The sequence below is a fragment of the Aquarana catesbeiana genome, linkage group LG13 (genome assembly GCF_042186555.1).
Source record: "Aquarana catesbeiana isolate 2022-GZ linkage group LG13, ASM4218655v1, whole genome shotgun sequence".
Classification (NCBI taxonomy): Eukaryota; Metazoa; Chordata; class Amphibia; order Anura; family Ranidae; genus Aquarana; species Aquarana catesbeiana.
The window spans coordinates 111,907,932-111,980,020 of NC_133336.1; positions in this window are offsets into that span (position 1 = coordinate 111,907,932).

Below are 72,089 nucleotides of genomic sequence, written 5' to 3' on the forward strand. Positions count from 1 at the left end.
TTTTGCTATTATTTTTGCTAATAGTTTAATATCGAGGTTTAACAGAGAGATAGGCCGATAATTCACACAGGAAGTATCATCAGAAAGGGGTTTTGGGATCATACAAACAATTGCCATTAGTGTTTCTTGCCGAAAAGAATGTCCATCAAGAAGTTTGTTAAACGTTTCAGTGAGAATGGGAGAGAGTATTTCTGAGAATGTTTTATAGTATAAAGCCGAGTAGCCGTCTGGGCCTGGTCTTTTGTTAAGTTTTAGGTCTTTTATGGCGTTAGCAACTTCATCTATAGTTATAGGCTCATCCAAACTGCTTTTTTGATTCTGAGATAACTCAGGTAAGGTTATTTTTGAGAAGAAGGATTCAGCCTCTGTAGGATTAAATTCATTGTTTGTCTTATATAAAGTTGCGAGATGTGAGTGAAATTTATGGACTATTTTAACTGGATTACAAGTGTAAACATTTTTTGATAATTTCAAACATATTGGTTTGAAAGATTTGTAAGTTGAATTTAATGCCCGAGCCAAATATGTACCTGGTTTGTTTCTATTCATGTAGAAATTGTGTTTGGAGCGTTTGAGGGATTTATCAACTGACTCAGTGAGAAATAGATCGTATTCCAATCTAGATTTTTCCAGATGAGATTTTGTACTCTGAGATGGATTATCTTGAAATGATATGTAGGCTGCATTAAAATTGAGTTCTAGTTTTTTTGCTAGATTTTTGCGTTCCCGTTTAAATAGTGCCATTTGTCTTTGTATTGTACCACGCAAGACAGGCTTATGAGCTTCCCACAATGTTATTGGGGAGATGTCTGTTGTATTATTAATTGATATGTATTCCGTAAAGCTTGTTCAATGGCCATCTGATGTAGTGGGTGTTTGAGCATTATGTCCGGTAAGTACCACGTTGGGTCATGCGCTTTTGGTATGGCTGAGGCTATAGTAGTGTATACTGCATTATGGTCAGACCACGGAATCGGAATTATATCTGATGCAATAATTTCTGGTATCATTCCTATTGTTAGAAAAATATGATCTATTCTGGTGAAGGTTTGATGAGGGTGCGAGAAATAAGTGAATTTCTTTTTCATTGGGTTACTTTCTCTCCACGAATCTACCAGATTGTATTTGGAAAGAAGTTGAGAAAAAGGTAATCTAGAGGTTATTTTGGATGGTGTAAAAGGTGATTTATCTAGAAATGGGAGGAGGACCTTACTTTTTGTTATGCAGAGCTGACTGCGCAGATCAACCTGTGTGGACCGAAGAGATGAATAGATAGAAAAGAAACCAGTGAATTCTGGAGTAAAGAGTAAACAAAAAACATATGAGATTAGATGATACATTGTATAAATTATTTTTTGCAAGTAATCACAATTTGCCCGTGAAAGAGAATAAATATCTCTCTCAGGGGAATAAGTGCCTTCGTCACACTCCCACATAATATGATTGGGAGAATAAGGAGGGCTAATGGGGGTACACGGATCTTCCGCTTACAGGAGAGAAGTGCTATGTCAAAAGACATCAAAATGATGTTTCATTAATTGGAGTGCAGAATATAGTTTTTGTTGAAATTATTTATTCCAGGGTGGTTGTATATGGTTAGTCTTGCCCTAGGCTAAATAATTCAGTTAGAAAGGTACTGTTAATAACTTTGGTATTGATGAAGATAGTTTGAATTATTTTGGGATTTTAACCCTTTTAGAGTAAACAATTACATATTTTATTCATATGCAACTGTTTAGATGTGTTAACTCATAAAATTGAGGTTGTATTGCTTCAGACTAGAATAAACAAAAACATAATTCTAGGAACTAGTTAGGTAATAATATATTTGTTTTAAGAAAAGAAAGAAAAAGCTTCCATTACTTCTGGATTATTGAACATATTTGTCCTAAAAAGTAATAAATCTATTGTTATTACCTGATAATATATAACTGAACAAGAATTTCCTTATTTCACTTATATATTCTAAGGCTATATGAATCAGAAGTAATAAGAAATATAACTGGAATGTAACATGATCCCACACAGTGTGTGACTATCAGAATGCAGTTACATTCAGTTATAAATATAGGTTTTTTATAGAGAACCATCTCTTATTATAATAAATGAAGAGATATCAGGAATTAGGATGTCAGTCCATTGAATCTTCTTGGTCCATGGATGATGTGGCATAACGGCCTCTTTTGTGAGAATGATGATTTCCATTTTGTTCTGAAATTTTCTGGGTGCTGCCTGAAGGTGAAGATGATGCCATTCTTCTGTGTGTGGGAGTGTTGCTGCTTGTGGGTTCTGTCAGATTTAGTTTTAAAAGGGTTTGCTGATCTGTTTCTGTAAATTGTACCTTGGTAGTTAAATCTGACTGAAAAGGGGAAGCCCCATTGATACATAATGTTGTGGCGTTGCAGTTCCATTAGTTGGGATTTCATGGATCGTCTTTTAGTAATAGTAAGTTGGGATAGGTCAGCAAAAATTTGATAATTGTGTCCTTGAAAATTAAGTTTCTTTTTTTCTCTTGCAGCAATTAGTATTTGTTCTTTCGTTCTGTAATAATGAAATTTTGTGATTATATCACATGGGGGTCCATCTTTCTTTTTGGCTGTGAGGGCTCTGTGTACTCTGTCCAGTTCTAAACATTCAATAGGGATATCTGGCTTTAGTTCTTGTAATAGAGCAGTAATAGTAGATTGCAGGTCTGTCACAGTTTCAGGTATTCCCCTTATGCGCAAGTTTGAACGTCTGGCTCTATTTTCGTAATCTTCGAGCTTAGTTTGAAGTATTAAATTCTCTTTTTTTAATTGTTCCAATTCTGTTATATTTTCTTGGGTTGTAATTTCAATTTCATCCATTTTTATTTCTAGGGCTGCGGTGCGGTTTCCCAGCTCTCTTATTTCTTTGGTTAGGCTTTTTGTTATTTGGTCTGAGGTTTGTTTTAAAGCCTTATGAAGTATCTTTTCAAATTGTAATAATATTACTGGGGATGCTGAGGAGGCTTGTGGAGAAGTTTGTGAGAGGATTTGTTCTGTATCTGACTCAAATGGAGAGTCTTGCTGTGACATTTTCTGTCTGTGAGAGCGCCCTGATGCTGTATCTTGTGAGGTGACTGGAGCTGCTTCAGCTGCAGTGAGTGCCTGTGAGCTCTTTGTGAGGTGATTTTTATTTCTGCCACGGTTTCCTCCCAGTACCATATTTCCTGCCCAAACTTTCACAGTTTGTTCCCAGGGGCAAAAAGGTTCAAATGGATACCTTTTGAGCCTGCAGGCTCCGCTTTGTCCTTCTCTTCTCTCCTCAGCGGTGTGGAGCTCTAACAATGCATGTCTGCTCTGCTAGGCTCCGCCTCCTGCCCGATAACTAACCTTTTTTATTCTTTACTCAGGTTTGATGTCAAATATAACCCGGGGTCCTGTGATATGTTAATAAGAAAGGTGTATATGCAAATACAACATTAATCCTGTAAAATGATGGGGGAACTAATAACATACCTGATGGTTTGGCGGGTGGGGATATGGTTCTACCCGGCTGGTGCAGGGAGAGACCCTGCCCCTGTGTAATATCTTTCAGGGGCAGGCTTGCCTTCCTGGCCATGACTCACAATGTCTGGGTACCCCATCATCCTAAGGCTCCTACCCTCTGAGATCTGAGGTTGCCCATATCACCTGCTATAAATGTGATGACGAGGAAATTGCATAGTGCTCCGCCAGGTTTTTCCACACAAGGCTTTTTTGTGCTACCTGATTCACTGCACAATAATTGATTTTAGTTCTGCCTTGTTATGCCCTGTTATTTATGAACCGATTACTTTTGCGGGGATGGCCTGCAGAGGTCTGTGTTGCCTCTGGGGAGGCACGGGTGCTGGGGTTTGGGTGGTGTCTGTCTCCTGCCCTCGGCGGGCTACTCCTCCTCCCCCTTTTTTCTTTTTTGGGGGGTGGTCTGCTGGGGGCAGGATGCAGACGTTGGTGACCTCCACTTCTATGGAATACCGGATTATCTGTTTTATAGTTATTGTTGCCGTAAGATTGTTCTGATATATGTTTTAGTACCGGGACTGGGGTGGCGTGGGGTGGGCTGGGAACGCTCTTCCCACCGCTCCCCCACATAGGCCTTCACACACTTCACCGAATACAGGGGTGTGTGTTTTAACAAATTTGTATTTGTCAATCCTAGTTTTGTGAGGTGGGGGAGTGAGTGGTGGACTGTGCGCCGACCCTTGTTTCACCTCTTCTTTTCCTCACCCTCTACTCCTTTCCATCTGAGTCTGCTCTCTCCCCCCTTTACCCCCACTCCTCTTTTCTGTTTCCCCTATAGTAGTCAATTCATAGGACCCGACTGATTGATATATGGCAACTACAACATTGGGGGGGACAGAGATTACTCATTCTATTCTGCCCCCCACAAGGTGTACACAAGAATCGATTGTTTCCTGATCCCCCATTACCAACTACATGCTGTACGCAAAATCTCCATTGGATCCATAACATGGTCTGACCATGCCCCCATTTCTCTGACCTATGCGCTTTCAGATGTCTCTTCCCCCATGTCCTGTTTTTGGAGGCTGAATGAAAGCCTTCTACAGGTCCCTGAGGTGCTGGAGGAGGTGACAGAGAGTTGAACTTCTACTTTCAGACGAACAATACTCCAGAATTTGACCCAGGAATAATATGGGAAGCCCATAAGGCTATGATCCGGGGGCTACTCATTAAACATGGCTCCCAGATCAAGAAAGAAAGAAAGAAACAGTTGGCGGTGCTATGTACTATGTACTATGTACTTGTTAGGAAGGCTCTGTCAGAAGACAGAATAATAGCCGCAGAAGAATCCCTGTTCCCTGAATGCCTGAAAGAAGAGGATCGTTAGCGCGTGCTAACGTGCAAACGCATATGCGCATGCACGGAAATGTGAACATGCATGCTCATACGCGAATGTGCGTGGCACATTCTATGACAGATTAGGGCGAAAAATGGGCTATTTAAACTGGATCAGCACCCAGGATCAGTGCTGTCTCGTCTACAGCGTTCTGTGAGTATCCTGTTTCTTGTTACCTCTATTTGCTCTTGAAGTATTGACCCGGCTGGTTTCTGACTATTCCTGTTTTCCACCTGCATCAACCCTGGCTTGTCCTTTGACCATTCTCCTGCCTCTGCATCTGTACTTGATCTGATCGTTTTGTGTTTGACCCAGCTTGTCTGACTCTGCTTAAGTTCCAGCTCCTCCAGAGCTACCAAGTTGCTAGCACCTATCCAGCTACCTTTGGGACCTGGACTTTCGGCTAAGTACCAGCCTGTTCCTGCCCACGGAGACCCGCTGCTATTGGGTGAACTACTGGATTAGCAACCTAACAACAAGCACGTTTAACTGGCACTCATGCGACTCTGCACTCAATGCGCTACCTGTATACATTACAAAGGGGCCCCGAGTCAGAGGTGCAAGAGAGACCTCCCTCTGCATAATCAGACTCTACCCACCAGGTAGGTGACAGTACTAAACTCTGTTCTGTCGAAGCCCAATACAAACATGCCCCATCCTCGACCTTAGATACTGAACTTACATCTCTCCGCAACCAGATTAATGATCTACTGCGCTATAGGGCTAATGTAGCACTGCAAATATGTCGCAAAATAACTTATAAGTCCGGAGACAAATGTGGGAAGACTCTGGCTAGATCCATCACTGCAAATATGTCGCAAAATAACTTATAAGTCCAGAGACAAATGTGGGAAGACTCTGGCTAGATCCATCAGAGAACACAAACTACGCTCATATATACCTCACATATTCTCCTCCGGAGCTCAAAAAGTGCCCACACAGATCTTGCAAGTATTGCGGGACTTCTACGATTCCCTCTACAACCTACCTTTAACGCTGTCTTCCCAAAATCATATAGATGAATATATTATTTCCTCCCAGCTCCCTTCTCTCTCGCCGGAGATCTGGGAAGAACCGAACATGCCAATAACTTTAGAATAGCTGGAACACGCCATTAGCTTGGCTAAACCCAGTAAAGCCAAAGGCCCGGATGGATTCAACCTACCAGACTCTTCTCCTAATTTTATGCCCATTTATGATAAACCTGTTTAATGCCCTTGGAGAGGACTCAGTACTCCCTAGAGACACTCTGCGAGCACACATCTCCGTCATTCCTAAGGAAGGAAAAGATCCAACCTCATGTTGCAGCTACAGGCCCATCTCCCTCCTGAACATTGACCTTAAATTGTTTACTAAGATTCTTGTGACTCATCTAGCTAACCACTTACAGGACTTAGCCCACCTAGACCATGTGGGTTTTGTCCCTACCAATGAAGTGAGAGATAACACAATCAAGGTCCTCAATCAAATGTGGCTACACATAGCCACAACAAATCATTCTCCTTTTGTCTTTCTTAGTACCAACGTGGAAAAGGCATTAGACTGCGTAAACTGTCAATATATGTTCTCGGTTCTGCTCCATCTCGGCTTAGGAGACACTATAATTAAATGGATTTCCTAACTATACTCAAACCCTACAGTGAGGTTAAAACTAATGGAGTACACTCAGCTCTCTTCCCTACTATGAACAGAACGAGACAGGAGTGTCCGCTGTCCCCCCTGCTCTTCACTTTATCGCTTGAATCGTCTCTAAATAGAATCTGCTTGAACCCAGATATCCAAGGTTTAACCTTGGGAGACAACCAATACAAAATTTCGGCCTATGTGGACGATTTATTCTTCTCCCCGGCGAACCCTATAATATTACTTCCTAACCTCCTCCAAGAGTTCAACATATATGGCTCTCTCTCCAACTTGAAGATAAACTTTAATAAATCAGAAGCCATGGGACTGGAGATACACCCTGCCCTCCTATAGGCCTTACAATCTAGTTTTAACTTTAAATGGACGGCCTCAGCTTTGAAATATCTGGGTACCTAAATACCGGTGGACATATCTTGTATCTTTGAACTTAACTTTCCCCTGCTGCTGACTCTTGTTAGACACTTGGCACAAGGGCCTTCACTCTTGGTTCAGCAGATGTAATCTCCTAAAAATGTGTATCCTGCCAAAATTTCTCTATCTGTTTCAAGTCTTGCCAATTAACTACTTGCTTACTGGGCACCTAAACCCCCCTCCTGCCCAGACCAATTTTCAGCTTTTAGCGCTGTCACTCTTTGAACGACAATTGCGCGGTCATACAACACTGTACCCAAAGGAAATTTTTATAATTTTTTCCCCACAAATAGAGCTTTCTTTTGGTGGTATTTGATCACCTCTGGGTTTTTTTTTTAATTAAAAAAGGACGACTTTTTAAAAAAAAATACAAAACCGTTTTATATTTTGTTAATAAATTTTGCAAACAGGTAATTTTTCTCCTTCATTGATGTATGCTGATGAGGCTGCACTGATGAGCACTGATAGGCTGCACTGATGGGCACTGGCAGGGCTGCATTGATGGGCACTGATGGGCACTAATAGGCGGCACTTATGGGCACTAATAGGTGGCACTGGCGGGCACTGATGAGGTGGCACTGGTGGGCACTGATGAGGTGACACTGGTGGGCACTGAGGTGGCACTGATGGGTGGCACTGATGGGCGGCACTTATGGGCAGCACTGAAGGGCATTGATAGGTGGCACTGAATGGCACTAATAGGTGTCACTGATAGGTGTCACTGATGGGCACTGATGGGTGGCAGTGATGGCCACTGATCGGCACTGGTAGATGACACTGATAGGCAGCACTGTTAAGTGGCACTGATGAGACACTGACTGGCACCATTGGTGAGCATTGATAGGTGGCACTCCTGGGCATTGATAGGTGGCACTGATTGCTGGCATTTATGCACTGGTGGGCACTGATTTGTGGCACTGTGGGCACTGGCAGGCAGGACTGGTGGGCACAGATGAGGTGACTTCACCTCTTCCTCTTCGGGATCTGATGTCCCTTGCACAGAAGCCAGTGATTGGCTTTTTTCTCTCCTCACCCTGTTACCGTGAGGAGGAAAAAAAAGATTACCGATCTTCTGTTTACATCATGTGATCAGCTGTCATTGGCTGACAGCTGATCACGTGGTAAGTCTCATTGACTCAGTGATCACAGCACGCACTGCACACGCCCTGCAGGGGGCGCATGCAAAGGGGAGGACATCTATTGACAGCCTCTTGGCAAAGTAGATCCCTGCTGTAGACGTCATTCAGCTATAGCACAGATCTGAAGGGGTTAAGATTCCCCTTACCTACTTTAGGCAGGTCCATTATCTTTTTATTAACCGGTTCCCGACCGGCACACACCGATGTACAGCGGCAGAATGGCATGGCTGGGCAAATGGACATACCCGTACGTCCCTTTAAATTTGCCGCCCTGCCATTCTGTGCGCGCCCGCCGGCCGGGAGCTCTGTGAGTCGGGTCGCAGGTCCCGCAGACTCGATCACCGCAGGGATACCCACGATCGCCTCATGGAGAGGAAGAACGGGAAGATGCTAATGTAAACAAGCATCTCCCCATTCTGCCTAGTGACAGTGTCACTGATCCCTGCTCCCTGTGATCGGGAGCAGAGATCAGTGACATATCACACTTAACCACGCCCTCCCACAGTTAGAATCACTCCCCAGGACATACTTAACCCCTACACTGCCCCCTAGTGGTTAACCCCTTCACTACCAGTGTCATTTACACAGGAATAAGTGCATTTGTATAGCACTGATCTGGTTCCAAAAATGTGTCAAAAATGTCCGATGTGTACACCATAATGTCGCAGTCAGGATAAAAATTGCTGATCGCCGCCATTACTAGTGAAAAAAAAATTATTAATAAAAATGCCATAAAACTATCCCCTATTTTGTAAACGCTATAACTTTTGCGCAAACCAATCAATAAACGCTTATTGCAATTTTTTTTACCAAAAATATGTAGAAGAATACATATCAGCCTAAACTGAGGGAAAAAATGTCTTTTTTTATATATTTTGGGGGGATATTTATTATAGCAAAATGTAAAAAATAATGCTTTTTTCAAAATTGTTGCTCTTTTTTTGTTTATAGCGCAAAAAATAAAAACCGCAGGGGTGATCAAATACAACCAAAAGAAAGCTCTATTTGTGGGAAAAAAAGGACGTCATCTTTGTTTGGGAGCCACGTCACATGACCGCGCAATTGTCAGTTAAAGCAACGTAGTGCCAAATCGCAAAAAGTGCTCTGGTCTTTGGCCAGCAAAATAGTCCGGGGCTTAAGTGGTTAAGTTTATTTGGGATAACAAAAAACCTTGTCTCCCTTGCCATTTATTATCTTTACCCAAGCATTATGGTGGCCTAGCCCTTCCTGACATTCGGAAATACTACCAGGCGACTCACCTTGGTAGAATTATAGACTGATTTTGTCATTGATGCCTTAAATGGTGGACACAAACAGAACAAGCCCAAACTGAGGTTCCGCTACCGTGAGCATTGTGGTGCTATGCCCAACTACCACCCTCTAAAGTCACACCCACTAGTGGATACGACGCTCTGCGTATGCTCCCAGGTCAAAACACAGGGTTACCTTTCATCCTCAGATTCCCCATTGTTCGCGGTTTACCCCTGGTATGGAGACCCACACGTTTCGGACTCTCTGCCAAATAGGATGGGTTCAGGCTTCCCACTTTCTTACAGGTGGACGCTGGCCCTCCATAGAAGAGCTAATGAGCAATGCGGGCCCTTTTAACCTTTCCTTTTGGCCAGAACTCCAACTACGCCACTTTCTCGCTACTCTACCCAACCCTCAGAGATTTACCCATCCCCTGATTACCTTTGAACACTACTGCTGTGACGAGGGCATCCTGCCACAAGTTCTCTCTAAAGCATATGTCCTCCTGAACAGCCCAGACGAACAACAACTCTATGGTTCTTGAACAAATGGGAGAAAGAGTTGAACTGTACGTTTACCCTGGCTCAGGTACAACGTATTCTCAGATTCTCACTGAAATCCTCGATTTGCATGAAAATCCAAGAGACCAACTATAAATTGTTAACAAGGTGGTACCTTACCCCCCACCTCTTACACAAATACTATCCTGCCACCTCTGATCATTGTTGGAGATGCCAGGGGGACAGAGGAACATTGCTCCATGTATTTTGGTCATTCCCTAAATTAACCCATTTTTGGACAACAGTTAAATAAAGCACCCAAAAATTCACAGACTATAAGATTCCTGGTGATCCGGCCTTTTTCCTGCTACATGTCTCCACGATTTCAGTCAAACGATATAAAAAATCCATTGTTGCCCACCTTCTGAATGCTGCAAAGTCCTGCATACCACTCCATTGGAAAACAACCACCGCCGACCATTGCTGAATGGCTTCATAAAGTTGACGATGTTAAGAAAATGGAAGACGTAGTGCTCACTGCACAACATCAGCAGGAGGGGCATGCTAAGACTTGGGGACTTTGGAACCAGTTTGTCTCTCTCCCTACCCCCTCCCACGGCCATCCCACCCCCTTCCCAATCTTTCTCTTAACTTGACCCCCTTAATTTCCATGTCCTCTTTTTTTCCTTAGTCTTTTCTCTTCTTCCTTTCCTTAATTTTCTCTGATTGTAAACCGGAAAACTGGTCTTTTGGGAAAGACAGGGTCTTACGCCACAACATACTTTTCATATCTTACGTAACCCATAGACAGAAAGGAATAACTTACTGGTCATTGTTTTTTCAGTTTTACTTTTTGCCTTGGTTATTCACTTCTCTGCACAATTTGATACATTCTATGGATGTTTCCTCAAGACCCTCCCTAGTAAAGTACATACAGTTAAGCTGTTCATGGTTACCTATGTTCATGCTATGTCTTTTGTTTTCAATGACTGCATGTATAGATGTAATGACCTGTTTTTGCCCATTGTGGGTATTAATAAAAAATCATAATTAAAAAGAAAAAAAAAAAAAACAGGGATTTTACTATACTGTTTATGTATGCTTTATTTGATCATTTGTATGACTATTGACCATTACTTTGATTGAGATTTGTATGTAAATGTTTTACTGCTATACTTGATTGTTTTATATATCAGAACCAGCTGTCTTTAATTTTTCTATTAAAGGCGAAGCGATGTTACCTTATGGCAGCCCGCGACAATCAGATTCGTTTCAGAATCGATCAGTCTCCAGGCCCAGGCCAATGATTTCTGGCCTGGACCTGGTGATCAGTTCTAGTGAATGAAATCCTTCCCCTGCCTGTATAAGTGTAAACACAGGCAGGGGAAGTGATGTAATCTCCCCTCGTGGAACTCTTTTTCTTCCAGAGAGAGGAGAGAAGACATCTCACAGTAAGTTGCACCATCACTACACTGACACAGTACACATAGGCACACTTGTCGTCCCCCGATCACCCCCCCAGTTAACCCCTTCACTTCCTGTCACAGTGTCACCCAGTGCAGTGTTCATATTTTTCTTTTATCACTGTACTGGTGTCATTTGTGACAATAGTCAGTGTTATGGTACTTAGTAGTAGGCCCAGATAGGTCTAAGGACCCCCTAAACCCCCCTAATAAAGGCTTAACCCCTTGATCACCCCCTGTCACCAATGATCACCGTATTAGTGTCACAGGTGATGCTAGTTAGTTAGTTATTTTTTTATAGCTTCAGGGCACCCGCCGTATATTACCTAATAAAAGGTTTAACCCCCTGATCACCCAGTGTGTTATATCAGTTAGGTTTTAGCATCAGTTAGGGTCTGCATTGCCCCAGGCAGCGTCAGATTAGTGCCAGTAGCGCTAACACCCACGCACGCACCATACACCTCCCTTAGTAGTATAGTGTCTGAACTGATCGATATCTTTGATCTGATCAGAACTATATTAGTGTGCCCAATAGTTTAGGGTTCCCAAAAACGTAGCGTTAGCAGAATCAGCCCAGATATCTGCTAGCACCTGCGTTTAGCCCTCCGCCTAGCCCACCCAAGTGCAGTATCAATCGATCACTGTCCCTTACAAAACACTAAACACATAACTGCAGTATTTGCAGAGTCAGGCCTAATCCCTGTGAATGCTAACAGTCTTTTTGGTAGCGTTTGAAGCAGTCGCTGACAGTCAGGTGCTCGTTTTTCCTGTGAGCCGCACTGGTGTACCAGTAAATTTAGAGGCCAAAATGTCCAATCGAAGGTACACTAGTGAAGAGGCCTACACGTTTCTGAGCTTGACAGATGAGAGTGAAGAGGAAGTCACCCATCTGTCCGATTCAGGCTCGAAATACGAACAAGTAGACAGCAGTGGCACCCTGACAGATAACTCTGATGATGGTGTAGTGGTACCTGCCAAGGTCAGGCGCGCCTGACCCCGTTCCTCTGCTGTTGTTGAAGTGCAAAAACCACAGGGCTCTTGAATGGAGCAGAGAGCCAGTACTAGTGCCGCTCATCCTTCTGGTGAACTGGCAAGCACCAGCGGCCTAGTACATCCTGGTCATACATCCAGCACTGCAGTAACACTTGGTGACGTGGCGGGTCATATAAGTGCAGTTCAAGCTGGTGAGGTGTCTAGCACAAGTAGAGTCACGCAGCCACCAAGAAGAAAAACACACAGGCCCGTCGAGCCCATAGTGCCCTTCCTGCTGCATCTGCCAATCTGAATTGGGAGCCCACCACTTCTGCAGCACTGGTACTTCCCTCATTCACTGGCCAACGCAGAATTCAGGTGGAAACAGTTGATTTTATGTCACTTGATTTTTATTCGCTGTTTTTCACAGAAGATCTCTATAGATCTGTTGTGGACCAAAACAATTTGTATGCTGGTCAATTAATCGCCGCTAATCCCCAGTTGGCCCTTGCCAGAGATCTATTATGGTCTCAGAATTTAAGATCTTCCTGGGCCTATCCCTCCTCATGGGCATAGTTAAAAAAAGTGAGTTGCGGTCATATTGGTCCACTGACCCAATTCACCATATGACGTATTCTCTGCCTCCATTACCAGGACACAATACCAGCAGATCTTGCGGTTCATGCATTTCAATGACAATGAACTCTGTTGTCCTAGGGGTGACCCTGGATACGATCAACTCCACAAAACTCGGCCCTTCGTAAACCACTTCACCCAACAATTTGCAACCTTGTTTACTCCTGATCAAGTTGTCTGCGTTGATGTGTCTGCTGTCGCCGGCAATGATGTCCCTGGGTGGCTCACAATTTTCAGCATTATACCATCAATGCACGGACTACTATACATCAGGTGCTTGCTCCTGATGAATGGCTCAAAGCCACAAAAAGCATAGAGCTAACAGATGTCTTGCCGTAATTTTTTAATCTTTATATTTTTTTGTCTTTATGTTATTATGTCATACCCACATTCACAGAATTAGTGAGGTACTGGTACTGGTGACCCCACAATAGGGATAAAACTTTTTCGCAGAAGAGAGTTTAATAAGACTCATGGCCACTAATTACAATTAGAAGAAAAGAGGTTTAACCTTAAACTACGTAGAGGGTTCTTTACTGTAAGAGCGGCAAGGATGTGGAATTTCCTTCCACAGGTGATGGTCTCAGCGGGAAGCATTGATAGCTTCAAGAAACTATTAGATAATCACCTGAATGACCGCAACATACAGGGATATACAATGTTATACTGACACATAATCACACACATAGGTTGGACTTGATGGACTTGTGTCTTTTTTTCAACCTCACCTACTATGTAACTATGTAACTATGTGTATGTGAGATATGTATGTGTACAGTTATGAAATTTTGATGAACTATGGAACTTTAATATGCAAATGTCATGTGATACCAATGTTATTATTAATCATTTTTAATCAGTTTAATCATTTTTAAATCAATACCAGCATTACATGTGTATATATGTATATGAATCAATAAATATTTTATATGTTCACCAATTTACCTAATTGCAACCACGTGCTTCATGTAAAGTCCCTCCCCCTTGCCCCCCTCCCTTTTTTTGCAATTGACAGTGATTGAAATACATGACCTTACCAGGCCATGGCTTCACTCAAAGTCCCAAACCTCCTCCTCTTTGTAATGAAAATTGTTTATCATACACAGTGCTTTAGCAAACTTCATGTCAATCAGTTAGAGTTTAGATCTACTTTACAGTAAATTGCATAAAAACTCATCCTCAAATTAAATGCCTCCCAGCAGTCAAGATTCCCTTTTTCTGGGCTCTGAGGCTCCCTTCCATTTCATATTGAACGGCACATAATTCTGCACTACAATGCAATCCTTTTCTATGAGAGCTCTTCTGTGTTGGTGCTTATTGTAGACTATCTTGACATATTTCCCTTGGTACATCTGCTTACATTTTGTTTTGGAAAGTGAAATCCCCTACACATCTTTGTTTTTCTTAATAATCACACATCTAAAGGTACCCTGGGAGACACACTTGATAAGATCCACTGTGAGGCGATGCTTCAATTCCTTTTTTATTCATATACTGACCTTGGTAACCCACAGCATTCCCATTTCTTGGTTATGGCACAAACACCAGTCGTCTTTTTTTGCACAGTGCTCCCTCTCCCTCCTTGTTGTCCTTTGAAGCCATTTATTGACTTGCTATGGAAAGTTGCGAAGAAAGGTTCTATAACACACCAGTGAGATTTTTAATCTGTTGCACTGTGGCATATTATGCGGCCAGCCAGTTCTAACAGGGTTAAAGTTTTAGATGCGCAGCCATAAAACTCATTGTCACGCAGCTGGTTTTCCCAGCAGCGAGGGACTGTCTTGATGTATAGCTCTGACATTTTACGTTTGTAGCACTTCTCCTCTGTCACTGCAATGTCCTGTTAAGTGTTGAAGGGAAGCCACTGCCTACTCCAAAAAATACATCAAATTAAGGTCTTCCTCTCTTGGTGTCAGTATCCCATAAGCGCAATAAAGGGTGAAAATAACACATTTATATACAGTTATGTCCCAAAGCAGCTAATGGAAGGAGACATGTTCTGCTTGGACAAATCATGCTCCTGTTGCAAGACATCAAGTAACACATCGTGTACTGCTCTAGGAGAAAGTCAGATTGGGTTTAAGGAATATTTGTCATCAGATTTCCACATGGGAGCAGACAGGCAATGCTGTTGGCCAGTTCTTACAATTAACACATTTTTGTGCTTCTTTTCTCTGTATCATGTGCACAAGTACAACACATGGGTTTGTTATTTCAAACATCTAATTACAGAGCTTGGTTTAAACTCTAATAATCCTTTAAAGATAAAGATACCACAATGTAATAAGGTCCACGGCACTCTTATAAATAGCACATGTGTTGTTTGGATAGTGGATAGCTGCTTTGGGCTTTTGTTATATGAAGCACTGCTAAGAAACAGACTAAAATACTGCAGATTACCAGTTGCAGCTGATCAAACCAGCTGGTTGTTGTAATCTTCTGTCCAAACATGGGAAAGCCAAAACTGAAATTCATTTAAAGGACACGTTCAGGCTTGTTAAAAAAAAAACAGCACCCTTTCCTAGCACCCTACACATATTCACCCCCACCAATCACTTCCCTAATGTCTTGCAGCCTGGGCTGTAAAAATGAAGTGCTCAGCTGCCAGCATCTACTGTATGTTCTAAGAGCCCATACATTTTTTTATTAGGACATACAGTATTTCACAAAAGTGAGTAGACCCCTCACATTTTTGTAAATATTTTATTATATCTTTTCATGTGACAACACTGAAGAAATTACACTTTGCTACAATGTAAAGTAGTGAGTAGGGATGAGCCGAACACCCCCCAGTTTGGTTCGCAGCAGAACATGCGAACAGGCAAAAAATTTGTTTGAACACGTGAATACTGTTAAAGTCTATGGGACATGAACTTGAAAAATCAAGTGCTAATTTTAAGGGTTAATATGCAAGTTATTGTCATAAAAAGTGTTTGGGGACCTGGGTCCTGCCCCAGGGAACATGTATCAATGCAAAAAAAGTTTTAAAAACGGCAGTTTTTTCAGGAGCAGTGATTTTAATAATGCTTAAAGTGAAACAATAAAAGTGAAATATTCCTTTAAATTTACCTGGGGGTGTCTATAGTATGCCTGTAAAGTGGCGCATTTTTCTCTTGTTTAGAACAGTCCCTGCACAAAATGACATTTCTAAAGGAAAAAAAGTAATTCAAAACTACTAGCGGCTATAATGAAATATAATATAATGAATTTAATTATTGACAATACAGATAAAAGTCATTGAAAAAGTGTCATGGAATCTCCCCCCCCCAGTCCATTACCAGACCCTTTTTTTTTTAAATGTGCGTGGGGGTCCCCCCAAATTCCATACCAGGCCCTTCAGGTCTGGTATGGATTTTAAGGGGAACCCCACGCCAAAATTAAAAAAAATGGTGTAGGGTCCCCCCAAAAATCCATACCAGACCCTTATCCAAGCACGCAACCTGGCAGGCCACAGGAAAAGAGGGGAGGACGAGAGAGCGCCCCCCCTCCTGAACTGTACCAGGCCACATGACCTCAACATAGGGAGGGTGCTTTTGGGTATACATAAACGGGTGGCCCCACCCCCTCTGACGCAACAGGGAAGCCATTGGGAAGTCCCCGTGCATCAGAGGGGGGCGGGGTCACCCGGGTACATCACCGTGTGGCCCCTCTCTAAGTTATATAAGAACTGTCACCTGCGAGGACGCTTCAGACGGCGGGTGCCTCCCATGGAAGAAGATGAATGGACTTCGTGGGACATTTTTATTTTTTCATTTTTTAATAAAGGACTTGTCCCAAGTTGTGTCTTGTTTTTTTTAACATTATTACACTTTCTTTTTGAAATGGTACCCGTTACCATTTCAAACAGGAGGGCGGGATTTGGGGGTTCCCTTGTTAAAGGGGGCTTCCAGATTCCGATAAGCCCCCCACCCACAGACCCCCACAACCACTGGACAAGGGTTGTGGGGATGAGGCCCTTGTCCCCATCAACATGGACAAGGTGTTTTCGGGGGCTACACCAAAGCACCCTTCCCATGTTGAGGGCATGTGGCCTGGTATGGTTCAGGAGGGGGGCGCTCTTTTGCCCCCTCTTTTCCTGCGGCCTGCCAGGTTGCGTGCTCGGATAAGGGTCTGGTATGGATTTTTGGGGGGACCCCCACGCCATGTTTTTTTAAATTTTGGCATGGGGTTCCCCTTAAAACCCATACCAGACCTGAACCTGGTATGGAATTTGGGGGGACCCCCACGCTATTTTTTTTTAAATTTTGGTTTGGGGTTCCCTTTAATATTCATACCAGACCCAAAGGGCCTGGTAATGGACTGGGTAGGATCCCATGCCATTTTTTCAATGACTTTTATCTGTATTGCAGGGACAATTCATTATAGCCGCTAGTAGTTTTAAATGACTTTTTTCCTTTAGAAATGTCATTTTGTGCAGGGACTGTTCTAAACACTGGAAAAATGTGCCACTTTACAGGCATACTATAGACACCCCTCAGGTATGAAATTTAAAGTAATATTTCACGTTTATTGTTTCACTTTAAGCATTATTAAAATCACTGCTCCTGAAAATACGGCCGTTTTTAAAACTTTTTTTTGCATACATATCCCCTGGGGCAGGACCCGGGTCCCCAAACACTTTTTATGACACTAACTTACATATAAGCCTTTAAAATGAACACTTTTGATTTTTCATGTTAATCTTTAACGGTGTCTTGGCGGCTTTCAAATTTGCCCCGAACACCGCATATTGTTCGGTGTTCGCAGAACATCCGAACAACCAAAGTTCGGCCCGACCTTTTGCTCGGGCCGAACCATTCACCCATCCCTAGTAGTGAGTGTACAGCTTGTATAACAGTGTAAATTTGCTGTCCCCTCAAAATAACTCAACACACAGCCATTAATGTCTAAACCACTTCTAACAAAAGTGAGTGCACCCCTAAGTGAAAATGTCCAAATTAGGCCCAATTAGCCCCCCGTGTCATGTGACTCATTAGTGTTACAAGGTCTCAGGTGTGAATGGGCACTGGGTAGCAGGTGTGTTAAATTTGATGTTTTCGCTCTCACTCTCTCATACTGGTCACTGGAAGTTCAACATGGCACCTCATGGCAAAGAACTCTCTGAGGATCTGAAAAAAATAATTGTTGCTCTACATAGAGTAAAGATGGCCTAGGCTATAAGAAGATTGCCAAGACCCTGAAACTGAGCTGCAGCACGGTGGCCAAGACCACACAGCTGTTTAACAGCACAGGTTCCACTCAGAACAGGCCTTGCCATGGTCAACCAAAGAAGTTGAGCGCACGTGCTCAGTGCCATATCCAGAGGTTGTCTTTGGGAAATAGACGTATGAGTGCTGCCAGCATTGCTGCAGAGGTTGAAGGGGTGGGGGGCTCAGTCTGCCAGTGCTCAGACCATATGCCACACACTGCATCAAATTGGTCTGCATGGCTGTTGTCCCAGAATGAAGCCTCTTCTAAAAATAATGAACAAGAAAGCCGGAAAAGAAGCAAACTAAGGTAATAGGTAGTAGATGTCTCTTTAAATTACCCTCAACATCTATTCCTCGTCTCCCAGTATAAAAACAGAAGGTATGTGCCTTTAACAAGTTGTGCAATCCATGATTCAAACACTCGGTGGCTGTCAGCAGCAGCTGGCTTCTCTCACGCATTACATCACTGTCCTCGTGACTTCCCCAGGGAATGGGAGCAGGTGTACAGTACCCCCTAAATTAAGGAGTACTGTAACCCGCTCGCCTTCCCTGAGGAAGTCACAATAGCACAACTGCAAACCTACCATGACATGGCTGTCCACCTAAACTGACAGGCCGGGCAAAGAGAGCATTCATCAGAGAAGCAGTCAAGAGGCCCATGGTAACTCTAGAGGAGCTGCAGAGATCCACAGCTCAGGTGGAAGAATCTGTCCACAGGGCAATTATTAGTCGGGCACTCCATAAATCTGGCCTTTGTGGAAGAGTGGCAAGAAGAAAGCCATTGTTGAAAGAAAGCCATACAAAGTCTTGTCTGCAGTTTGCGAGAAGCCATGTGGAGGACACAGCAAACATGTGGAAGAAGGTGGTCTGGTCAGATGAGACCAAAATTGAACTTTTTGGCCTAAAAGCAAAACGCTATGTGTGGCAGAAAACTAATACTGCACACCACCCTGAACACTCCATCCCCACCGTGAAACATGGTGGTGGCAGCATCATATTGTAGGGATGCTTTTCTTCAGCAGGGACATCAGAGTTGATGGGTAGATTGATGGAGCTAAATACAGGACAATCTTAGAAGAAAACCTGTTAGAGTTTGTAAAAGACTTGAGCCTGGGGAGGAGGTTCACCTTCCAGCAGGATAACGACCCTAAACATACAGCCAGAGCTACAATGGAATGGTTTAGATTAGGGATGAGCTTCGAGTTCGAGTCGAACTCATGTTCGACTCGAACATTGGCTGTTCGCAAGTTCGCCGAACAGCGAACAATTTGGGGTGTTCGCGGCAAATTCGAATGCCGCGGAACACCCTTTAAAAGTCTATGGGAGAAATCAAAAGTGCTAATTTTAAAGGTTAATATGCAAGTTATTGTCATAAAAAGTGTTTGGGGACCTGGGTCCTGCCCCAGGGGACATGGATCAATGCAAAAAAAAGTTTTAAAAACGGCCGTTTTTTCAGGAGCAGTGATTTTAATAATGCTTAAAGTCAAACAATAAAAGTGTAATATCCCTTTAAATTTCGTACCTGGGGGGTGTCTATAGTATGCCTGTAAAGGGGCGCATGTTTCCTGTGTTTAGAACAGTCTGACAGCAAAATGACATTTTGAAGGAAAAAACTCATTTAAAACTACCCGCGGCTATTGCATTGCCGACAATACACATAGAAGTTCATTGATAAAAACGGCATGGGAATTCCCCAAAGGGGAACCCCGAACCAAAATTAAAAAAAAAAAATGACGTGGGAGTCCCCCTAAATTCCATACCAGGCCCTTCAGGTCTGGTATGGATATTAAGGGGAACCCCGGCCAAAATTTAAAAAAAAAAATGACGTGGGGTTCCCCCTAAATTCCATACCAGACCCTTCAGGTCTGGTATGGATTTTAAGGGGAACCCCGCGCCAAAAAAAAAAAAAAAATGGCGTGGGGTCCCCCCAAAAATCCATACCAGACCCTTATCCGAGCACGCAACCTGGCAGGCCGCAGGAAAAGAGGGGGGGACGAGAGTGCGGCCCCCCCCTGCTGAACCGTACCAGGCCACATGCCCTCAACATTGGGAGGGTGCTTTGGGGTAGCCCCCCAAAACACCTTGTCCCCATGTTGATGAGGACAAGGGCCTCATCCCCACAACCCTGGCCGGTGGTTGTGGGGGTCTGCGGGCGGGGGGCTTATCGGAATCTGGAAGCCCCCTTTAACAAGGGGACCCCCAGATCCCGGCCCCCCCCCTGTGTGAAATGGTAAGGGGGTACAAAAGTACCCCTACCATTTCACTAAAAAACTGTCAAAAATGTTAAAAATGACAAGAGACAGTTTTTGACAATTCCTTTTTTTTAAATACTTCTTCTATCTTCCTTCATCTTCTGGTTCTTCTGGCTCTTCTGGTTCTTCCTCCGGCGTTCTCGTCCAGCATCTCCTCCGCGGCGTCTTCTATCTTCTTCTCCTCGGGCCGCTCCGCACCCATGGCATGGGGGGAGGCTCCCGCTCTTCTCTTCTTCTTCATCTTCTTCTCTTCTTCTTTTCTTCTCTTCTTCATTTTCTTCTCCGGGCCGCTCCTCACACATGCTAGCATGGCGGGAGGCTCCCGCTGTGTGACGGCGCTCCTCGTCTGACAGTTCTTAAATAACGGGGGCGGGGCCACCCGGTGACCCCGCCCCCTCTGACGCACGGTGACTTGACAGGACTTCCCTGTGATGTCACGGGGAATGCCACAGGGAAGTCTCGTCATGTCCCGCGCGTCAGAGGGGGGCGGGGTCACCGGGTGGCCCCGCCCCCGTTATTTAAGAACTGTCAGACGAGGAGCGCCGTCACACAGCGGGAGCCTCCCTTCATGCCAGCATGAATGCGGAGCGGCCCGGAGAAGAAAATGAAGAAGAGAAGAAGAGAAAAAGAGAAGAAGATGAAGAAGAAGAGAAGAGCGGGAGCCTCCCCCCATGCCATGGGTGCGGAGCGGCCCGAGGAGAAGAAGATAGAAGACGCCGCGGAGGAGAAGCTGGACGAGAACGCCGGAGGAAGAACCAGAAGAGCCAGAAGAACCAGAAGATGAAGGAAGATAGAAGAAAGAAGAAGTATTTAAATAAAGGAATTGTCAAAAACTGTCTCTTGTCATTTTTAACATTTTTGACAGTTTTTTAGTGAAATGGTAGGGGTACTTTTGTACCCCCTTACCATTTCACACAGGGGGGGGCCGGGATCTGGGGGTCCCCTTGTTAAAGGGGGCTTCCAGATTCCGATAAGCCCCCCGCCCGCAGACCCCCACAACCACTGGCCAGGGTTGTGGGGATGAGGCCCTTGTCCTCATCAACATGGGGACAAGGTGTTTTGGGGGGCTAACCCAAAGCACCCTCCCAATGTTGAGGGCATGTGGCCTGGTACGGTTCAGGAGGGGGGGCGCACTCTCGTCCCCCCCTCTTTTCCTGCGGCCTGCCAGGTTGCGTGCTCGGATAAGGGTCTGGTATGGATTTTTGGGGGACCCCACGCCGTTTTTTTTTTTTTTTTTTGGCGCGGGGTTCCCCTTAAAATCCATACCAGACCTGAAGGGTCTGGTATGGAATTTAGGGGGAACCCCACGTCATTTTTTTTTTTAAATTTTGGCCGGGGTTCCCCTTAATATCCATACCAGACCTGAAGGGCCTGGTATGGAATTTAGGGGGACTCCCACGTCATTTTTTTTTTTTTTATTTTGGTTCGGGGTTCCCCTTTGGGGAATTCCCATGCCGTTTTTATCAATGAACTTCTATGTGTATTGTCGGCAATGCAATAGCCGCGGGTAGTTTTAAATGAGTTTTTTCCTTCAAAATGTCATTTTGCTGTCAGACTGTTCTAAACACAGGAAACATGCGCCCCTTTACAGGCATACTATAGACACCCCCCAGGTACGAAATTTAAAGGGATATTACACTTTTATTGTTTGACTTTAAGCATTATTAAAATCACTGCTCCTGAAAAAACGGCCGTTTTTAAAACTTTTTTTTGCATTGATCCATGTCCCCTGGGGCAGGACCCAGGTCCCCAAACACTTTTTATGATAATAACTTGCATATTAGCCTTTAAAATTAGCACTTTTGATTATTCATGTTCGTGTCCCATAGACTTTAACGGTGTTCGCGTGTTCGAACGAACTTTTTTCCTGTTCGCATGTTCTGGTGCGAACCGAACAGGGGGGTGTTCGGCTCATCCCTAGTTTAGATCAAAGCTTATTCATGTCTTAGAATGGCCCAGTCAAAGTCCAGACCTAAATCCAATTGAGAATCTGTGTCAAAGCTTGAAAATTGCTGTTCACAGACACTCTTCACCCAATCTGACACAACTTGAGTTATTTTGCAAAGAAGAATGGGCAAAAATGTCTCTCTAGATGTGCAAAGTGGTGTTACAAGATCTCAGGTGTCAATGGGGAGCAGGTGTGTTAAATTTGGTGTTATCGCTCTCACTCTCTCATACTGGTCACTGGAAGTTCAACATGGCACCTCATGGCAAAGAACTCTCTGAGGATCTGAAAAATAGGTATATTTCGAGGATCCAGAAGAAGTTATCTCCTGGTTGGAGCGCCGTGCCATCCCTGAAAGAGCCGATTGATCAAGTCCCAGTTTTTTACAGACTTTTTTGTGCTCACAATCACTTCCAGTGCAATTCCCCTTTTTTTCCTAGAATTGCATTACTGTACTGTTCCCTAAAATCGCATGGAACTTTACTTGAAACTACCCACTTATGGGCATGGAACATCTCACGCCACACACAGCAAGCTCCTCCATGCGATATGGAACCAGCAATACCCCAATGTGAGTACAGAACACAAACCGCAGACACTTGCTATACAGGAGTCATTTTACCCCTACCCACTACATTACTGGAACCTTACATACTACCCAAGACCATGCTGACCAAAGGAGCTCCGGAGATACAGAGTCCTACCAGCCACATGCAGTGTGCAGCGAGACTTTGCCCCACACACCACTGGGAGTCACTATTATGTTAACCAAAAAAAATGTAAAGGTAAAAATAAGACAGTAATTGAAAGTAACTATAGGTGATGTTACTCAACACAATATACATCTGTGAAGTATACCAAAAGTGTCCAAAGTGAATACACTAAGTTAAGGAATGTCCAGAGGCAATAATTGACCTCAACATATTAGAGCCAAAAGGCCGCAATTATAGATGTATGTGGAAGGAGTCTTCTCAGACAGGGGAGGAGCTTAGAAATAAGGTGTTGACTAAAGACTGGATATCACAGCAATCAGAGGCAAAACGACATAAACTTCTAGAGTTAAATACTCTTACCAGATCCTGTGGGACATAACTGCCATACGGCAGTACGTCTATCAGAGCTTGCGGGAATGGTCTCCCATGTATTCTCCCCGGAGGTTCTCCCTATGGTCACAATCTCCAATGGGTGAAGTTAGCCTGAGTCACGGTCACCGGTAGCCAGGACAATCGCCGGTGGGGGTTGTCCGCTCGCTCACACGCTCTCCGATTCTCGGCAGGTTCAAGGGGTCAGAGACACCCCATCTTCAAAGTATTCATGGAGGAAAGAGAAAAAAAGGGGCTCCACATGGCGTAGGTCAAAAAATTTCAAAGGGATTTATTGAATAAAAACCTTACAAATTAAAAGTGATCACTGAATAAAAAACACTGGCAATGTGGGAAGCTAAAATGCCCTACGCGTTTCGACTAAAAAGCCTTCAACTGGGGCAGAGTAACATCACCTATAGTTACTTTCAATTACTGTCTTATTTTTACCTTTACATTTTTTTTATGTATTTATTATAACTTGGTTTGTTTGTGTGCTACCTGCTATATATCACAGTGTTCACATAGTTTTATTTCGGTCAGCGCAGCTTCCCATTTATGTCACTATTATGTTGACTGGAGCTTTTTCTGGAGCTTGATAGATACCTTTTGTAGAATACAGGGGGATCAAATAACTTTGGTTCACCTTAACCTATTGATATGGGAGACATCCCTTGACCTATTCAGAATCCAGAGACTCAGCCAGTTGTACGACCTTTTCTACATAACTTGGAAGATAGAGTATTTCCCAAATGGAACACGCAAGTTAAGGGAACAAACCCACACCAGTTGGGAAGGGTGCAGGGCAGGGAGGGGGGTGGTCAGTTAATTCAGTTACAGTTTTATTGAACCAGATTGTGCATACTAAATTCAGAAAACAGGTAACACTTCAATAAATATGTATATGTGAATGTTCATATATGTTATGTAAAACAACGCTACTAAATCCATGACTGTGTTATTTGATTCCAAAAAATCCCGCCCGTGGCATCTTTAAAATTTTTTACGTGGTATGTGGGGGGGCATGCGCGAGAAAGTTAAGCGTGCCTTTAGTTTCCTTTAGAAACAATATGCAGATGTGGAGACACATGTTGAGGGGAGCATCCAGATGGCACTTTGCCGTCCATGGGTTGAGTGGGCATTTCATTCTACCCACACATCCCATGCTATAGGTGTCTCGATCTTGATTGCTAAATCAGTACATTTTGAATTATGTGAGTTGTCCACTGACCCGCAGGGGCGATACGTATTCCTTCTGGCTAAGCTGTATGGTGAACCCTTCCTCATACTGGCTTTTTATGTGCCACCCCCATTCAACATCACCATAATTAAAGAGTGACTGTCCTTTATGGCCCGTCACCCTACAATATCTGCAGTCTGGCTGGCTGATTTTAATACCACGCTAAATCCAACCCTGGACAGGCTACAACTGACTTCACCCACTCCGAACACACCCAACGAACCTGCATTTTCTAAGCTCATTTCCAGCTTTCATTTAACAGACACGTGGCACCACAAATTCCCACATGCGCAGTCATACTCTTGTATCTCGTCCACACAACTCCATGTCCCGTATAGATTTCATACTTATGTCCCACAGTCTAGCACCACGACTGCTAGAGGCCGCATTCTGCCCCAGAATACTTTCTGATCATAATCCCTACTGGATAACTCTGAGCATCCCTATTAATAAACCACCAAGAACTTGGCGTTAAAACTCGTTCTGGCTCTCACTCCTACCAGAAGATGATGAGCTTGCGAATAAATTGAAACTATACTTTGCGGAGAATGACAACTCAGCATCAAACCAACTCCCGCAAAGGCTAACATGCTTAAACAACAAATTAGAGTAGTCACCCAACTCCATTTTCAAAAAGCAAGACAAAAACTATTCTTCTCTAAACAAAAAATGTTTGAACATGGGGAGAAAGCGGGCAAGTTATTGGCGTACTTGGTACATAGTGAAGATAGACCCCCGGTAGTAATCACAACAAATTACAGACCCACCTACGGTAACTTTCATGTTCAGAGACATCTTTGCTGACTTATACAAAACGACAGCTCCCACTGAGATGGAATTGATGTCCCTCTTTCATGAGGGGATCACCTTCCTGCAGCTGACAAAAGAACAAATTTACCTCTTGGTGGCACCCCTCACCATGGACGAAACCAAGACAGCCATAGCTAGTTTCGACCAGATCTAAATCCTCGGGATCAGACAGACTCCCAATTGAATTCTATTCTCAATATAGCGGAATACTCACCCCTAAATTACTAGCTTTATACAATCATCTCTTTGAGTCCTGTGCATTACCCCCATCCATGATGGAGGCAACAATAGTCCTCATTCCCGGGATATCCAGAATCTTACCGCCCCATATCCCTGTTACAGGTTGACATCAAAATACTGGCCAAAGTTCTATCCATCAGGCTTAATCAGGTCATCTTATCACTAATACACACGGACCAAGTAGGCATCATGCCTAGTCGTAACACCTCATTTAATTTCAGGAAACTGTACAAAAATACAAGCCACACATGAGGAGGTTGGATCATGAGTCCTAGTGACTCTAGATACAGCAAAAGCTTTCGACTCGGTGGAGTGGAGGTATCTCTGGAGATGCTTGGAGGGCTATGGCTTCAGTCCCAAATACATTAAGTGGGTCCAATTACTGTATCAGGCACCCACAGCCAAGGTGGTAGCCAACGGGTGGTCGTCTTGAATGTTTGACCTCAATAGAGGCACGAGACAGGGCTGCCCTTTATCCCCACTGCTATATGCCCTTGTGGCAGAACCCCTTGCGATATCCATCCGAACAAACCCGGAGATCAAAGGACTAAGAATGGGCTCCTTGATTCAAAAAATAAGTATGTATGCAGATAACACGCTACTATATCTGGCAGACTCAGGCCCATCTCTACATACTGCACTCCACACGATCGAACAATTTGGAATATTTTCAGGGTTGAAAACAAAATGGGGATAAGTCTTAAATTCTGCCAATTGACAGCTTCCCACCCCCGGAATCCCAAGCCAGACTACCATTACAACGAGTCAATGTCATCAAATACTTAGGGATTCATATATCTAGATCCCCTGCAGATTACATTTCCCTAAACATATTACCTCTCCTCTCCCTGGTTAAAACTAAAGTAAGGTTCTGGTCCCAGCTCCCACTTGGGATCTGGGGACGCATACATTTAATTAAAATGGTCCTACTCCCTAAGATACTATATGTACTATTGCATACCCCAGTATACCTCCCCCTGAAACATTTCAAATCTTTGGAGGCCCTTTTAAAGCCCTTTGTGTGGGGAGCCAACAGACACAAATTAGCGTGGCAAACTCTTAAGAATCCAACTGACCTGGGAGGCACGGCTCTCCCTGACTTCAATTTATATTACATTGCATCACAGTTGTCATAGCTATTCCACATAGATAAGACAGATGGTGAGAGATTCCTTGCTCTCCTATGTCCAAAGTGGGCAAAACACACCGAAGACTCGATATACGCAATAGCATCGGGCTCAGGAGGAATAGAACAAGGGGAAAATAGGCAAACCACACTATATCATTACAGGAAAATATGGGACTTAGCTTCTTCCAAACTCTAAATTCCACGACACAACGATTACACGCCGATATGGCATAACAAAAATTTACCAGAATTTACCAAAATACAGGACACAAGCGTATGGTCCAAGCAGGGAGTATTTTATCTACATCACATCCTAAAAGACGGATGCCTCAAAACCTTCAATTCACTTAGAGAAGAATTTCCAATCCAAAACTGAATGTTTTTTAGATTTTTACAACTCCGCCATGTGACAAAATCTCAATTTCCTGACTCCGTCCCACACCCTACACCCAATGTCATTATGGTAGTGATTAAGAGCACAGACCCTCACAAACTAATCTCTGCATTTTACAATATGCTATCCACCCCCATTTCTACCAAAATACCATATGATCTGAAACCCAGATGGGAGAGAGAAGTGGGCTCAATAGAGAATGGGGAGTGGGAGGAGGCACTGGAATCCTGTAAGGCTGTATCCCCCAAATTATCTGATCGGCTATCACAGCTTTATATTCTACATAGGGCATACCTCACAACCCTTAGAGTGGCAAGATACAAAAGCACTCAATCTACAACATGTCTGATGTGTGGACTAGAGACAGGCACATTTTTTCATGTGGTCTGGACATGCCCCAAGATACAAGGCTTGTGGAAGCAAATCGTGACATTTCTGCATGAAAAATGGGCTCACCCCTAGCATTAGACCCAAAACAATGCCTTCCTGGAATACTACCAGATACAATTGATAAATATACAAAAATATGTCTTCACGAGACACTATTTTCAGCCAGGAAAATTATAGCCAAAAAATGGATGAGACAAACACCTCCCTAGATAGTAGAATGGAAAATTGAAGTAAATAATACCCTGCCATACAAAAAGTGTATATATATTGACAGAGGTTGCCCCAACAAATATAACAAGGTATAGGACCGCTGGCTACAAGAGTCTGATACCTGTGTGTAGTAAAACCATATCAGTTTGAAATGAATACTCAGACACATACCACTGTATATAATCTTTATTTGTAATATATACATTCATAGAACAAATCCACATGGCAAAAACAATGTACCTGTTTTCTGACCTACAATATGTATAATATGCAATGTAAGAGTTATCAAGCCAACATAACATGTATGCACCGTTTGATTAATAAAAACCTTTGTTCAACATTAAGAAATTAATGGCTGTGTGTTGAGTTATTTTGAGCGGACAGCAAATTTGCACTGTTATACAAGCTGTACACTCACTACTTTACATTGTAGCAAAGTGTAATTTCTTCAGTGTTGTCACATGAAAAGGTAATAAAATATTTACAAAAATGTGAGGGGTGTACTCACTTTTGTGAGATAATGTATATACTACAATGACTGCACTATGCAATGCATTATATATACTATACTGATTGCACTATATACTCTGCACTGTATTATATATACTACACTGACTGCACTATATACTTTGCACTGTATTATATATACTACACTGACTGCACTATATACTTTGCACTGTATTATATATACTACACTGAATGCACTATACACTCTCCACTGTATTATATATACTACACTATATACTTTGAACTGTATTATATATACTACAGGGACTGCACTATATACTCTGCACTGTGTTATATATATTACCCAGACTGCACTATATAATCTGAACTGTAATATATATATATATATATATATATATATATATATATATATATATATATTAGACTGACTTCACTGTATACTCTCCACTGTACTATATATACTACACTGACAGCACTATATACTCCGAACTGTATTTAATATACTACACAGACTGTACTATATACCCTGAACTGCTTTATATATACTCTCCACTTTATTATATATACCACACTGACTTCACTATATACTCTGAACTGTATTATATATACTACATTGCATGCACTATATATTCTGAACTGTATTATATATACTACATGGACTGCACTATATACTCTGAACTGTATTATATATACAACACTGACTGCACTATACACTAACTACCTGCCTAATCTCTATTCACCCACTATATATCGCCGCCATGTAGCCTTATATAGTGTGGGGAGTGGACTTAGCCCCTGAGTAGGGATGAGCTTCGAGTTCGAGTCGAACTCATGTTCGACTCGAACATTGGCTGTTCGCAAGTTCGCCGAACAGCGAACAATTTGGGGTGTTTGCGGCAAATTGGAATGCCGCGGAACACCCTTTAAAAGTCTATGGGAGAAATCAAAAGTGCTAATTTTAAAGGCTTATATGCAAGTAATTGTCATAAAAAGTGTTTGGGGACCTGGGTCCTGCCCCAGGGGACATGGATCAATGCAAAAAAAAGTTTTAAAAATGGCCGTTTTTTCAGGAGCAGTGATTTTAATAATGCTTAAAGTCAAACAATAAAAGTGTAATATCCCTTTAAATTTGGTACCTGGGGGGTGTCTATAGTATGCCTGTAAATACTTCTTCTTTCTTCTATCTTCCTTCATCTTCTGGGTCTTCTGGTTCTTCTGGCTCTTCGAACAAACTTTTTTCCTGTTTGCATGTTCTGGTGCGAACCGAACAGGGGGGTGTTCGGCTCATCCCTACCCCTGAGTTATGATTAGACAAAAGTACCCTGCCTTTGGCCAATCATGGCTCCAGCAGTACATTGCGCTGTGATTGGCCAAAGCATGCAGGTCAGGTGCATGCTTTGCCCAATTAGCAGCCGCCAATGCACTGAGATCTCTCAATGCATTTTGGGGTGTTCCGCGTTGGGTAAACTTGCCCCGGGCGCCCTATATGTTTGTTTGTTCTGCGAACAAACAAATAGCTGATGTTGGACTCGAACATCGAGCCATCCCTAATCTGCTTGAGTCACTAAAAAGACTTTAAGCTGACACAACAGCCTCCCAGGAGATTGTCCGTCCCTCCTACAGCACACAGCATGTGACTCATAGCCTCAGCTCTGTATGTTTTTCTATTAGCCTGAATTAAGGGGGTGTGTCTCTTCCTTCCACTCAGCTATCAGATTACAGGAAACTCTGTTCTCTAGTTCTGCAGTGTTTGTTATGTCAGATCTCCATCCCCTGCTTTCTGATGCCTAGAAAAATCCTTTGATATGTGTGTTTTAGAAGGCTCTACAAAAGAAATATCTGCAGGTAAAAAGGTACAACTTATGTAGGAGAATTTGTTTCATATCTGTATATCACCTGAGGCTACTCATTTTACTGGGTATATGTAAAGTTTACAACTACTTTAAGGCTCAGCAGGTCCAACCATACACTTTCAGCCCATAAGACATGGGAGCTAAGGTCACCTAGCATGTGTTTCATTTTCCCTTTTCCCAAGAGGGTGACTTCCTTCCTTATCAACCACCAGCTACTCGGCTGAGCAGGTTTACACTAATTACTTCAGGTTACACTCCCATCTCTAAGACCCCTTTCACACCGGAGGCATTTTTCAGGCGCTACAGCACTAAAAATAGCACCTGCATAGCACCTGAAAAAAGCCTCAGCTGCAAACCCAGTGTGAAACCCGAGTGCTTTCACACTGGGGTGATGCGCTGGCAGGGCATCACAAAAAGTCCTGCCAGCAGCTTCTTTGCAGTGGTGGAGGAGGGGTGAACACACCCCTCCTCCACCACTCCTGCCCACTTAAAACAATGGGGCAGTGGCGCCATATCGCCAGCAAAGCGTCGCTGCAGCAGCGTTTTGCGGGCGGATTTAACCCTTTTTCGCCCATTAGTGGGGGTTAAAACCGCCCCGCTAGCGGCTGAATAGCACCGCTAAAACGACGGTAAAGTGGCGCTAAAAATAGCGCCGCTTTACCACCGATGCCCGGGGCGGCTCAGTGTGAAAGGGGTCTTAGGGTCTGTTCACACCTGAGCAGAGTGACTTTCATGAATTTTTATTTGACCGTTTTTGAGCGTTTTTGGAAGTTTATTACAAGCATTTAGAAGCATAATGCAAGCAATTTTACAGCTTCGGGAGTTTTTGTTTAGTCAATAGAAAGCACTAGAGGGGAAGAGAAGGGAAGAAATTAGGGGTGGAGAGCTATTGTTTGAGCAGAAAATGCTCATAAAATGCTCATGTCATGCATTTTCAGGCGTTTCTATTGAAGTCCAAAAATGCTTATAATCTTCCAAAAGGAAGCTCGTGTAATTTTTTGAGTGACAGGCGTTTTGCTTCAGGCGACAGAATGCTCATATGTGAATAGGGGCCAGTAAAATGAATGGGGTTTGGCTTGTTGAGCACTTTAGAGCTACAAGCTTCAAGCAGAAAAAAATTGCTCAGATGTGAATTGGGCCTTAGATTTTCGCACTGATTACCAGTATACCATAATAGGAGTTTACCTTGCTATTATCCGACTGCCTGCAGTCATGCAGCAATCACACCCAGTTTACATGTGAAGACTTTAGCCTTGTCTCCCCGTTGCTTCTCGCTCTGTGCATCGAACCCCTGGAAGCCCAGATTCGACGGGACCCCAACATCAGTGGCGTAATGGTTAGAGGACGCAAATTTAAATTCTCATTGTTTGCGGGTGACATCCTCCTGACCCTAACACGCCCACATATCACCCTCCCTAACCTTCATAAACTCCTTGAGGAATACAGGTCCCTGTCGGGATATAAGGATAATCCAGCTAAATCAGAAGGCCTCCCACTCAACCTCCCCTCCGCAGAAGTGCACCGCCTATCGGAAAACTTTTATTACATGTGGAAGTCCCACGCCATCAAATATCTGGGGGGAAACCTCACTCCTCAATACGAATCTCTATACGATGCAAACTTCAGACCCCAGTTGGCGTCTATACGATCCCTATTGACCAAATGGAGACATTTCCCAATGTCTTGGTTTGGACGCATTGCCTCGGTCAAGATCAACATATTACCTAAACTCTTGTACCACGGGGGGCGTGGCCTGAGCAGGGCATGTGAGCGGTCGCACTACACGGAGCTCCCGCTGTTAATCCTCATCTGATCCTTCTCCCGCTACCAGTTCGGACTCTCACCTACCCCATCTGCCGCCGGACACCCCCGTGATTCCCGTAGTGCTTACCCCGTGCTGCACGGTCCTCATGAAGCCCCGTAAGGGGGATAAAGAAACCGAGAACGGGACCATCATGGAGATCCAAGATGGCACCGACACCCCTCAGGCGCAGAGGACGGCGAGAGGCTCCGCTAAACAGCATGGCGGCGGTAAGTCTCATACTGCCCAAAAGCACCAGGGGAAAGACCAGGGGAAAGACCAGCCTAGAGACATGCTGTACTATGCACAGAAGTTGCAAGGGGCAGGCTGCTCAAATCCTTCAACCATGCAGGCCCTTCCTTATGACACTAGCAGAGGCCGCAGCCCTCCAGCATTAGATGACACAGTGCCGCTGGAATCATCCCTGATCTCTACCCCTGATATGTTTGACATGCTGCAGGATGATTCACAACAACCCACACTGAATGATATATTGCGTGCTGTGCACCGCTGTACTGCCTCAGTGGATGGTTCAAAGGAGCAGTTTGGGGGTCTTACAGAAACGGTCTCTCTATTAAGGCAAGACCTCCAGAAAATCAGGGAGAGAACCACAGCAGTGGAGGGCAGAATTAGCGATGTGGAGGACCAGATGCCCCCACTTACTAGAGACACCAGAACAGCACTACAGCAGGCGACGCAAGCTAACGCCAAAACTGACGACATTGAGAACCGTCTCAGACGGAATAATGTTCGCATTGTGGGACTTCCAGAAAAGGTGGAGGGCAGAGACCCAACGGCATTTGTGGAGCAATGGCTGCAGGACACTTTTGGCAAGGAGGCCTTTACACCACTATTTGCAGTAGAGAGGGCGCAGCGCATACCGCTGCAACCCCACCCCCCCAGGCAACCCGCCAAGATCCATGCTGGCGCGTCTACTGAATTACAAAGACCATGAGATCATACTTAACCACTTGAGCCCCGGACCATTATGCTGCCTAAGGACCAGAGGTCTTTTTCCAATTTGGCACTGCGTCGCTTTAACTTTTAATTGCGCGATCATGCAATGCTGTACCCAAACGAAATTTGCGTCCTTTTCTTCCCACAAATAGAGCTTTCTTTTGATGGTATTTGATCACCTCTGCAGTTTTTATTTTTTGCGCTACAAACGGAAAAAGACCGAAAATTTTGAAAAAAAATGATATTTTCTACTTTTTGTTATAAAAAAAATCCAATAAACTCAATTTTAGTCATACATTTAGGCCAAAATGTATTCGGCCACATGTCTTTGGTAAAAAAAATGTCAATAAGCGTATATTTATTGGTTTGCGCAAAAGTTATAGCGTCTACAAACTAGGGTACATTTTCTGGAATTTACACAGCTTTTAGTTTATGACTGCCTATGTCATTTCTTGAGGTGCTAAAATGGCAGGGCAGTACAAAACCCCCACAAATGACCCCATTTTGGAAAGTAGACACCCCAAGGAAATTGCTGATAGGCATGTTGAACCCATTGAATATTTATTTTTTTTGTCCCAAGTGATTGAATAATAACAAAAAAAAAAAAAATATTTACAAAAAGTTGTCACTAAATGATATATTGCTCACACAGGCCATGGGCCTATGTGGAATTGCACCCCAAAATACATTCAGCTGCTTCTCCTGAGTAAGGGGATACCACATGTGTGGGACTTTTTGGGAGCCTAGGTGCGTACGGGACCCCGAAAACCAATCACCGCCTTCAGGATTTCTAAGGGTGTAAATTTTTGATTTCACTCTTCACTGCCTATCACAGTTTCGGAGGCCATAAAATGCCCAGGTGGCACAAAACCCCCCCAAATGACCCCATTTTGGAAAGTAGACACCCCAAGCTATTTGCTGAGAGGCATATTGAGTCCATGGAATATTTTATATTTTGACACAAGTTGCGGGAATGTGACACTTTTTTTTTTTTTTGCACAAAGTTGTCACTAAATGATATATTGCTCACACAGGCCATGGGCATATGTGGAATTGCACCCCAAAATACATTTAGCTGCTTCTCCTGAGTATGGGGATACCACATGTGTGGGACTTTTTGAAAGCCTAGCCGCGTACGGGGCCCCGAAAACCAATCACCGCCTTCAGGATTTCTAAGGGCGTGAATTTTTGATTTTACTCTTCACTGCCTATCACCGTTTCGGAGGCCATGGAATGCCCAGGTGGCACAAAACCCCCCCAAATGACCCCATTTTGGAAAGTAGACACCCCAAGCTATTTGCTGAGAGGCATGGTGAGTATTTTGCAGCTCTCATTTGTTTTTGAAAATGAAGAAAGACAAGAAAAAACATTTTTTTTTTTTTCTTTTTTCAAATTTCAAAACTTTGTGACAAAAAGTAAGGTCTGCAAAATACTCACTATACCTCTCAGCAAATAGCTTTGGGTGTCTACTTTCCAAAATGGGGTCATTTGGGGGGGTTTTGTGCCACCTGGGCTTTCCATGGCCTCCGAAACTGTGATAGGCAGTGAAGAGTGAAATCAAAAATTCACGCCCTTAGAAAGCCTGAAGGCGGTGCTTGGTTTTCGGGGTCCCGTACGCGGCTAGGCTCCCAAAAAGTCTCACACATGTGGTATCCCCGTACTCAGGAGAAGCAGCAGAATGTATTTTGGGGTGTAATTTCACATATTCCCATGGCATGTTTGAGCAATATATCATTTAGTGACAACTTTGTGCAAAAAAAAAAAAAAAAATTGTCTCTTTCCCGCAACTTGTGTCGCAATATAAAATATTCCATGGACTCGACATGCCTCTCAGCAAATAGCTTGGGGTGTCTACTTTCCAAAATGGGGTCATTTGGGGGGGTTTTGAACTGTCCTGGCATTTTATGCACAACATTTAGAAGCGTATGTCACACATCACCCACTCTTCTAACCACTTGAAGACAAAGCCCTTTCTGACACTTATTGTTTACATGAAAAAGTTATTTTTTTTTGCAAGAAAATAACTTTGAACCCCCAAACATTATATATTTTTTTAAAGCAAATGCCCTACAGATTAAAATGGTGGGTGTTTCATTTTTTTTTTTCGCACAGTATTTGCGCAGCGATTTTTCAAACGCATTTTTTGGGGAAAAAACTCACTTTTTTAAATTTTAATGCACTAAAACACACTATATTGCCCAAATGTTTCATGAAATAAAAAAGATGATCTTAGGCCGAGTACATGGATACCAAACATGACATGCTTTACAATTGCGCACAAACGTGCAGTGGCAACAAAATAAATACATTTTTAAAAGCCTTTAAAAGCCTTTACAGGTTACCACTTTAGATTTACAGAGGAGGTCTACTGCTAAAATTACTGCCCTCGATCTGACCTTCGCGGTGATACCTCACATGCATGGTGCAATTGCTGTTTACGTTTGACGACAGACCGCCGCTTGCGTTCGCCTTAGCGCAAGAGCAGGGGGCGACAGGGGTGCTTTTTTTTTTTTTTTTTTTTTTCTTTATTATTTTTTTGCTTTTTTATCTTATTTTTAAACTGTTCCTTTCATTTTTTTTTTTTTTTTTATCATTTTTATTGTTATCTCGGGGAATATAAATATCCCCTATGATAGCAATAGGTAGTGACAGGTACTCTTTTTTGAAAAAATTGGGGTCTATTAGACCCTAGATCTCTCCTCTGCCCTCAAAGCATCTGACCACACCAAGATCGGTGTGATAAAATGCTTCCCCAATTTCCCAATGGCGCTATTTACATCCGGCGAAATCTAAGTCATAAAATGCTCGTAGCTTCCGGTTTCTTAGGCCATAGAGATGTTTGGAGCCACTCTGGTCTCTGATCAGCTCTATGGTCAGCTGGCTGAATCACCGGCTGCATTCTCAGGTTCCCTGTTGAGACAGGAGAGCCAGAGAAAAACACGGAAGACGGTGGGGGGGGGCATTCCCTCCCACGGCTTGTAAAGGCAGTCTAGAGGCTAATTAGCCGCTAGGATTGCTTTTACATGAAAGCCGACCGCTGGCTGAAAAGAATGATACCAAGATGATACCTAAACCTGCAGGCATCATTCTGGTATAACCACTCAAAGTCGTGAATGGCGTACCTGAAGACAAAAAAATGGTTAACAATAAAGCACAGTAAACGGTAAAGTATAAATAATTACATACCTGAAAAACAAACATGATAAAACATAATAACAATAAAACATTGCAGAATAGAATACAGTAAAAAAGAGCAGAACAATAGAGAGAGAGAATAGAGAGAGAGAACAATAAAACGACAACAATTTTTTTTTTATTTTATATATATTTTTTTTTTTACACTTTTTTTGTAACTAACTTTTATAACGGTAACCGGTTCCAGGTTCGGGTCTCTCAAAATGCGATGGCATCTTGGGAGACCCTGTGAAAGTGTGCCTAGTCTGTGCAATGCTCTACCCTACGCTAATACTCAACTAATGAATGGTAGCGTTCAAAACATTCACCAATGCAAAGACCAGGATTGTCAGGACAGGAGGGACAATGATAGCGGGTGTCACGCCTATATCCGCGCTTGCTGCAGACACAACATCTTTTTTGGGGGGGTTCGTTGGGTAGGGGTACTCGGGAGGACATAAAGAAAATGCCTCTCATGCAGCCGACTGCATTTGGTTGGGGATGTGAATGGGGGAAGTACGGGCGCTGCAGAAGCGGTGGGTTCCCAATTAGGATTGGCGAATGCAGCAGGAAGGGCACTATGGGCACGACGGGCCTGTGTTTGTCTTCTTGGTGGCAGCGGGACACTACTTGTGCTTGCCACCTCACCAGCTTGAACTGCACTTATGGGACTCGCCACGTCACCAAGTGTTACTGCAGTGCTGGTTTGACTACGACCGGGGTGTACTAGGCCGCTGGTGCTTGCCAGTTCACCAAAACGCTACAAAAAAAACTGTTAGCGATCGCAGGGATCAGGCCTGACTCTGCTAACGCTGCAGTTATGCGTTTAGTGTTTTGTAAGTGACAGTGATCGATCGATACTGCACTTGGGTGGGCTGGGCTGGGCTGGGCGGAGGGGCAAAACGCAGGTGCTAGCAGGTATCTGGGCTGATCCCGCTAACACTGCGTTTTTGGGAACCCTAAACTGCTGGAGACGCTAGTATAGATCTGATCGGATCAGATATTGATCCGATCAGATACTATACCACTAAGGGAGGTGTATGGTGTGTGCGTGGGTGTTAGCGGTACTGGCGCTAACCTGACGCTGCCTGGGGCTGGTGCTTGCTAGTTCACCAAAACGCTACCAAAAAAACTGTTAGCGATCGCAGGGATCAGGCCTGACTCTGCGAACGCTGCAGTTATGCATTTAGTGTTTTGTAAGTGACAGTGATCGATCGATACTGCACTTGGGTGGGCTGGGCCGGGCCGGGCGGAGGAGCAAAACGCAGGTGCTAGCAGGTATCTGGGCTGATCCCGCTAACACTGCGTTTTTGGGAACCCTAAACTGCTGGGGACGCCAGTATAGATCTGATTGGATCAGATATTGATCCGTTCAGATACTATACCACTAAGGGAGGTGTACGGTGCGTGCGTGGGTGTTAGCGGTACTGGCGCTAACCTGACGCTGCCTGGGGCTGGTGCTTGCCAGTTCACCAAAATGCTACCAAAAAAACTGTTAGCGATCGCAGGGATCAGGCCTGACTCTGCGAACGCTGCAGTTATGCGTTTAGTGCCTTGTAAGTGACAGTGATCGATCGATACTGCACTTGGGTGGGCTGGGCGGAGGGGCAAAACGCAGGTGCTAGCAGGTATCTGGGCTGATCCCGCTAACACTGCGTTTTTGGGAATCCTAAACTGCTGGGGACGCTAGTATAGATCTGATCGGATCAGATATTGATCCGTTCAGATACTATACCACTAAGGGAGGCGCATGCTGCGTGCGTGGGTGTTAGCGGTACTGGCGCTAATCTGACGCTGCCTGGGGCGACGCATATCACCGCCGGGCGATCGGGGGGCTAAACCTTTATTCGGTAATAAACGGCGGGTGCCCTGACACTATAAAAAATAAACGAACTAACCAGCGTCACCCGTAACGGTTATACGGTGATCAGTGGTGAAAGGGTTAACTAGGGGGCAATCAAGGGGTTAAAACATTTATTAGATAGTATATGGGGGTCCCTGTCGCTATAAAACGCTGACGGCGAACCTAAATATTTACCTCACTAACTAGCGTCACCAGCGACACTAATACAGCGATCAGAAAAATGATCGCTTAGCAACACTGGTGACAGGGGGTGATCAAGGGGTTAAAACTTTATTAGGGGGGGTTAGGGGGGTATCCTAGACCTAAAGGGGGGTAATACTCACTGTTCCAACACTGTAACTGTCACAAACTGACACCATGCAGTAATCAGAAAAAAAAAACAAAAAAAACAAAAAACTGCTGGTGTCAGTTTGTGACAGGGAGGGGGGGTGATTGGGGGGGGATCGGGGGGCGATCGGGGGGGGGATCGGGGTGTTTTGTATGCCTGGCATGTTCTACTGTGTTGTGTAGTGTTGGTGCACTCACATTGATGTCTTCTCTCCTCGGCGCTGCAACGGAATACCGAGCCGAGGAGAGATGACATCATTTCCTTTGCTGCTGTTTAGCATACGGCAGCAAAGGAAGTGATCTGATTGGCCGGCGGCGATCGCGAGGGGGGGGCCACGAACGGATGGCCTCCCCCTCATCTCCGATCGCCGGGGGACCAAACGGGACCGCCTCGGGCGGCGGGGGGGGTCCAATCGGACCCCCCACCCGCGGGAGGCAAATCACGTACATGTACGTGATTTTGCCTGCCCGTGCCGCCTTGCCGACGTAAATCGGCGTGAGGCGGTCCTTAAGTGGTTAAGCTAGAGAGGGAAAGAGGCTCCGTCCATTTTAATGGGACAAAAATCTCATTTTACCCAGACTTTTCTACTGAGGTGCAGCGAAAAAGGGCCAAATTTGCAGAGGTGAAGAAACGCCTGCAAAAACTTCAAGTAACATACGCCATGCTGTTCCCAGCTAAGCTACGCATTACTGCCAGAGGTCAGGCTACTTTTTTCGAATCGGCAACGGAAGCGACATCATGGCTAGATCATAATGAACAAGACCTACGGAGACGCCGAGAGAATGAAAGGGGTGACTGATGGCTGGAGAATAATCCTGATAAGGTCGGTAAGCTGTTGACGGATGGTTACAATACATGGTTAACGGGACACTTCTCATTAAGCCAATTTCAGCGTTTTGAACGGGCTCAAACAAACCACTGAAATGAGCTCAATACCACAATGGGTGAGTCGCATCCACAAGATCTTGCAGATCACCAATAGGTCCCAGTTTCAGGGACAGGTTAACAGTTGCCCGGTTGGCACAAGTTCGATTGACTGTTATGAATCTAAAGAAGCAAGGGGACGGTCTACTTTCATCCCATATCGATGGGCCAAGGATGGCCATAATAACACCAGGGACTGTCTCCCCCGTTTCATTTCTGTTGCGCAGTTGCGCCTTGGTCTAAGTCTAACACTCTCTGCTGCATCATATCACCAAATCTAAATCGTGGTCAGTTTATGTCCATGGGCTATCACAAGGAACTGCCTACATTCCCACAGACATGGGGCACTTCACCTTCCAGGTGCGAGGCCGGCTGGCTCTTGCTCAACCCGGATAAGAATTCAACTTACTGGATATGGCTACTACAATAATGGTGTCCTGGAATGTCCGAGGTGTACATGATCCACTAAAACGCACAATGATAAGTTCATGTTTAAAGAAGTTTCACCCTGCTATTGTGGGGTTGCAGGAAACTCACCTCACAAAGGATACAGTGGGACTCCTGCAGTACTCATGGGTGGGCAGGGCTTATTACTCCACACACTCTGCGTTTTCTCGTGGAGTGAGTGTGTTGGTTCATAAGTCCCTGGCCTACCAGGAATTAGACTCTGCTAGACTTATTCTCTCTGGAGAAGAGACGCTTGAGAGGGGATATGATTTCAATTTACAAACACTGTACTGGTGACCCCACAATAGGGATAAAACTTTTTCGCAGAAGAGAGTTTAATAAGACTTGTGGCCACTCATTACAATTAGAAGAAAAGAGGTTTAACCTTAAACTACGTAGAGGGTTCTTTACTGTAAGAGCGGCAAGGATGTGGAATTCCCTTCCACAGGCGGTGGTCTCAGCGGGGAGCATTGAAGGCTTCAAGAAACTATTAGATAATCACCTGAATGACCGCAACATACAGGGATATGTAATGAAATACTGACACATAATCACACACATAGGTTGGACTTGATGGACTTGTGTCTTTTTTCAACCTCACCTACTATGTAACTATGTAACTATGTAAGGTAGATATGTATTCATTCACTGCAAGCTGTTTACTTTGACCCTGATTATTGCTTTTGTTTACATTCCCCCCTGTTTTCTAGAGAGATATTGCAGCTCCTGCTGACGTACCTGGTTGACAAGCCTGATATACCCACTATAATTATGGGTGATTTTAACGGGTATCTTGACCCAAAACTTGACAGACATCCTCCGGTCCAAGCCCCACTGGGGGGAAGAGGCACTATTTTGAGCTGCCTGCTGGTGGAGGTTGGCTGGATAGATGTCTGGAGAGCGAAAAACCCAACATCCAAACAATTCTCATGTTTTTCTAAATCACATAGCTCGCTCTCATGCATTGACTTATGTGTGGGGTCCTCGCATGTTGTAAATCTAATTACCAAAGTTGAGTATTTTCCTAGAGGGGTGTCAGATCACTCCCCAATAGTAACACACCTGATAACGCGCCCTGAGGTCTCTTTGCCCAAAGCTCCTTGGAAACTTAATGCCTTTTGGCTAAAGCTTTTCACGTCCCAAGAAAGGGTAATGAAGCAAATTGAACAATACTTTTATGAGAACCGACTTCATCCGGATGGTGCAACTAAATGGGATGCTTTTAAGGCATGTCTTAAGGCCACATTCATAACAGAAATAGAAACCATTAAACATAATTCATCGGCCCTCGTGAAACAGGTTGAAAACCAGGTGCGGCGGCTTGAGTTATCCTATGTCACGGATCCTTCTGAATCTGCAAGGGAGGCGTGGATATCGGGACAGGATTCCCTGGACCGGTTGAGATCCTCCAATGCAGAGCGGAAACGATTTTTTACTAAGCAAGCTTTTTACGAGGAAGGGGAAAAGACTGGTCGTTACTGGCCAGAATTGCCAAGTCTCAGCAGTCGTCACCGGCTATAGGAGCTATCAGGTGCTCAAATGGGAGATTAGTAAATGACACTGAATCAATTATTAATGAACTAGCGTCCTTCTATCAGGATTTATATAAGCCATGTGAGAACTATACAGATGAGGCATTACAGGAGTACATAGACAAGATTTCCCTGCCTGTCCTGTCGTGTCAGGCGCGCATGGAACTGGAGGCCCCAATTACGCTGGACGAATTGAAGGAGGCGGCTGCCTCCTTTTCTACGTGCAAGGAGCCAAGGGATGATGGGCTCCCAATGGAGGTGTACACACAATACGGGGAGGCGATTTTACCGAAATTGCTGGAGGTATTCAACTCATCCTTTAAATCAGGAAAGCTGCCAACATCCATGACAAGGGCCAATATTATATTACTACTTAAACCCGGTAAGGACCCTGTAGATCCCAGTTCATACAGGCCTATCTCGTTACTGCAGAGTGACGTGAAATTACTGGCCAAAATTCTGGCCCTAAGGGTTAACAGAGTTATCTCTTCCATCATACATCCTGACCAGGCAGGTTTTATGCCCAAGAAGTCAACCACCACTAACCTGCGATGACTCTTTCTGAACATGCAGACCCAAACAGAGGTGACCGGCAGTAGGGCACTGTTGTCTCTTGACGCTAATAAAGCATTCGACAGTGTTAGCTGGCGATACCTGTGGGCTGTACTGTTCAGATTCGGGTTCAGTCCTAGGTTTATTACATGGGTACGGCTGCTGTATGCTTCACCGCAGGCAGCGGTGCGAGTAACGGACAGGATGTCACAGGTCTTCGCACTGGGTAGGGGGACCAGGCAGGGGTGCCCCTTGTCCCCCCTGCTAATTGCGTTGGCCATTGAACCACTTGCCGCACAGGTCAGAGAATGTCAGCAGATTAAGGGATTTAGATATGGTGAAGTGCATGAGAAGATAATGCTTTATGCGGATGATATGCTCCTCTTTTTGGAGGATGTGGATGCCTCATTGTCCCATGCAATGTCCCTGATTGCAGACTTTGGCCACTATTCAGGTCTTACGATTAACTGGTCCAAGTCTGCATTGATGTTTTTGGACGAGACTCCAGATTTGCGGGCGAGTCTCCCGTGTCCGGTCCCAGTTGTAACCTCCTTTAAGTATTTAGGCGTCTACATATCCCCCAATTTGAATGATTACTACAAACTAAACATATACTCCCTACTGACACGTTTTAGAGACAAAATAAATATATGGAACAGACTTAAAATATCCTTGGCGGGGAAGACGAATCTCATAAAGATGATTCTGATGCCCCAGCTCCTATACATGCTGCATAATACGCCGATAGTTATCCCCCTCAAAATATTTAGAGTTGTTAATACGCTATTCAGAACACTGCTGTGGCACAACAAGCCCCCTAGGATCAAGTTGGAGCAACTGCAATATCCAAAGGAGGGAGGAGGTCTTGCACTCCCCAATCCTTGGATATACTATCTGGCGGCGCAATTACAACATCTAATAGGGGCTATGGCTCCATCCCGTGTAGGCTCCTCGGCCAAACTTCTGCTGAGGGGAGCAGGGGTGGAATCCATACCAGAGGGACTAGAGGCTCAGAGATTCCAGAAACCCAATAAACAGATGCCAACTTACGCACTTCTCCAAAAGGTATGGAACAAGGTTAAACAGCTGCAGCATGTCACGGGATACACCGCCTACAGCCCAATATGGGAAAATAATTCCTATGAGGAACTGGCCAAAATTAAGCAGGGTTCTAGATGGCGCCCTCTGGGAATTACTCACCTAAAACACATATTTCAGAATGGGAAACTGCTATCTTTTGCAGACTTGCAGTCTGAATATGCATTACCATCTACTATGCTGTTTTATTACCTACAATTACAACATGCAATACAGGCGCAGGGTAGGGCAGTGGAGTGGGTACAGTGACTCACCCCTATTTTTCACATATTACAAGAGGCAACAGACACAAAGGGTATAATATCTCAATGCTACCTCATGCTTCTGTCCTCTTTTCTAGAGGGGCATCCCATGAAGGCGGTGTCACAATGGGAAGAAGACTTGGGACCCATTACAGGGGAGCAGTGGGAGGAGGCCCTTCAAGCTGTCAATACATGCTCCCTGAACGTTTCACAAAAAGTTTCACAATTATATATTTTGCTGAGAGTGCATTATACACCAGTAAAACTACACAAAATGGGGAGGTTACAAGATCCACTGTGTAGCAGGTGCAGAAATGCGCCAGGTGATCTGATTCATCTCCTCTGGCGATGCCCCAAACTCCATAGATACTGGACAGGGGTTATGACCTTACTCAATAGGGTTTTTCAAACTAATGTTCCCCTTGACCCGTTGGGATGCCTTCTGGGAATACTGGAAGAAGCCATCCCGGAGAATATATCTAGAATGGCCTTTGCCAGAGCCCTATTTCAGGCGAGAAAAACAATACTTCTGCACTGGAAATCAGCCACACCACCGTTGGTTAAAATGTGGATCCAACAGATGGGTAGTACCCTGGTTATGGAAAAGTACATATATCAGCATAGGGGGAACCCAGGGAAATTTGATAAGCTATGGGATGCATGGCTGGATACCCCAGGTATAAGTCTGGTAGAACTGGTACAAATGAGATTACTTAGAGGTATATAGAAATGTTTGGGATTGTGAGCAGAGGAGATACTATGTGAATCCTGGAGCAATGTCATGGATGTCAAAGATATGAGACAGTGGTATAAGGGAGGGGGGAGGAGGAGAAGGACAACAGACATACTGGTTAAAAAGAAATTTATTAAAAATGTATTGGTTAATTTTCAGTTGTACATGTAAATGTGAACTTGTCAACAAGGGGAAAAAGGCCTAATTGAATGTACACATAACATATAACTGACTGTACAGAATGTGATAACCTAAATGTATAGTGATATTGTATGTTTTATGAGCAATAAAAACTTTGTTGATTTAAAAAAAAAACTCTTGTACCACTTTATGACCCACCCGGTGCCCATCCCATCTGCCCAGCTTAGGAAACTCCAGAATAACCTCCTAAATTTTATGTGGAATTATAAACAGCACCAAATAGCCCACTCCATAATGTGTGCCTCCCGAAAGGATGGGGGTTTGGCCTTCCCACACCTCCAGCGTTAGTATTATGCGGCCCAACTGAGGGCTATAGCTTCCTGGGTTACCCTTCCGACCTATAATCGCTGGACCCAAATAGACAAAATATGGCTAGCCCCCATCCACCTGAACAATTTTTTGTGGAATACTAATGCCAATGTCCCCTCCACTGCCCTACTACATACCATGAACCTCCTACGTACTGTTTGGAGACAACTAAATCTCAACACATCCCTACAATCTGAGGCCTCCTTGGTAACAGCTTTCCTTTACAACCCTAAACTACCCGACAGCTTAACCTCCCAGATGATTTCCCCCTGGTTACAGAGGAATCTCTTTCAATATAGATATCTGGTGAACCCAGTTTCTAGGATTTTATTGCCCTTTGATGAACTCAGAACTAAACATGAACTCCCCCGCAGCGCCTTTTTTGGTTAAATCCAAATCAGGCACTACACACTCACCATCACCCCAACCCTCCAATTCTCTAAGCCATCCCCATTTGAATGCTTAATCTTATCAGGCCCTACATGGAAAGGGTTGACTTCAGACATATATAAGCTTTTAAACTCCTGTGATATGATTTCTCAGGGAAAACATAGCTACATGCGTAGATGGGAGGAACACCTTGGAGAAGAGCTAACCTTTGAACAATGGGCCATCATATGGTCTTGAGCAGCCAAGCGTTTTATGTGTACTCTTTACAAAGAGAACACATAGAAGGTACTCTTCCACTGGTACCTAACTCCGTCATGCCTGCATGCTATATATCCATCAGCCTCGGATCGCTGCTGGAAGTGTCTCCAGGACCGGGGCACGCTACTTCATATTTACTGGAGCTGCCCATCCCTTCAGCCCTATTGGCATTCAGTCCAGAGACTCCTCCACCGGCTGTTCGAGGTAAATATCCCTCTCTCCCCTAAGTTTTTTTTACTGGCCCCCCCCCTAAACTTTCCGCACTAGCCAAAAAGTTGGCCACACAAATTTTAACAGCAGCCAGATGTCTAGTAGCCCTCTACTGGAAACAACAAAACTCTCCATCTCTACCCGATCTTTATTCCAGAATTAAGGATGTTGAGGCCATGGAGTCCATGGCAGCTAGGCTAGTGGACCGGGTGGATATGGGAACCATGGCATCAAAGAATAGACCCCCCATGATCTCATGAGACCCCCCCTCCTTTCTGTACAATACGATTGCGCAAAGCCCAGGAGAGACGCACCTTTCAGATTGGGACTTTCTTATTCTTTTTCTTTCATTTCCCTCTCTCCTCTCACCCCCCCCCCCTTTTTTTTTCTTCTCTCTCTTCTTCTTTCTATTATTCTTCCTTTCCTCCCCTTTTTCTTCTTCTCTGGAACAGCGAGCCACGCACGGACCCTACGGATGGTCTGTTTGTTGGAGAAGCCTGCACTGTAACTATTTCACCACTACCTCTTCCTGTTACACAGTGCTGTTCCTGGTTGACCTATGTCTGTGGAATGTGTGTTAATTTTGTCAAGAGTAGACCTCCATGCCCACTCCAGAGCTGTTTGTGACTACTATTTCCCTTTTATTACTTTATTCTCATTGGTTTATGTTTTAAACCACTGTATTGCATATGTTGAAACCTAATAAAAATTGTCAATTATAAAAAAAAAAAAAAAAAAGAAGACTTTAGCCTTCATTCACATTGAATGAATTTCAAAGCCGCATGTTAATGCGACTTCAGGTGCGGCTTGGAAGACATCTGTGCGGCTTAATGCACAGATGTCTGTCAAAGTCACACCTGCAATGGCCAAAAGTAGTGCAGGAACTACGTTTTCAAATCGAGGCGCAAAGTTGGCGTCGCACTGATATGAAAAGTGCCATTGCCGACAATAGGATGCGATGTGTCATGCGATTTGACCTGTAACATCGCATGACAAGTTGCTCTGGTGTGAACGGGGGCCCAGTGCACACAGTTGAAGGACTTTTTTCTATCTCAGGATGCTTTACTTTGGAACATTATTAATTGTATACACGTGACACATTATTTGACATAGCCTGGTGGGTATCACCTGTGGCAGCTGGGCAGGAGAAGGACCCCCTTTCCCACTGAAGAGTGTTGCATGGAAGCTGTCCTTGGATCTTTTAAGTAGGATCTTTGCCTAGGGCTCCAGCTGTCCATGTGCTTTGGGGTTTAACACCAGAGGTTACATAGTTACATAGTCAGGTTGAAAAAAGTCCATCTAGTTCAACCAAGGGTAAAAAAAAAAAAACAATCATACAATCACATATACACAATCCTATACCCACAGTTGACCCAGAGGAAGGTAAAAAAACTCCAACAAAGCATGATCCAATTTGCTGTAGCAGGGGAAAAAAATCCTTTCTGATCCTCTGAGAGGCAATCGGATATTTCTTGGATCAACTTTACCTATAAATGTTAATAAATGTTAGTATCCAGTTATATTATGTACATTTAGGAAAGAATCCAGGCCATTTTTAAAGCAATCTACTGAGCCTGACAGAACCAGCTCTTGAAGGAGTCTATTTCACATTTTCACAGTTCTTATTGTGAAAAAACCCTTATGTATTTGGATAGTAAATCTCTTTTCCACCAGATGTAAAGAGTGCCCCCTTTTCCTCTGTGATGACCTTACAGTGAATAACTCAACAGTAAGTTCATTATATGGACTAGGGATGAGCTTCGTGTTCGAGTCGAACCCATGTTCGACTCGAACATCGGCTGTTCGATCGTTCGCCGAATTGCGAACGTTATGGGCCGTTCGCGCTAAATTCGTGTGGCGCGTCACGGCCCATAATTCACTGCGGCATCGCAGTGCATTGCTGGCTGATGATTGGCCAAGCATGCACTATGACCCGCATGCTTGGCCAATCACAGCGCTGTCAGTAGAGAGAGCTGTAATTGGCCAAAGCCAGGGTGGCTTTGGCCAATTATGGCTCAGGGGATTTAGTACACACCCCACACTATATAAGGCCGCCTGCACGGCGGCCCTGTGTAGTGTGTGTTCCGGTGTGCTGAGAGATAGAGAGAGAGAGAGACAGTGTCATTTGATTTGAGTTAGATAGATTAGGCAGAACAGTCAGTCAGTTAGCTGCACTTACAGTGTATTGTGTATATATATGCATCCCAGGTGTTGCATATATATATATATATACACTGTATTCAGTTTAGCTAGATCCGTTCCTGTTATCTTCTATCTAGACTATTTACATTTAATGCAGTGCGTCCTGCTCACAGTGTTCAGCTAGATCCGTTCCTGCTATTTACATTTAGTGCAGTGCGTCCTGCTCACAGTGTTCAGCTAGATCCGTTCCTGTTATCTTCTAGACTATTTACATTTAGTGCAGTGCGTCCTGCTCACAGTGTTCAGCTAGATCCGTTCCTGCAATTTACATTTAGTGCAGTGCGTCCTGCTCACAGTGTTCAGCTAGATCCGTTCCTGCTATTTACATTTAGTGCAGTGCGTCCTGCTCACAGTGTTCAGCTAGATCCGTTCCTGCTATTTACATTTAGTGCAGTGCGTCCTGCTCACAGTGTTCAGCTAGATCCGTTCCTGCTATTTACATTTAGTGCAGTGCGTCCTGCTCACAGTGTTCAGCTAGATCCGTTCCTGCTATTTACATTTAGTGCAGTGCGTCCTGCTCACAGTGTTCAGCTAGATCCGTTCCTGCTATTTACATTTAGTGCAGTGCGTCCTGCTCACAGTGTTCAGCTAGATCCGTTCCTGCTATTTACATTTAGTGCAGTGCGTCCTGCTCACAGTGTTCAGCTAGATCCGTTCCTGCTATTTACATTTAGTGCAGTGCGTCCTGCTCACAGTGTTCAGCTAGATCCGTTCCTGTTATCTTCTAGACTATTTACATTTAGTGCAGTGCGTCCTGCTCACAGTGTTCAGCTAGATCCGTTCCTGCTATTTACATTTAGTGCAGTGCGTCCTGCTCACAGTGTTCAGCTAGATCCGTTCCTGTTATCTTCTAGACTATTTACATTTAGTGCAGTGCGTCCTGCTCACAGTGTTCAGCTAGATCCGTTCCTGTTATCTTCTAGACTATTTACATTTAGTGCAGTGCATCCTGCTCACAGTGTTCAGCTAGATCCGTTCCTGCTATTTACATTTAGTGCAGTGCGTCCTGCTCACAGTGTTCAGCTAGATCCGTTCCTGTTAAATTCCTACTGACCGGCAGGCTTGTCTGGTTACAGTATATAAAGCTACCTGAAGAAAATTACAGGTGTTCTATTTGATCCTATTAGTACCACGGTCAGGCAGCTAGACTATTTACATTTAGTACAGTGCGTCCTGCTCACAGTGTTCAGCTAGATCCGTTCCTGTTATCTTCCTACTGACAGGCAGGCTTGTCTGGTTACAGTATATAAAGCTACCTGAAGAAAATTACAGGTGTTCTATTTGATCCTATTAGTACCACGGTCAGGCAGCTAGACTATTTACATTTAGTACAGTGCGTCCTGCTCACAGTGTACAGCTAGATCCGTTCCTGTTATCTTCCTACTGACAGGCAGGCTTGTCTGGTTACAGTATATAAAGCTACCTGAAGAAAATTACAGGTGTTCTATTTGATCCTATTAGTACCACGGTCAGGCAGCTAGACTATTTACATTTAGTACAGTGCGTCCTGCTCACAGTGTTCAGCTAGATCCGTTCCTGTTATCTTCCTACTGACAGGCAGGCTTGTCTGGTTACAGTATATAAAGCTACTTGAAGAAAATTACAGGTGTTCTATCCCAGCTTAGTGCAGCTACAGGCCATTAGTATGTCTGGAAGGCCAAGAAGGAGAGGCAGACAGTCACAAGCCAATAAGAGAGGGCAAGCAGGCTCTGTGTCTAGTGCTGGTCGTGGAGACGGTGCATCCTCATCAGCACGTGGCCATGGGACACGCTTGGCCTTTTTTTCGGCAGCTGGCCATGTTGAGCCGCAACATGCGGAAGACTTGGTCGAGTGGATGACCAAGCCGTCCTCATCCTCCTCATCCTCTCTCACCCATGCCCAGGGTGCTTTGTCTGGCAAAGCAGCGGCCTCTTCCCTCAGCTCAATGTCATCAGTGACTCCTTCCCTAGCTCCACCATGTCCTCATGAGGATTCCCTCGAACTGTTTGACCACAGTGTTGGGTACATGCTCCAGGAGGATGCCCAGCGTTTGGAAGGCTCTGATGACGATACTGAGCTCGATGAAGGCAGTAACATGAGCGCGGACAGAGGGGGTGCCCAAGAAGGACAGCAATCTGGCAGTCATGCTCCCCCTGCTGCAGCATACTGCCAGGTTTGCTCCAGTGATGAGGAGGGAGGGGATGATGAGGTCACTGACTCAACGTGGGTGCCTGATAGGAGAGAGGAGGAGGAGGAGGAGGAGGAGGAGGAGGAGGCGGCAGCACATCACCAACGAGGCAGGATGCCCTCCAGGGGCCAGCCTAAGGGCAGCACATTGACTGCATCACACCCCAAAGCTCCACATGTGCAGGGCGCTGCAGTCTCTGCGCGTTATTCAAAAAGTTCTTTGGTGTGGGCCTTTTTTGAGACGAGTGCATCAGATCGCACCGCTGCTATTTGCAACATATGTCTCAAGCGTATCTCGCGTGGCCAAAATATCTCCCGCTTGGGTACCACATGCTTGACCAGACATATGTTGACCTGCCATGCAGTTCGTTGGCAAGCGTATCTAAAAGACCCACACCAAAGAACAAAGAGGATCTCTCCTTGCTCCTCATCAGCTGAGATTTCCAACCCCACTAGACCTTCAGTCCTCTCTGAGACCTGCAGTGAGAGGAATGAAGGTGTAGAATTAGGTGTGTCACAGCCAAGTACTTGTGGGCAATCTGCTTTTGGTACACCGACGTCAGATTGTACCAGGCAAATTTCCCTGCCCCAGCTGCTGCACCGCCGAAAGAAGTTTGCTCCCAGCCATCCACATGCCCAGCGGTTGAATGCTAGCTTGGCAAAATTGCTAGCACTTCAACTGCTGCCTTTTCAGTTGGTAGACTCTGCCCCCTTCCGTGAGTTTGTGGAATGTGCGGTTCCTCAGTGGCAGGTACCCAAACGCCACTTTTTCTCACGGAAGGCGATTCCGGCTCTCTACCGGCATGTGGAAGGCAATGTCCATGCCTCGCTGGACAGGGCGGTCAGCGGTAAGGTGCATATTACCGCTGACTCATGGTCCAGCAGGCATGGACAGGGACGTTACCTAAGTTTCACGGCGCATTGGGTGACTCTGCTGGCAGCTGGGAAGGATGCAGGACAAGGTGCAGTAGTGTTGGAGGTTGTTCCGCCACCACGCCTCCAAAATGCTGATTGTGACACACCTCTCTCCTCCACCCCCTCCTCTTCTTCTTCCTCCATGGCCTCTTCCTCGGAACCAGCGGTGCTCCGTAGGCGTTCAAGGGGCTACGCAAGTACGCAGGCCAAAAGATGCCATGCGGTGCTTGAGCTGGTGTGCTTGGGGGACAGGAGCCACACTGGGGCAGAGGTTCTGTCAGCTCTGCAGGGGCAGGTTCAGAGGTGGTTGACGCCACGCCAACTTAAGGCAGGAATGGTGGTTTGCGACAATGGCACCAACCTCCTCTCTGCCCTCCGACAGGGACAAATGACCCATGTGCCCTGTTTGGCTCACGTCCTTAACTTGGTGGTGCAGCGGTTCTTGGGCAGGTACCCGGGCTTACAGGATGTCCTGAGGCAGGCCAGGAAAGTCTGTGTGCATTTCCGCCGGTCATATAATGCCAGTGCTCGGCTGACGGACCTCCAAAAGGAGTTTAACCTGCCCAAGAACCGCCTAATCTGTGACATGCCCACCAGGTGGAACTCAACGTTGGCCATGCTGCAGCGGCTGCACACGCAGCAGAGGGCCATCAATGAGTACCTGTGCGACTATGGCACCAGGACAGGGTCAGGGGAGCTTGGTTTTTTTTCCCCACGCCAGTGGGCCATGATCAGGGATGCATGCACTGTCCTGTCACCATTCGAGGAGGCCATGAGGATGGTGAGCAGTGACAGTGCATGCATCAGTGACACTGTCCCCCTTGTCCACCTGTTGGAGCACACGCTGCGTGGAATAATGGACAGGGCACTTGAGGCAGAACAGAGGCAGGAAGAGGAGGACTTCCTTAGCTCTCAAGGCCCCCTTTATCCAGACAGTGTTCCTGCGTGCCCGCCGATCACACAGGAAGAGGACGAGGAGGAAGAGGAGGAGGAGGAAGATTGTGTCAGTATGGAGGTGGAGCCTGGCACTCAGCATCAGCAGCAGTCTTTAAGGGATCAGTCCCAAGAAACACATGGACTTGTACGTGGCTGGGAGGAGGTGGCTGCGGACCATGTCGTTCTTAGTGACCCAGAGGACTCCGGACCGAATGCCTCAGCAAACCTACGCTGCATGGCCTCCCTGATCCTGCAAAGCCTGCGTAAGGATCCTCGTATTCGTGGTATCAAGGAGAAGGACCAATACTGGCTGGCAACCCTCCTTGATCCACGTTACAAGGGTAAGGTTGCGGACCTTATCTTGCCATCGCAGAGGGAGCAGAGGATGAAACATCTTCGGGAGGCCTTGCAGAAAGGTCTGTGCAACGCGTTCCCAGAGACTGGGAGGTTACAAACTCCTGTTTCTGGACAACGTGTTGCTGAGGCTTCGGTCAGTCAAAGAAGGAGCGGTGGAGAAGGTGGCCGTCTGACCGATGCGTTCAGACAATTTTTTGGTCTGCAGCCCCAAGGTATGATCGGTTCCAGCAACCATCGCCAGCGTCTGTTTTACATGGTGCAGGAATACCTAGGGGCAAGATCAGACTTGGACACCTTTCCCACCGAAAATCCTCTGGGTTACTGGGTCTTGAGGATGGATCACTGGCCAGAGCTTGCACAGTATGCAATTGAGCTACTGGCCTGTCCTGCATCCAGCGTTCTTTCGGAACGCACATTCAGTGCTGCTGGAGGCGTGGTAACCGATCACAGGGTGCGTCTGTCCACCGACTCGGTCGATCGGCTGACCTTCATAAAAATGAATGAGTCTTGGATCACCACCAGCTACCAAGCACCTGATGCTGATGTAACCGAATAATTTTTTTTGAAATCTCAGATCCCTTCAAAGACTGCCTATGCTGATGCTGAGTGACTATCCCTGAGTAATTATCCTCTTCCTCCTCAATCATCACGCTGATAGCTTGTAAGAACATTTTTGGTTCTGGGCGCCACCACCAGTGCCTAAGGCACAATTTTTCAGCCCCTGTTTAACAGGGGCGTGTAATTACAATTTTTGATGTAATACTTTGCAGCAGGGCTCGTTCCTGCATTCCAACTAGAGTGTCTGTGAGGGGTTGCAGTGTTGTGGCACCAGCACCAGTGCCTAGGGCCCAATTTTTCTGCCCCTGTCTAACAGGGGCGTGTAATTACAATTTTTGATGCAATACTTTGCAGCAGGGCTCGTTCCTGCGTTCCAACTAGAGTGTCTGTGAGGGGTTGCAGTGTTGTGGCACCAGCACCAGTGCCTAAGGCCCAATTTTTCTGCCCCTGTCTAACAGGGGCGTGTAATTACAATTTTTGATGCAATACTTTGCAGCAGGGCTCGTTCCTGCGTTCCAACTAGAGTGTCTGTGAGGGGTTGCAGTGTTGTGGCACCAGCACCAGTGCCTAAGGCCCAATTTTTCTGCCCCTGTCTAACAGGGGCGTGTAATTACAATTTTTGAAGCAATAATTTGCAGCAGGGCTCGTTCCTGCGTTCCAACTAGAGTGTCTGTGAGGGGTTGCAGTGTTGTGGCACCAGCACCAGTGCCTAAGGCCTAATTTTTCAGCTCCTGTTCAACAGGGGCATGTAATTACAATTCTTGATCTAATATTTCACAGCAGGGCCCTGTGAGGGCTTACAGTGTTGTGGCCACAGCAACACCTAAGGCCCAAATTTCTGCTGAGTATATAGGGCAGGACCCTACTTTCAAACATCTAACTTACAAACGACTCCTACTTGCAAACGGAAGGAGACAACAGGAAGTGAGATGAAATCTACCCCTAGGAAGGGAAATTCTCTCCTGTAAGAGTTAATATGGGAAAACAAGTTCTCCTTTCCACTGATGCTTTCCAATCCTTGTTCCACAAAAAAACCCAAATTTTCAAAAAACATTTTTCATTGGGACAAAAAAGTGAGGTGAAATCTTCTGAAGAGGAGGAAAGACAGCAAAACAAATGTCACAGGGGTGATAACCCTTCCCTATGTTTTCCAAAAAGCTTAGAAAAGATTTTTTGGCTGGAGCTAAACACGTTAAAAATGTTCAAAATTACAAACAGATTCTACTTAACAACAAACCTACAGTCCCTGTCTTGTTTGCACCGCCTGTATACTGCTGTTCAGAGTATATAGGGCCTGGTGGCCCCACACCTTTCCTTATTTTAATTTGGGTGCGGGGTTCCCCTTAATATCCATACAAGACCCAAAGGGACTGGTAATGGACTGGGGGGTACCCATGCCGTTTGTCTCACTGATTTTCATCCATATTGCCATGACCCGACATGACATTAAACCCGCAAGCAGTTTTAAATGAGATTTTTTCCTTTAAAAATGACATTTGGTGCAGGGACTGTTCTAAACATGGGAAACACGCGTCACTTTACAGGCATACTATAGACACCCCCCAGGTACGATATTTAAAGGAATATTTCACTTTTTTTTTTTTACTTTAAGCATCATTAAAATCACTGCTCCCGAAAAAACGGCCGTTTTTAAAACTTTTTTTTGCATTGATACATGTCCCCTGGGGTAGGACCCGGGTCCCCAAACCCTTTTTAGGACAATACCATGCAAATTAGCCTTTAAAATGAGCACTTTTGATTTCGAACGTTCGAGTCCCATAGACGTCAATGGGGTTCTAACGTTCGTGCGAACTTTCGGTCCGTTCGCGGGTTCTGGTGCGAACCGAACCGGGGGGTGTTCGGCTCATCCCTAATATGGACCATTTATGTATTTATACATGTTGATCATATCCCCCCTCTCTGTATATAATAATTTATTCAACAAATAAAAAATAGGAAATGTACTCATAGATTGCACTCCAAAACCGAGTGCAAGTATACAAGCAAGCATGTAAGCCTAAGCTTACATGCTTGCTTGTATACTTGCACTCGGTTTTGGAGTGCAATCTATGTTAGTACATTTCCTATTTTTTTATTTGTCGAATAAATTATTATATACAGAGAGCACTAGTTTGTTCCCTTCCTCTCTTTTTATGATTGCCTATTGAGAGACATCTAACGGCTTCACCTATTTATTACCATCACCACAGGAGAGGGTGCAAGGCTTTGTGACCTGTTTCAGGTCGAATATATGAGGTGAGAGGCTAGGACTATCTGTGGTGGAGGGACCTCAATCACTGTTGTCCTGTCTGCCTGAGTCACTTTGGGAGCTATTTTTGGATTTTTGCCTAGTGCCTGCATTGCTTTTTCATACCAGCATTATTCAATTATTATGGACTATTAGTTTTTTATTCTTATTGCGCTGCACTATTTTATTATTTTTACTGTTCATGTGAAGGGTTATTATGACTTTACCTTAAGTGTCAGCTTGCAACCTAGGTTATTTGTGGTTTTATTTTTCTGCGCTGAATACTGTTTAATTTTAAAAGATCTTGGATGAGAACATTCTTCCCTCAACCAGAACACTGAAGATGGGTTGTAGATGGGTCTTCCAGCATATCAATGACCCAAAACATACCGCCAATGCAACAAAGGAGTGGCTCAATAAGAAGCACAGTAAGGTAATGGAGTGGTCTAGCCAGTCTCCACACCTTAAATGAGTTGTAAAGGCAGAAGTTTTTTTTATCCTAATGCATTCTATGCATTAGGATAAAAAACCTTCTGTGTGTAGCAGATTCCCCAGCACACCCTAATTACTTACCTAAGCCCCATCTCTTTCCAGAGATGTCCACAAGTGTCTTAGCCATCTGAGACTCTCCTCCTGATTGGCTGAGACACAGTAGCGGTGCCATTGGCTACCACGGCTGTCAATCAAAGTCAGTTAGCCAATCAGGGGAGAGAGGGGGTAGGGCCAGGTTGGGGCTCCATGTCTGAATGGACACATGGAGCTGTGACTCGGCTCAGTTGCCCCCATAGCAAGCTACTTGCTGTGGGGGCACTCGACAGGAGGGCGGGACCAGGAGCAGCGAAGAGGGACCCGAGAAGAAGAGGATCCTGGCTGCTCTGTGCAAATCCACTGCACAGAGCAGGTAAGTATAACATTTTTTTTTGTCTTTTTAAACAAGACTTTACAATCACTTTAATCCTATAGAAAATGTATGAGGGAGCTGAAACTTTGAGTTGCCAAGCGAAGGCCAAAAAAACCTAAAGAATTTAGAGAAGAGCTGTAAAGAAGAGAGTGGATCAAAATGTGTCCAAACCTGGTCACTAACTACAAGAAACGTCTTACCTCTGTACTTGCCAACAAGGGTTTCTCCACCAAGTAGTAAGTCATGTTTTGCTTGGGGATCAAATACTTATTTTACTCACTGAATAAAATTTGTATCATGTGTCTGTTCTGGATTTTTGTTTGATATTCTGTCTCTATCATTTAAAATATACCTATGATAAAAAATTATAGAACCTTCATTTCTTTGTAAGTGGGCAGACTTACAAAATCTGCAGGGAATCAAATAATAATTATCCCCACTGTAGTTGCCCAATTAAACAGTGCATTGAGGTTGGCTTGTAAGTTGGAGACATCCTGTAAATATGTTATTGCACCGCATAGCTTGGTGTCATCTGCAAAGACTGAAATTGTATTTTTAATTCCAGAACCTATATCATGTATACTCTAAATATATTAAAAAGTAAGGGTCGCAACACTGATAACCTTAGATCATTCAGAGTATGAATCATTAACCACTACTCTCTGAATTCTGTATTTTAGGTTGCTGTAAGGACTGAGGTTGGCTTGTAAATTGGAGACCTCATGTAAAGACGTTATTCCACTGCATAGCTTGGTGTCATCTGCAAAGACTGAAATGGTACTTTTAATCCCAGACCCTATATCATTTATAAATATATTAAAAAGTAAGGGTCCCAATACTGAACCTTGGGGTACACCACTGATAACCTTAGACCATTCAGAGTATGAATCATTGACCACTACTCTCTGAATTTGGTCTTTTAGGTTGCTGTAAGGACCGGGATTGCTTATACAGAGTCTTATGCCGCGTACACACGGTCGGACTTTTCGTCTACAAAAGCTGGCTGACAATCCGATCATGTGTGAGCTTCCCCGGACTTTCAGAGGACTTTTTCAGCCGCAAATCTGATGGACTTTAGATTTGAAACATGCTTCAAATCTTTACGTCGTAACTACGCCGGACCCAGAAATCCGCTCGTCTGTATGGTAGTCCGACGGACAAAAACCCACGCTAGGGCAGCTATTGGCTACTGGCTATCAACTTCCTTATTTTAGTCCAGTGTACGTCATCACGTATGAATCCGTCGGACTTTTGTGTGATCGTATGTAGGCAAGTCCGTTCGTTAGAAAGTCTGCCACAAGTCCGCCAAAAGTCCGCCAAAAGTCTGTCGAAAGTCTGTCGGACGGGCTGTCGGACTTTTGTAGCCGAAAAGTCAGACCGTGTGTACGTGGCATTAGATTAGCTGGCTATCCCCTCCAGTAAAAGCTGCTGCTATAGGATTTGTATTTAGGAATCTGTCCTCCAGCACCTGTTTTGCGTTTTGCCCCAGAAGTCAGATTGACAGCTTGTAAAAAAGAAGGGAAGCAAAAAAGAAAAAGGATAGGTGCTATATACAGTACTGTTATTTGGATATTTGGAAGCTGTTGAGTCCCATCATACAACTGCTATTTCAAAGATATCGTACAACAATAAGGTCTATTGAATTTTTTGTTCGCAAGATCTTAAAAAATTTGCTTCGTCATCTTGTTATGTGGACAAGCTGTGTTTATACATTTTTATATTGATTGTAAAATGCAGGTATTCTCATTTGGACTATTCTGTTTTATAGCATTTATTGTCTCAACCTAAGAATCTGGTATTTTCTTTTTCCTAGTTTTACTTGTCTACTGTATCTGTGCATTTTAAAAATTCAGTAAAAATAGTATTACAAACTGGAAAGAATTACAAGAAAGTTTCAAAAAGCATTACAAGAACATTTTTAAGAAATATTTTTCGGACCTACATGAAGTGCAAATAAGGCTATACACAATTCAAATGCATACAAATATAGTTGGCAGTTACAGGCATGGGAATACCATAAATGTGTTTTCCTTTCTGGAAAATATTGTTGGTTTTCTAAATATATGATTGGATTATACTATATGTCAATTTTATGGACAAAATGTGCTTAATAGAATCCTTCACCTTGTGCACTGTTATGCCCTGTACACACGATTGCACATTCTGACAACAAAATCCATCGGATTTTGGCTCAAACTTGTCTTGTATACACACGGTCACACAAAGTTGGTCGTAAATTCTGAACGTCAAGAACGCGGTGAAGTACAACACGTATGACGAGCCGAGAAAAATGGAGTTCTATAGCCAGTGCGGCTCTTCTGCTTGATTCTGAGCATGCGTGGCACTTTGTGCATCAGAATTGTCTACACACGATCGGAGTTTACGCAAACAGATTTTGTTGTCGGAAAATTTTAGATCCAGCTCTCAAACTTTGTGTGTCGGAAATTCCGATGGAAAAAGTCCGATGGAGCCTACACACAGTTGGAATTTCCGACAACAAGCTCCGATCGCACATTTTCCATCGGAAAGTCTGATTGTGTGTACAGGGCATAAGACTATATAGGAGAAAAGCCAGCCCTGCATATTTGAATTGAACTACAGGCAAACCAAATACCGTATTTATCGGCGTATAACACGCACAGGCGTATAACACGCACATTCATTTTAAGAGGGAAGTTTCAGGAAAAAAACTTAAATTTTAAATAAGGAACTTTGAAGTAAAATAAGGGTCAGTGCCCATCTGCAGCCTCACCATTGCCATCAATGCAGCCTGATCAATGCCCATCTGCAGCCTCACAAGTGCCATCAATGCAGCCTCATCAGTCCACATCAATGCAGCCTCACCATTGCCATCAATGCAGCAGCCTCACCATTGCCATCAGTGCAGCCTGATCAATGCCCATCTGCAGCCCAGAGGGGACAGGGAGGGGGGCGGGACGAGCGCCGACAGATTACATACAGTGAGAATCTCCTATGATAGACAGAACAGTGGTCCAATGGCGGCCCAGGAGACAGGAGTTCCTATTACAGAGGCTACCAAGTAAACAGGAGATTCCCACTGTATGTAATCTGACAGTGCTCGTCCTGCCCCCCTCCCTGTCCCCTCCGAGGCAGCTAAAACTGAAGTATTGGCGTATAACACGCACGCACTATTTGCACCCGATTTTCATGGTGAAAAAGTGAGTGTTATACGCCAATAAATACAGTACATGAGAGCTGTTTTACCACCTAAAGAATTTGTCATTCTTTTTTAGACAATCTTTTGATTTAGGCATCCCAGTCCAAGACCTTCCTACACACTGTTGTGCAGCTAAATAATGCAGCCTGATATAGAACCCACTCCAACCTCTGGCTAGACATTTAAAGTGTATGTATAGCCATAAGTTTGATTCTTGCCGTCTAGAATTTCTAAAAAATAAGGGGAATTTCATGCTAAAGCTGACTATACACTAGTAGATGTTTAAAGAAACGTCACAAAGATTGTATTAAAAACATTTGTATAAAACTTCTTCAATGATAATGATTTGATGAATGTCTTATGAACATTTTTTTAAAAAAGTGGACTTTACACAAACAAAAATTATATTCACCATTAAAAATAACTGTGTTTGAGAAAACTATCTTTTGCCCTTTTTCTTCACTGTGAGTGAAAAGGAACATCGATTTGACCCCACTAACCATTAGAAAAGTGAAAGAACATTTTTAAAAAGACAAATTTCAAACTAATTTTACTAGTGTGTAGGCAGGTGCAGTCTGCTTCCTCCACTGCAGCCTAGAGAGGATGTCAGGGGAAACTTAGTTTCTCTGTGGTTTCCTGGTTCTTGGAGACAGCATTCTGGTTTGCTGCACTGCATCCAGGTGACCCTTGGTGGCCATCTTGAGTCTGCAGAGTCTTTTTAAGTCCCTGCTCCCCAGGTTTTGGCGCGTATTTGCAAGTGGGTAGTGTAGGGATAGGTTCCCTGCCAGTCAGAGACAGTACTAGTGGCAAAGGAAAGGTTCAAGATGAGGAGAGACAGCGTAGGATTTGCAACTTCTCTAGACTTTTTGCCGCTTGGGCACTAGACGGGCAGGCCGCATTCTGGCCCTCTTAATTGAAGCTGTCAGTTTAGCTGAAAGCTGCTTCTCTACATGACGTTGGAATTTGTGCATGTTCCTGATTGAGTTGTCTTCCTACTGGGTTTGTTATGAACTGTCTTTGCCTTATTTCAAGACAAGTTTTTTACTTTGCACCCAGACTGTGTATGGCAGTGGTTCTCAACCCTGTCCTCAAGTACCCCCAACCATGTTTGCGGGTTTTCCTTTACCTTGCACAGGTGCTTTAAATCAGAGTCAATGGCTTGGTATTTTGGACAGCTATTTTATCTAAGAGAAATTTTCAAATCATGGCCTGTTGGGTACTCGAGGACAGGGTTGAGAACCATTAGTGTATGGTATTTCCACCGCACCACACTGCACCCTCCCACCAGTATATAGCCAGCTTTGGGCATCTGGTTTATCCAGAACTGATATCCCTATTGGATTATATCCCCACACAGCTTGTTTTAGTGACAACTGTAAATTATGGTTTTCCTATTATTTTCTCCACTGGGAATAACAGAGGGTGAATCCTTCCATCAGGGTCGCAAACCCTAAACAAAAAACCTTCCATACTCTACCCAAAACTTTAAAAAAAAGTTTGAAGCAAGCTTTTCCTGTGACAACACTGACAATTACACAGTGGTTAACCACTTCAGCCCCGGAAGGATTTACCCCCTTCCTGACCAGAGCACTTTTTACAATTTGGCACTGCGTCGCTTTAACTGCTAATTGCGCGGTCATGCAATGCTGTACCCAAACGAAATTTGCGTCCTTTTCTTCCCACAAATAGAGCTTTCTTTTGATGGTATTTGATCACCTCTGCCATTTTTATTTTTTGCGCTATACACGGAAAAAGACCGAAAATTATGAAAAAAAAATGATATTTTCTACTTTTTGTTCTAAAAAAAATCCAATAAACTCAATTTTAGTCATACATTTAGGCCAAAATGTATTCGGCCACATGTCTTTGGTAAAAAAAATGTCAATAAGTGTATATTTATTGGTTTGCACAAAAGTTATAGCGCCTACAAACTAGGGTACATTTTCTGGAATTTACACAGCCTTTAATTTATGACTGCCTATGTTGTTTCTTGAGGTGCTAAAATGGCAGGGCAGTACAAAACCCCCACAAATGACCCCATTTTGGAAAGTAGACACCCCAAGGAAATTGCTGAGAGGCATGTTGTGCCCATTGAATATTCATTTTTTTTGTCCCAAGTGATTGAATAATGACAAAAAAAAAAAAAAAATTACAAAAAGTTGTCACTAAATGATATATTGCTCACACAGGCCATGGGCATATGTGGAATTGCACCCCAAAATACATTTAGCTGCTTCTCCTGAGTATGGGGATACCACATGTGTGGGACTTTTTGGGAGCCTAGCCGCGTACGGGGCCCCGAAAACCAATCACTGCCTTCAGGATTTCTAAGGGCGTACATTTTTGATTTTACTCCTCACTACCTATCACAGTTTTGAAGGCCATAAAATGCCCAGATGGCATAAAACCCCCCCAAATGACCCCATTTTGGAAAGTAGACACCCCAAGCTATTTGCTTTGAGGCATGTTGAGTCCATGGAATGTTTTATATTTTGACACAAGTTGCGGGAAAGTGACAAATTTTTTTTTTTTTTTGCACAAAGTTGTCACTAAATGATATATTGCTCACACAGGCCATGGGCATATGTGGAATTGCACCCCAAAATACATTTAGCTACTTCTCCTGAGTACGGGGATACCACATGTGTGGGACTTTTTGGGAGCCTAGCCGCGTACGGGGCCCCGAAAACCAATCACCGCCTTCAGGATTTCTAAGGGTGTAAATTTTTGATTTCACTCTTCACTGCCTATCACAGTTTCGGAGGCCATGGAATGCCCAGGTGGCACAAACCCCCCCCCAAATGACCCCATTTTGGAAAGTAGACACCCCAAGCTATTTGCTGAGAGGCATGGTGCAGCTCTCATTTGTTTTTGAAAATAAAGAAAGACGAGAAAAAAATTTTTTTTTTTTCTTTTTTCAATTTTCAAAACTTTGTGACAAAAAGTGAGGTCTGCAAAATACTCACTATACCTCTCAGCAAATAGCTTGGGGTGTCTACTTTCCAAAATGGGGTCATTTGGGGGGGTTTTTTGCCACCTGGGCATTCCATGGCCTCCGAAACTGTGATAGGCAGTGAAGAGTGAAATCAAAAATTTACGCCCTTAGAAAGCCTGAAGGCGGTGCTTGGTTTTCGGGGTCCCGTACGCGGCTAGGCTCCCAAAAAGTCTCACACATGTGGTATCCCCGTACTCAGGAGAAGCAACAGAATGTATTTTGGGGTGTAATTTCACATATTCCCATGGCATGTTTGAGCAATATATCATTTAGTGACAACTTTGCGCAAAAAAAAAATAACAAAAATAAAAAATTGTCTCTTTCCCGCAACTTGTGTCACAATATAAAATATTCCATGGACTCGACATGCCTCTCAGCAAATAGCTTGGGGTGTCTACTTTCCAAAATGGGGTCATTTGGGGGGGTTTTGAACTGTCCTGGCATTTTATGCACAACATTTAGAAGCTTATGTCACACATCACCCACTCTTCTAACCACTTGAAGACAAAGCCCTTTCTGACACTTTTTGATTACATAAAAAAATAATTTTTTTTTGCAAGAAAATTACTTTGAACCCCCACACACTATATATTTTTTTTAAAGCAAATGCCCTACAGATTAAAATGGTGGGTGTTTCATTTTTTTTTTCACACAGTATTTGTGCAGCGATTTTTAAAACGCATTTTTTGGGGAAAAAACACACTTTTTTAAATTTTAATGCACTAAAACACACTATATTGCCCAAATGTTTGATGGAATAAAAAAGATGATCTTAGGCCGAGTATATGGATACCAAACATGACATGCTCTAAAATTGCGCACAAACGTGCAGTGGCGACAAACTAAATACATTTTTAAAAGCCTTTAAAAGCCTTTACAGGTTACCACTTTAGATTTACAGAGGAGGTCTACTGCTAAAATTACTGCCCTCGATCTGACATTCGCGGTGATACCTCACATGCATGGTGCAATTGCTGTTTACATTTGACGCCAGACTGACGCTTGCGTTCGCCTTAGCGCAAGAGCAGGGGGGACAGGGGTGCTTTTTTTTTTTTTTTTTCTTTATTATTATTATTTTTTTTATCTTATTTTTAAACTGTTCCTTTCATTTTTTTTTTTTAAATCATTTTTATTGTTATCTCAGGGAATGTAAATATCCCCTATCATAGCAATAGCTAGTGACAGGTACTCTTTTTTGAAAAAATTGGGGTCTATTAGACCCTAGATTTCTCCTCTGCCATAGAGATGTTTGGAGCCACTCTGGTCTCTGATCAGCTCTATGGTCAGCTGGCTGAATCACCGGCTGCATTTTCAGGTTCCCTGTTGAGACAGGAGAGCCAGAGAAAAACACGGAAGACGTTGGGAGGGGGCATTTCCTCCCACTGCTTGTAAAAGCAGTCTAGAGGCTAATTAGCCGCTAGGATTGCTTTTACATGAAAGCCGACCGCTGGCTGAAAAGAATGATACCAAGATGATACCTAAACCTGCAGGCATCATTCTGGTATAACCACTCAAAGTCGTGAATGGCGTACCTGAAGACAAAAAAATGGTTAACAATAAAGCACAGTAAGGCTCTGTTTCCACTAGTGCGACTTTTCATGCGACTTGGGACTGAAAAGTCGCATGACAAATTGTTTCCCATGATTTCCAATGAGTACCGTTCATATCTGTGCGACTTCAAGTCGCAGCGACTTCAAAGTAGTCCCTGCACTACTTTGGTCCCACTTTGATGCGACTTGAGGTCTATAGATACAGGCATTGCTTCAAATCGCGGTAAAAAGTCGCGGTAAAATCGCGGTAAAAAATCGCGGCAAAATCGCGCGACTTTGGGGGCGCACTAGTGGAAACCTAGCCTTAACGGTAAAGTATAAAAAATTGCATACCTGAAAAGCAAACATGATAAAACATAATAACAATAAAACATTGCAGAATAGAATACAGTAAAAAAGAGCAGAACAATAGAGAGAGAATAGAGAGAGAGAGAACAATAAAACGACAACAATTTTTTTTTATTTTATATTTTTGTATGTGTTTTTTTTTTTTTTTACACTTTTTTTTTGTAACTGTAACTTTTATAACTGTAACCAGTTCCAGGTTCGGGTCTCTCAAAATGCGATAGCATCTTGGGAGACCCTGTGAAAGTGTGCCTAGTCTGTGCAATGCTGTACCCTACGCTAATACTCAACTAGTGTATGGTAGCGTTCAAAACATGCACCAATGCAAAGACCAGGATTGTCAGGACAGGAGGGACAATAATAGCGGGTGTCACGCCTATATCCGCACTTGCTGCAGACACGACATCTTTTTTGGGGGGGTTCGCTGGGTAGGGGTACTCGGGAGGACATAAAGAAAATGCCTCTCATGCAGCTGACTGCATTTGGTTGGGGATGTGAATGGGGGAAGTACGGGCGCTGCAGAAGCGGTGGGTTCCCAATTAGGATTGGCGAATGCAGCAGGAAGGGCATTATGGGCACGACGGGCCTGTGTTTGTCTTTTTGGTGACAGCGGGACACTACTTGTGCTTGCCACCTCACCAGCTTGAACTGCACTTATGGGACTCGCCACGTCACCAAGTGTTACTGCAGTGCTGGTTTGACTACGACCGGGGTGTACTAGGCCGCTGGTGCTTGCCAGTTCACCAAAACGCTACAAAAAAAACTGTTAGCGATCGCAGGGATCAGGGCTGACTCTGCGAACGCTGCAGTTATGCGTTTAGTGTTTTGTAAGTGACAGTGATCGATCGATACTGCACTTGGGTGGGCTGGGCTGGGCCGGGCGGAGGGGCAAAACGCAGGTGCTAGCAGGTATCTGGGCTGATCCCGCTAACACTGCGTTTTGGGAACCCTAAACTGCTGGGGACGCTAGTATAGATCTGATCAGATCAGATATTGATTCGTTCAGATACTATACCACTAAGGGAGGTGTACGGTGCGTGCGTGGGTGTTAGCGCGACTGGCGCTAACCTGACGCTGCCTGGGGCTGGTGCTTGTCAGTTCACCAAAACGCTACCAAAAAAACTGTTAGCGATCGCAGGGATCAGGCCTGACTCTGCGAACGCTGCAGTTATGCGTTTAGTGTTTTGTAAGTGACAGTGATCGATCGATACTGCACTTGGGTGGGCTGGGCTGGGACGGGCGGAGGGGCAAAAAGCAGGTGCTAACAGGTATCTGGGCTGATCCCGCTAACACTGCGTTTTTGGGAACCCTAAACTGCTGGGGACACTAGTATAGATCTGATCGGATCAGATATTGATGCGTTCAGATACTATACCACTAAGGGAGGCGTATGCTGCATGCGTGGGTGTTAGCGGTACTGGCGCTAATCTGATGCTGCTTGGGGCGACGCATATCACCGCCGGGCGATCAGGGGGCTAAACCTTTATTCAGTAATAAACGGTGGGTGCCCTGACACTATAAAAAATAAACGAACTAACCAGCGTCACCCGTAACAGTTATACGGTGATCAGTGGTGAAAGGGTTAACTAGGGGGCAATCAAGGGGTTAAAACATTTATTAGGTAGTATATGGGGGTCCCTGTCGCTATAAAACGCTGACGGCAAACCTAAATATTTACCTCCCTAACTAGCATCACCAGCGACACTAATACAGCGATCAGAAAAATGATCGCTTAGCGACACTGGCGACAGGGGGTGATCAAGGGGTTAAAACTTTATTAGGGGGTGTTAGGGGGGTACCCTAGACCTACAGGGGGCTAACACTCACTGACCTAACACTATAACTGTCACAAACTGACACCAATGCAGTAATCAGAAAAAAAAAAAAAAACCTGCTTGGTGTCAGTTTGTGACAGGGGGGGGTGATTGGGGGGGGATCGGGGGGCGATCGGGGGGGGGGGGATCGGGGTGTTTTGTGTGCCTGGCATGTTCTACTGTGTGTGTGTGTTGTGCACTCACAGTACAGTCTTCTCTCCTCGGCGCCGGAACGGAAAATACCAAGCCGAGGAGAGATGACATCATTTCCTCTGCCTCTGTGTACAATACAGAGGCAGGGAAATGATCCCATTGGCTGGGAGCGATCGTGAGGTGGGGGCCACGAATGGATGGCCTCCCCCTCACCACCGATCGCTGGGGGAGATTTGCCGACCGCCGCAGGCACCGGGGGGGGTCCGATCGGACCCCCCACCCACGGGCAGGCAAGGACGTACCTGTAAGTCCTTTTGCCTGCCCGTGCCGCTCTGAGGACGTATATGTTCGTGCGGCAGTCGGCAACTGGTTAAGTGGTTAGCACTTTTGCCTAGCAGCACTAGGTTCGTTTATGCCTGGAGTTTGCATGTTCTCCCTGTGCCTACGTAAGTTTCCGCCCATACTCCAAAGACATGCTGGTAGGTATGCGTATGTATGAATGTGAGTTAGGGTCCTTAGTTTTTAAGAGCAGGGACTGATGTGAATGCACAATATATATGTGTAAAGTGCTGCGTAAATTGATGTCGCTATATAAGTACCCCTAATAAATATTAACTATTAATTTTGAAAACAGCTCTCCAATACATAATAAGTTAGTTAGGGCCACCTTCCCAAGGGCGATTACATGTATATGCCAGATTCCTGTGGGTAAAATTAGCAGATTTTTGTGGTTGGGATGACAGGTGTATGGGAACAATGGCAGGCTAAGAGGACATATCGCTGTTTGCATGCATCCGTACACTTGGTGGTTACTTGCAGTTAGGGACATCCAAAATTGAGATGAGACATAGAGCATGTAAGTATAAACCTGTTTATTATTTTAAAGAAAAAAATATTACATTTAGAATTGCTGTAAGTTGCAAAGGTCTGTGCTGAATACACGGAATATGTATAGAAAAGTGGAATTGAGAGAACATCTTTCAAAATTATAAAAGTGATCATAACTCAGTGTAGAAACTTTAATATTCTACAAATTACAAAATTGAGCAATGAAAAGCCATGAATGAGCTGTGACGGAGACAGCGTGAAGGAGATGGTGTTCCAACGGTATTGTTTTTAAAGCATGCGGATGTACAGAGAATGTCGCCTTGGGAGCTTTTTGTCCTTTGCAGCAGCTTATCACGGCAGTGGCAATATTACTCATTCCCATTTACTTGTGGTCTTACTGCATAACACAAGAAGGGACATATATCAAGCAGATTCTATTAATGTTCAAATGATTTACTTGACAAGGCTTGTGTCAGTACCAAAAGCTCACAACTTCCATACAAGTCTAAAATATTTGGTACATGAGTGTATAGTAGTCTGTACAGAGTATTGGAAAAATACTCATAGCAACCCTTCCTAATGAGAATTTTAAAGTATGCATGCATATACAGTGCCTTGAAAAAGTATTCACACCCCTTGAAATTCTCCACATTTTGTCAGGTTACAACCAAAAACGTAAATGTATTTTGGCACATACTTGTGAAGTGGAAGGAAAATGATAAATGGTTTTCAATTTTCTTTTTTAAATAAATATCTGAAAAGTGTGGCGTACATTTGTATTCAGTCCCCTTTACTCTGATACCCCTTACTAAAATCTAGTGGAACCAATAGCCTTCAGAAGTCACCTAATTAGTAAATAGAGTCCACCTGTATGTAATTTAATCTCAGTATAAATACAGCTGTTCTGTGAAGCCCTTCAGAGGTTTGTTAGATAACCTTAGGGCAGCACAGTGGTGTAGTGGTTAGCACTTTCACCTAGCAATAGGGTCTCTGGTTCAAATCCCGACCATGACACTATCTGCCTGGAGTTTGCATGTTTTCCCTGTGCTTTTGTGGGTTTCCTCTGGGTACCCAGGTTTCCTCCCACACTCCAAAGACATACTGGTAGGTTAATTAGACCCTGTTGAAAAAAATTGGCCAAATATGTGTATATTGTATGTGTTTGTAAGCATGTCAGGACCCCATGGGGTAAAGGACTGCACTATACCGCAGATGGACACCGGCGGCAAAAAGTGCCCTGAGGTGATTCAGTTTGCATGGGTAGCACTATACAAGTCACTCATTCATTTTTAGTGAACAAACAGCATCATGAAGGCCAATGAACATACCAGACAGGTCTGGGATAAAGTTGTGGAGAAGTTTAAAGCAGGGTTAGGTTATAAAAAATTATTCCAACCTTTGAACATCTCATGGAGCACTATTCAATCCATCATCCTTAAATGGAAAGAGTATAGCACAATTGAAAACTCACCAAGACATGGCCTTCCTCCTAAACTGACAGGCTTGGCAAGGAGAGCATTAATCAGAGAAGCAGCCAAGAGGCCCATGGTAACTCTGGAGGAGCAGAGATCCACAGCTCAGGTGGGAAAATCTGTCCACAGGACAACTATTAGTCATGCACTCCACAAATGGTCTTTATGGAAGAGTGGCAAGAAGAAAGCCATTAGAAGTCCTGTTTATGGTTTACGAGAAGCCATGTGGAGGACACAACAAACATGTGGAAGAAGGTGCTCTGGTCAGATGAGACCAAACTTGAACTTCTTGGCCTAAAAGCAAAATGCTATGTGTGGTGGAAAAATAACACTGTACATCATCCTGAACACACCATCCCCACTGTGAAACATGGTGGTGGCAGCATCATGTTGTGGGGATGCTTTTCTTCAGCAGGGACAGGGAAGCTGATCAGAATTGATGGGAAGATTGATGGAACCAAATACAGGGCAATCTTAGAAGAAAACCTGTTAGAGTCTGCAAAAGACTTGAGACTGGGGTGGAGGTTCACCTTCCAGCAGCACAACGACACTGTCAGACTTCCACTTACCAGTCCGCTTGGGCAGAGAGTGGTCTCCCTTATGTGTCCGACTCGCGGCCCCTGATAGAACAGACAGGAGACAAGTGCGGAATGGTATGAGAGCCTGGTGATGAGGATCCAGGTGCTGGAAGGAAGGTGATCTTCAAGCAGCAGGTAAGTAGGCTGAAACACAGGCAAACAGATGCTGAGCAGGAGCAGAGTAGGCAAGTCAGGGCACAGGCAGGGTTCAGCAACAGGCGGGCAGCAAAGGTACAACAGGAGCAGGCAGAAGCGGAGTCAAACAGGTCGAGGTCAGGTGCAGGCAGAAGTCAGGAATATCCGAGAGGCAAGCCAGGTTATCAGGAGATCAGGAACACAGGAACACAGGTATAGACAATGGGAACAAGGGCACAGGGAGCTGATGATCAGGCAGCACCAAGCAGAGTGCACAGCAGACCTAAATAGGCCGGTTGGTGCCAAACGCCATGCACATGCACACACCGATGTGCACAGGCACACGCACAAGCACGCACACGCACGCGCCCAAACGCCAGTGCGCACACCAGCACCCACAGGATCATGCACACCAGTGCTCACAGGGGCAGGCACAGCAGCACACACAGGAATGCGTGCGCCAAAACGCATCGGCCGCTCTGGGCATGCACCAGAGCGGCCAGCACTGAGACCAACAAGGTAACCTCTCTGACAGTGCCCCCTCCTTAAGGGCAGACTCCAGATGCCCAGTTGGGCCAATCTGGAGGCATGGGAGTTCTTAAATGCCTGTAAAAGTTCCTGGGCATGTAAATTGCTCTCTGGCTCCCAGGAGTTGTCATCAGGACCATACCCCTTCCATTTGATGAGGTACTGGATTTTGTTGCCCCACTTTCTGCAATCCAGAATTGCTTCAACTTCAAATTCTTCTTCATTGTTAACTATGATAGGTTTGGGTGGGCCGGTAGTGCGGCCAGTAAAGGGATTAGGAGTAGCAGGCTTCAGTAGGGTCACATGAAAGACCAGGTGTACCTTTAGAGAGTCGGGCAAATCAAGTTCATAGGTGACATCATTTATTTTCCTCTTCACCGAGAAAGGACCCATACATTTAGGGCCCAATTTCCTAGAGGGACAGGCCATTTTTAAGTTAACTGTGGACAACCACACTTGGTTGCCGGGTTCCAAGATAAGTTCTCTGTGCCTCTTCTTATCAAACATCTTTTTGTTGTACTCCTGAGACTTGGTCATAGTTTCTTGTAAAGTTTGTTATTGATGGAGAAAAAATTCATGGTTTCAGAGACTGCAGGAATGGTACATTCAGGTATTGAACTGGGCAGGAAAGATGAATGGAAACCGTAGTTGGCAAAAAATGGTGTTTGATTGATGCAGAATGCAGAGAGTTATTGTAGGAGAATTCTGCAACGGGTAATAAAGCGACCCATTCATCCTGAGAGAAGGTGGAGAAGCAGCTGAGGTATTGCTCCAGAGTGCCCATCTGGCCTGCCGTGATCTTAGTCTTTTGGCTGTTCTCAAATATTCCAAATTCTTGTGGTCGGTGTAGACTAAGATGGGATGTGCAGCACCCTCCAGTAGGTAACGCCACTCCTCCAGAGCCGCCTTGATGGCAAGAAGTTCCCGATCCCCCACGTCGTAGTTTCTTTCTGACATTGAGAGTTTGCGTGAGAAGAATGCTATTGGGTAGAGAAGGGCTCTGACATTGAGAGTTTGCGTGAGAAGAATGCTATTGGGTAGAGATCACCGCTCCAACTGCAATTTCCAAAGCGCCAACCTCCAAGATGAATGGTAGAGCAGGATTGGGGTGTTTCAGAATGGTAGCTGAAGTGAACAGTTCCTTAAGGTTTTCAAAGGCTGACTGGGCCTTAGGGGTCCAAGAGAATCGGGTTCCCTGCCTGGTCAGCTCGGTAATGGGAGCAATTATTGCAGAAAAGCCTCTGATGAACTTCCGGTAGAAATGAGAGAAGCCAATAAAGCGCTGCACGCCTTTCTTATCCACGGGCGCAGGCCAGTGCAAGATGGCGGATACCTTTTGGAGATCCATCTTGATGTCCTCGACCGAGATGACTAAGCCCAAGAATTGGATGCACTGGAGTTCAAACTCACATTTTTGGGGTTTTGCATAAAGCCTGTGTTGCCTGAGCCGGGTTAGAACATTCCGGACGTGTCTGCGGTGATCGGCTAATGAAGAAGAGAAGATTAAAATATCGTCAAGGTACACTATTACATACAAGTCCAAGTAGTCACGGAAAATGCCATTGACAAAGTGTTAAAACGTTGCAGGGGTGTTGCATAAACCAAAGGGCATGACAAGGTACTCAAAGTGCCCAAATCGAATACGGAAGGCCGTCTTCCATTCGTCCCCTTCTCGGATACGGATTAAGTTGTAAGCACCGCGAAGATCTAGCTTCGTGAAAATTACTGCGGTTCCTAGCCTTTGGAAAATTTCAGGTACTAGAGGCAAGGGATAACGATTTTTAATAGTTATCTTGTTCAACTCCCGATAGTCAATGTAGGGACATAGAGAATGGTCTTTCATTTCGACAAAGAAAATGCCAGCAGCGGCTGGGGAGGTGGAAGGGCGGATGAACCCCTTTTTCAGATTTTCATCTATGTAGCCCTTTAGTGTGTCTAACTCCTGCTCAGTTAGTGGGAAGATTCTTCCAAAAGGAACTTCAGTACCAGGTAACAGTTCTATTGGCAGTCATAAGGCCTGTGAGGGGGAAGTGTTTCTGCTCCTTTCTTACTGAATAAGTCCAGAAAGTCCTGATAGTGTTCGGGGATGGACTGACGTAGCTCCAGATCTGAGTCCAAGCAAATTAGTTGGGAGGTTTTATCAGACGACCTGCACAGGTAGTGCTGCTGGCAATACTCTGAAAGGAACTTAACTTCTCCTGTAGCCCAGTTAATGCTGGGATTATGGGCTTGCAGCCAGGGCATACCAAGGATGATAGGGAAAAAAGAAGAAGAGATGGCATTCAGGCGCAGAAGTTCCTGATGATGGGTGCCCATGGTGGCCAGCAAAGGAACAGTCTCCTGTGTGACAGGACCGGAACTAAGAGTGGAGCTATCCACAAGGTGAACAGAAAGCCCCTGGGCCTTGGGTTGAAGCGGCATGCAGTGGTTGGCAGCGAAGGTCAGGTCGACAAAACAGCTGCATGCTCCGGAATCAATGATGACTGACACTGGAATATTCCCTCCTGGAAGCTGTAATGTGATGGAAAGAGCAAAATGAGAACCGGATTTAGGCAAAACAGATGCACACATTGAGGAGGTAGGAAGGCACTTACGCGTCTTGTTGGGGCAGGCCCTCACAAAATGCCTGGGTTCACCGCAATATAGACATAAGCTGTGGGCTTGTCTGCGCAGCTTTTCCTCAGGAGTGAGCGTTGGACGGAGCAAGCCAAGCTGCATGGGTTTGTGAGCTTCTTGAACTGGAGCGGTAGAGGTGGGAGGAAACTGACCGGTAGAACTAGGAACCTTAGGTAGCATCCAGGTGGGGCGAAAATGGCTGGTAGACCTCTCAGACCGACGCTCCCTTAAGGGACGGTCAATCTGGATGGAGAGGTTGATGAGTTCATCCAAGGACTGAGGTATTCCAACTCATGCCAACTCATCCTTAAGTGGGTCAGATAGCCCCATCCGGAACTGGTGATGCAGGGCGGCGTCATTCCAGTCCATGTCAGAGCTCCAGCATCTGAACTCAACCGCATAGTCTTCAGCCGCTCTGCGATCTTGTTGAAGAGAGTGCAGTGCGGCTTCGGCAGTCGTATTCTGTTGGGGGTCCTCGTATAGTTGGGACATAGCCAGGAAGAAGGCGTCAAGACT